The 72,089-nt window shown below is 35.6% G+C and overlaps 2 protein-coding genes across 2 annotated transcripts; both read left to right on the top strand.

Moving 5' to 3' along the window:
- Positions 1–40,887: 40,887 nt before the first annotated feature.
- Positions 40,888–41,521, top strand: LOC103998464 (uncharacterized). Its single transcript, XM_009419944.3, has 2 exons — positions 40,888–41,119; positions 41,221–41,521. The coding sequence occupies exons 1-2, from the start codon at positions 40,958–40,960 to the stop codon at positions 41,338–41,340; spliced, it is 282 nt and encodes a 93-aa protein (XP_009418219.2). The 5' UTR covers positions 40,888–40,957; the 3' UTR covers positions 41,341–41,521.
- Positions 41,522–41,920: 399 nt separating this feature from the next.
- Positions 41,921–50,181, top strand: LOC135649839 (probable arabinosyltransferase ARAD1). Its single transcript, XM_065168716.1, has 3 exons — positions 41,921–43,491; positions 44,889–45,254; positions 49,657–50,181. Exons 1-3 carry the CDS (start codon positions 42,622–42,624, stop codon positions 49,843–49,845), a joined length of 1,425 nt encoding a protein of 474 aa, XP_065024788.1. The 5' UTR covers positions 41,921–42,621; the 3' UTR covers positions 49,846–50,181.
- Positions 50,182–72,089: the final 21,908 nt, after the last annotated feature.

Here is a 72,089-nt window from a genome sequence, read left to right as displayed (position 1 = left end):
GTGGTCGAGTCAGCAGTGGTATCTTGCTTGGAACTCTTCCAGCACACTGCTCCTCCATTCAAGGTGTACACATACCCTGAATTCGACTTGCTATCCTCGACATCAAACTGAAAACCTAAGTATTTACTTTGGTTTAAGTCCACACTTAGTTAAATAGTTTGGACTTATACTTTGGGTTTTTCTTGTCTAGTATTTTCGGGTGTTTTTTGGCCTAGGAACATCTTCCTAAGGCATTTGTAATTGTCCCTTTTCATAGTAGTGATTTGCTCCTCTTTCGTCCGTGGATGTAGGTCAAAGTTAATTGACCGAACCACGTAAATCTGGTGTTCTTGTCGCTTTTATCTTTTCGCTTTATTGTCTTTGTTGTGTTGCCAAAATTACCTTGTGATAAATATCCTGAGGCTAGCTCTAACAAACTGGTATCAAAGCCTGGTTCTGGGATCTTTTGGCAACGATGACAATAACAAAGATTGTTGTCGAGAAATTCGACAGAAATATCAACTTCGGCTTGTGGCAACTCAAGATGGAGGCCATTCTGGTTCAAGACGGAGTTGATTTGGTACTACAAGGAGCCGAGAGCATTCCAGATGATATGTCAAAAGAAGAGCTTGCGGGTATGGATAAGAAGGCCCGATCAAGCATCATTCTAAATCTCTCTGACGAGGTTTTACGGGAGGTAGCTACGGAGACTACGGCTAAGAGCATGTGGGACAAGCTTAAAGCCTTGTACATGAAGAGGACAGTGGAGAATCGTCTCTACTTGAAGCAGAGTCTATATATGCTTCGGATGACTGAAGGTACATCTATACTCTCACATCTTGATAAGTTTGATTCTTTGGTTATGGATTTGGAGAATATAGATGCAAAAATTGATGATGAGGATAAGGCTTTATTACTCTTGTGTTCTCTTCCCCAATCTTTCAAGCATTTCCGTGATACTTTGATTTATGGAAAAGAAATAATTTCTTATCAAGAAATTAAATCTGCATTGAAATCTAAGGAGCAGATAGATAGGAATATCACTGGGGAAAGTAGAGAGAATCAGGCTGAAGGTCTGGTTGTTAGGGGGAGAATGGATAAAAGAAAATTTGACAGTAGTAGATCTAAATCCAGACATAGAAATTTGGAATGCAGATATTGTCATAAAATGGGGCACATTAAGGCTGATTGCTTTAAATTGAAAAATAAATTAAAGCAAAAGGGAAAACTTGTTGAGAAAACTATTGAATCCGCTGAAGTTAGTGTAGCAACTGATGAGAATGTTGGAAATATTTTCTCTGCTATTGATGACAGGACGAGGTCTAAAAATGAATGGATTTTAGATTCGGGTTGTTCTTATCACATGTGTCCCAATAGGGATTTGTTTTCCACATATGAATCTTGTAATGGTGGAATTGTTTTGATGGGCAATAATGCCGCGTGTGATGTTGTTGGTAGAGGAACAATCTAAATTAAAATGCATGATGGTATTGTGAGGACGCTCACTAACGTTAGACATGTTCCTGATTTAAAAAAGAATCTCATCTCTTTAGGCACCATAGAGGCCCTTGGGTGTAAATACACAGCTGAAGGTGGAGTTATGAAAGTTTCTAGAAGTGCTCTTGTTGTTATGAAAGCTTGTAGGTCTGGTAGCTTGTATATTCTGCAAGGAACTACTATCACAGGTTCGGTTGCAGTTTCGTCATCATCATTGTCTGATTCTGACATCACCAAATTATGGCATATGCGTTTGGGTCATATGAGTAAAAAATGTTTGAGCATATTGAGCAAAAGGGGTCTACTTTATGGACAGAGTACTGGGTCACTAGATTTTTGTGAACACTGCATTTTTGGAAAGCAGAAAAGAGTCAGCTTCAATTCTCCGGCAGTTCACAAAACGAAAGGTACTCTTGACTATATTCATTCAGACCTTTGGGGTCCAGCTCATGTTCAGTCTAAGGGTAGTGCTAGGTATATGTTAACTTTCATTGATGATTATTCTAGGAAAGTTTGGATTTACTTTCTGAAGCATAAAAATGATGTTTTTCTAACCTTTAAACAACGGAAGGCTTTGATTGAGAAGCAAACAGGTAAACAAATTAAGCGGCTTCGAACAGATAATGACATGGAATTTTGTGAAGGTGACTTTGAAAATTCTGCAAAAATGAAGGAATCGTTCGGCATCGCACTGTTAGGATGACGCCTCAGCAAAATGGTGTGGCCGAACGTATGAACAGAACACTCTTGGAGAGAGCAAGGTGTATGATCTCAAATGTAGGGTTGACAAAGGACTTTTGGGCAGAGGCGATTAATATGGCCTGTTACGTCCGATCCCCTCGAAGCGATCAAGGAGGCCGATCCCCTCGAAGCGATCATTATCATTCCCTTTTCTCACATTTTTTCCAGATAAGACTTTAGGGTCTTATCATTTGGTATCAGAGCGACGATAAGACCTTTAGGGTCTTATCATTTGGTATCAGAGCCTACGATAAGACTTTAGAGTCTTATCATTTGGTATCAGAGCCTACGATAAGACCTTTAGGGTCTTATCATTTGGTATCAGAGCGACGATAAGACCTTTAGGGGCTTATCATTTGGTATCAGAGCCTACGATAAGACTTTAGAGTCTTATCATTTGGTATCAGAGCCTACGATAAGACCTTTAGGGTCTTATCATTAACCGCGCTCCTTCTGCAGCACTTAACTTTAAAACTCCGGAGGATGTTTGGTCAGGTACTCCTGTTGATTATTCTAATTTAAAAATTTTTGGGTGTCCAGCATGCATGCATGTAAATGAAGGAAAATTAGAGCCTCGAGCTAAAAAATGTATTTTCCTTGGGTATGCTTCTAGGGTGAAAGGATACAGATTATGGTCTTCTGATCCCAAATCCCCAAAATTTATAATCAGTAGAGATGTTACTTTTGATGAATTGTTTATATTATTTTCCAAAGAGGATTCTACTAGTTGTACAAATGATAGTGTGCAGAAGCAGGTGGAGCTTGAGATTGGTAGTTCAGATTTTTTTAAGTCGAACTCTTCTACTCAAAGAATGCCAGTAGGTGGTCCTGAGTCTACTGACGCAGATGATCCAGAGGAAGAGCAATATTCCATAGCCAAGGATAGACCACGGAGAGAAATTCGACCACCACAAAGATATGCAAATTTGGTTGCATATGCTTTGTTTGTTGCAGAAGAGACAAGTGAAATTGGTGAGTCTACTTCCTACTCAGATGCAGTTTCTTGTGATAATTCCGCTAAGTGGTTGATTGCGATGAATGAAGAAATTGAATCTCTCTATTGGAATAGAACTTGGGATCTTGTGAAGCCGCCTTCGGGTAAGAAAATTGTTGGATGCAAATGAGATACCATTGTTGAGGGGAAAGTCCTTGTTCAGAAAATTCATACGAAGGATAATCCAGTTGATATGCTTACGAAGCCTCTTCCGGTTTACAAGTTCAAGCAGTGCTTAGACTTGGTTGGTGTTCATTATTGGTGATTGCCCATTGGGGCTGTTACGAAGAAGGTGGAGCAAGTTTTGTTGGGACATGCCAAGGTGGAGATTTGTTAGTTTGGCAAGTCCCATAGTCCCACATCGGGAAAACCATGCTTGTTATCTCCTTTTGGAACTATAAATAAGGGCCTGGACTTTGAAGTCAGATGCACCACATGCACCGACAAGTGGCACCACAAGAAAACCTAAGTATTTACTTTGGTTTAAGTCCACACTCAGTTAAATAGTTTGGACTTATACTTTGGATTTTTCTTGTTTAGTATTTTCGGGTGTTTTATGGCCTAGGAACATCTTCCTAAGGCATTTGTAATTGTCCCTTTTCATAGTAGTGATTTGCTCCTCTTTCGTCCGTGGATGTAGGTCAAAGTTAATTGACCGAACCACGTAAATCTGGTGTTCTTATCGCTTTTATCTTTTCGCTTTATTGTCTTTGTTGTGTTGCCAAAATTACTTTGTGGTAAATATCCTAAGGCTAGCTCTAACACTTATTATGTCTCTATTGACCTACGAAATGACGTGTCATGCTCATGAAGAGTTCAAGAACTTCCTTCCAAAGAATAGGAAGGATATGACACTTAGAACATAAAAAGACCATTTGAAAGGAATATCAAGTGATGAGGATAGTGACGATAACATTGCACTCTTAACTCAAAAATTTTAAAAAATTATAAGAAAGAACATATTTAAAAATGACACAAGAAACAAACTTAAATATAAAAAGGATCAAGTAATATGCTACCAATGCAAGAAGCCGAGACACTTTAAAAATGAATACCCCCAAGCCAAAAAGAAGCAACCGAAGAAGAAGAAAGCTTTAAAAGCGACTTGGGATGACTCAAGTGATTCCGAGAATGAAGAAGCTAACAACAAAAATGAGGCAAACTTCGCGCTAATGGCTTTAGGAGGAGAGGTATATGATTTAATTAATGAAGATTTATCTTTCGATGAACTTTCTATCGCTTTTTACGAATTATTTGATGAGTGTAGAACTATTAGTAAAAAGTTCAATCTAGTAAAGAAAGAGCATGCCTTACTACAAAATAAGCTTGATAGTCTTCAAACTCCTCCATGCTCTAAATATGAATACTTAGAAGCAATAAAAAATGAGAATTTGCTACTTAAAGAGACCTTAAACAAGTTTAAGGTCGGTAACAAAGGCTCGAACATGATCCTTGCAAACAAGGGTCACGTCGCAAATAGAAGTAGAATTGGTTTTACGAGAGGATCTCACCAAAATCCTACCACCTTCATTAAAGGACCCACATTACATGTTTCACCTCATTTGAAATACAACTTTTGTTGTAAATCCGGACATGTTATTTACAAATGTCTATTTAAGAAAATTAGTCCACATAAGTTGATATAGGTTCCTAAAGGAACTATAAATAATTCAATAATGAATGATAAAATTAGTAGATCAATTTTCGAGGCACCCAAAATCAAATGGGTACCTAAAAACCATCCTCTTTTGTAGACAAACTCACAAGCTAGGAGCAAGAGATGATATCTTGATAGTGGATGCTCAAGGCACATAATCGGAGATTCATCTCATTTCTCTATGCTCACTAGCAAAGAAGAAGGGTACGTCACCTTTGGAGACAACAACAAAGGTAAAATCATTGGCAAAAGAACCATAGATAACAAATTAAGTTTTTCAATTAATGATGTGTTGCTAGTTGATGGATTAAAATATAATCTCTTAAGCATTAGTCAATTATACGATAAATGTTACATCGTTAGATTTGAATCTAATGTGTGTATTATTAAAAAACTAAATAATAATATATCAATGATTGCCTTAAAACAAAATAATGTCTACACCATCAACCTTGATGAACTTAGTAATGAAATGTGCTTTTCCGTTTTAAATGATGATGCTTGGCTTTGGCATAAGAGATTAGGCCATACAAGTATGAAACTAATATCTAAGATTTCATCTAAAGAGTTAGTACGAGGGATTCCCAATATGAAGTTTGTTAAGGACAAAGTGTGTGATGCTTGTCAACTAGGAAAACAAATAAAAACTAGTTTCAAACCAAAAAATCAAATTAGCACCACTAGACCATTGCAATTGATCCATTTGTACTTATTTGGACCAATTGACACAACGGGTCTAGGAGGAAGTAAATATGCCTTCGTAATTGTAGATGACTATAGTAGATATACTTAGACCTATTTCTTGGCTCACAAAAGTGATTGCTTCAAATGTTTCTCTAAATTTTGTAAACTTACTCAAAACGAAAAAGGCTTCATGATTTCATCAATTCGGAGTGATCACGGTGGTGAATTTCAAAATCATGACTTCTAAAGTTTTTATAAATCCAATGGATATAACTACAATTTCGCCACTTCGAGAAATCCTCAACAAAATGAGGTAGTTTAAAGAAAAAATAGAAATTTATAAGAAATGACAAGAACCATGTTAAATGAACATAGTCTACCTAAGTACTTTTGGGCCGAAGCCGTTAATACGACTTGCTATATCATGAATAGGGTTCTAATAAGACCATCTCTATCAAAAACTTTCTATGAATTATGGAATAACAAAAAACCAAATGTTTCTTATTTTAAAGTTTTCGGTTGCAAATATTTTATTTTGAATTAAAAGGATGCCTTAAGAAAATTTGATGCTAAATCCGATGAAGGCATCTTTCTTAGTTACTCTTCCATTTCTAAGGCTTTTCGTGTTTTTAATAAAAGAACCTTAGTTATAGAAAAGTCTATTCATGTAGTTTTTAATGAAATTTCTGAGTTAAAGAAAAATAATTTTGATGATGATCTTGGTTTTGATAATTTGAATTTAAATGAACCCCCTCCTCAAAATAGCAACTTGGATGCATCTTCTTCCGAAATTTCCTTACCCAAGGAATGGAAGTATGTAGATGCTCATCCAAAGGAGCTAATTATAGGAGATACATCAAAAGGGGTTCAAACTCGTTCTTCCTTCAAGAATTTTTGTGCTAACGCCTTCCTTTCTCAAATTGAACCTAAATGCATTGACGAAGCCTTGAAAGATGATTCATGGGTTATTGCAATGCAAGAGGAATTGATCCAATTTGAGAAAAATGAAGTATGGACGCTTATTCCTAGACCTAGTGACCATTTAGTCATTGGTACTAAATGGGTCTTTAAAAATAAGTAAGATGAATGCGGTATCGTGGTTAGAAACAAGGCTAGACTTGTGGCCAAAGGTTTCAACCAAGAAGAAGGTATCGACTGCGAAGAGACCTTCGCTCTTGTGGCAAGATTAGAAGCTATTAGGATGTTCCTTGCCTATGCTAGTAGTAATGATTTTAAACTATTTCAAATGGATGTCAAAAGTGCTTTCTTGAATGGTTTTATTTCCGAAGAAGCGTATGTTGAATAACCTCCTAGATTTGAAAATTCTCTTCTTCCTAACCATGTATTTAAATTGACTAAGGCTCTCTATGGCTTAAAACAAGCTCCTAGAGCTTGGTATGAAAGGCTTAGTTCCTTTCTTATTTTAAATAATTTTACAAAAGGCAAGGTTGATACTATATTGTTTATCAAACACTTTGAAAACAATTTTCTTATTGTACAAATCTATGTTGATGATATTATTTTTGGTTCTTTGGATGAATCACTATATGAATCATTTGCCAAGTGTATGAGTCATGAATTTGAAATGAGCCTAATGGGAGAATTAACCTTCTTTTTAGGATTGTAAATTAAATAACTTAGTGATTGTATATTTCTTAATCAATCTAAATATACATTAGCATTGTTAAAACGATTTAATATGGATGGTTCAAAAGCTATAAACACTCTTATGAGTACTTCCACTAAGTTAGACATGGATGAAAATGGTGAAAACTTTGATCAAAAAATATATAGGGGAATGATTGGTAGTTTACTTTACCTCACCGCAACTAGACTAGATATCATGTTTAATGTAGGACTTTACGCTAGGTTTCAATCTAATCCTAAATTATCTCATCTTAAAAGTGTTAAAAGAATCTTTAGATATCTTAAAGGAACTCCCAATTTAGGATTATGGTATCCGAAATCCAATAAGTTTGATTTAATAGCTTATGCAGATGCCGATTTTGGCGGATGCAGGATAGATAGAAAAAGCACATCCGGAACATGCCAATTTTTAGGACATGCACTTGTTTCTTGGACTTCCAAGAAATAAAATTCGGTTGCACTATCTACGGTGGAAGTTGAATACATAGCTGTAAGTGTATGCTGTGCATAAGTTGTTTGGATGAAGAATACGTTGGAAGACTATAGAATTTACTTAAAGAACATTCACATAAAATGTGATAATACAAGTGTCATTTGTCTAACAAAAAATCCAATTCAACACTCTAGAACTAAGCATATTGATATTAGGCATCATTTTATATGCGATCATGTCATTAATAATAATGTCATTTTAGAATTTATTGATACAAAGCATCAATTAGCAAATATTTTTATAAAAGCCTTAAATGAAGATCAATTTGACTTTATTAGAAGGGAATTAGGCATGTTGAATTGTCCTTGTAAATGAGCTTGATTGTATATATTTTTTAAAATTTTTTATCCTCTTTTCGGTTTTCATGGATTTGACTTCTTCCTTTTTCAATTTTGAATGACATCTTAAAGAGCGATCAAAGACACTATCCTATCTTGAATCAAACACTTCTGAAAAAACAAAGGGGGGAAAATCATTTTTAGCATGCTAGTGGTGGCACTGCCAGAACCGGCGGTAGCGCCGCCAGAACCCTCTAAACCTCTCTCACCCTTATTCTAAGCCTCTAGAAGCCTAAGAGGGGTTCTTCTTAGATCAAGCTCTCTACCTCCCAAGGAAATTTACATAAGGTAGGATCTGAAAATTTTCTTTATTCCTCTCATTATTTGGCCTATTCTTTATGGTTCTCTCTTGATCTATCATCATAATTAGATATGGCTCCTAAAAGACCATCAAGAACTAAAAGGAAAAGGGTGGAAGGAGATTCCTATGACCAAATTCTCTTTAGATCTACTGAGGCAGCCCTTAGGTTTCCTAATTACGAAACAAGAACAATACATAAGGGCAAACATGTTGATCTAGATGAACTTGAAAACCTAGAACCCATTAGATGGTTTGTAAATTTAGATGTCTTATCTCTCCTACAAATCAATGAACCAATTTATCCTCGGTTGGTTAGGTTATTTTACGCAAACTTAAGTGTGGATAATGATAGCTTAACTACCTACCTCTTAGGAACACAAATTCAAATCTTTGATAGCACTATATGTGAGCTAATTAGAATTACCGAAAAGGATAGGGGTTGTTATTTTAGAAATAAATGGGATATCAATGCAATTGGAGCAACTTACTCCGAAGCCTTAGAAACTGCTTTTGTAAATCCAAACCTAGGTATGATTCCCAAAAGTTGCGAGCACTTATTGCCCTTTAACTCTAAATTTCTTCATCACATCATGATAAGCATCCTACTTCCTAAACAATTTCATCATGATGAGATTAGTCAAATAGAGTTAAGTACTATATATTGGATTATGACCGACCAAAATAATTATTTTGGATACTTAATCCAACAATATATACATGACATAATAGCTAAAGACTCAATGTGACCATATGGGGGGTTAGTCACTCGATTAATACTTACCTATAATATTTGTGTCTCACCCGATGAAGAAATAATCCAAGTTGATCAATTTAACACTATCAACAAAAACCTACTTAAGATACTTAGGTGCATATTTTGCAATGGTATATGGATAAGGCAACCTAGAAGGACTGATTCAGTTCCCCCACCAGTAGAATACCCTGTAACACCCATCTTTAGGGGAAATAAATCTCCACCTCCTAGTCCCTTTGGTGCAGCACCTTCAGAACCAGCTCTTGCTTCATCTTCTGAAGATCCCATTATGGCATAATTAAATCAGATTAAATCAAAGCAACTCAAATCACAACAAGAGAAAATTCAATTATAGTAAGTTAAAATTTTGAGGGAACTATGACGGATGAACCAAAAGATAGATGTCATATATAGGAACTATAGAATTCCTCCTAAGGAATAATTGATATGTTTTCTTATTATTGTAAACCTTTATGCTACCTTGACATGCGATGTTGGATGTTTCTTTCCAAAATTTTGTCAGCATTTTGATAGCACCCTCATGTTATTTTGGATGATTTGTTGTCTTCCTTGTATGATCGATCTTAATGCCAAGTTGAAACTTTGTCAATTTTGCTATCTCCTTTTCAAGATTTTTTTTTCTTATGAGATGATTTTATGATAACGAATTTTATGCTTAAAACCTCATCTCATTTTTATTGATGACAAAGGGGGAGAAGAATGAGCGAAAGATTGATGACTTGTGCAAATATGAAATTTGCATGACTTAAATGTATTGCAATAGCTTATATGTTGTATAATGCAATGAAAAATGTCTTATATGCATCGCAAAACTTTTTGAGAATATCGCAATATGAAAATTTTTAGATAGGTTGTCGAATCATCTCATGATCATATGAAATCATGCCTTGTATTTATATCATGAGATTCATGTTAAAATTTCATATTTCTTATCAAAATGATAATTATCTTTTATCATTCGGCTTGAAAATAATGTTCATACCTTGAAATTATAAGAAATACGAAGTTTTGTGTTTGCTCATGCTTATTAAGAATAACGATAAGTACAACGGATAGAACTTATCGGTTTAGGCTTGAATTCAAAGAGATTGAATTCAAGTGTTTTTATCTTCTCATAATATGACATATAGATAGGGGAAGTTATGATTAACTCTGTCATCAATTGATTGTCATCATCAAAAAGGGGGAGATTGTTGAATCTCAGATTTTGATGATGAAGTCAATTGATGGGTTAATTAATCTAATCCATATTATTGAGTTAAGTGTGCAGGATTAACTATGATAGCTTGAAGACATAAAGCAAGTCTACCGGAGTCAAGTTTGATGGGTGTTCGAGAGTCCACCGAAAGTCCGAAGAATCATCGGAAGTGCTACCGGAACTAATCGAGAAGGAATCAGGAACTTTCTGTAGTTTTCGGAAGTCCATCGGGAAGATCGCCAGACATTCGCGGAGATCACCAAGAAGGATCGGTTACTTGCCAAAGACTCGTTGAACTCGCCACAAGACCGAGAGCCTACTGGGAGTCCACCGGAAGAAATCCGATGGTGTATTGAAAGTTCGTCGGAAAGCTCGCCGGAAGGGAACTCGATGTTGTCGGTTAAAAACTTTCTTAGGACTATGTCTTAATTTTGTTGAATCTCATATTTTGATTATGAAACTAATTGATAATTGTGTTTATATTTTAATTTGTATTTTGAGTGACGTAGGATGCTTCGATCAGGATGAGACAATTAAAGCAAAAAAAATCATGTTGTGTCGGAGGAACATGTCAGAAGATTAGACGTCGGGCCGGTGGATCGGTCGACATATCGACAAAATGCTTCGGGACGTGGACTCGGGCATCGGGCCAAGAAGAGTGGGAATTGTGCCAAGTGCTAGTCATAGGTGCCCAACAAGCCAATCACGTGAGTGATTACACGTGTGACTTGATACATAATCTTTTTGCTTATTATATTTTGGCGTATATCACTTTATAACAATTGCATATGTGCATATATATATTGTGATGTCCTTGGATTTGTGCAATGGGAATCGGATCGTGATGAGATCACGATAATGAGATCGATTCACCTTTAAACACATATCCTAAATAATCCCGGTTATAGGTTACTCGAGAAGGACATCATGATAACCGGATAGACTGGTGTGCTGTATACCCGTCCATATGATGGATGCAGCTGGTCTCATAGCTGCTCGTGTAGGGACACTAGGGATACAGTATAGGTGCTCATTGGAGAATGAGTTCACTGATTGATCCGCTTACGGAATGCTGGATGGTTGATGATGCCTTATTGTCAGACAGCGATTCCGTAGTCCTAGTGGTGTATCTGGTCCTTAGACTTGAGACACCAAGGATGTCCTGTATGAGTGCTCCACTCTTTGATACCAGACTTATAGGTTTGGCTGTCCCCAGATCTAGTACAACTGGTCATTAGGAGTGGTAGTCGACCTTACGAGGGCTATTGAGTGTCAATAGAGGATTATCCACTCTCGGCGTCATGAGAGGAATATCCTATGTGTTCTTGCTCAGACAAATCCCTGGCCAGGGTCATTCGGGTTGAGAGAGAAAGAGTTCTCCGGGAGAATCCGATTAGAGCGAGACTCGAGTAGAAACCGTATGGGTCTGACAACACCATGCTCGATATACGGTCTCTGGAATATTAGATGGATGAGGGACTATAGGTACATGGTAACTGAGGACAAACAGGTCCAATGGATTGGATTCCCCTGTATCGTTTGGGGACTACGGCGTAGTGGCCTAGTACGTCCGTAGTCGATGAGTCGAGTGAATTATTACAGAGATAATAATTCACTGAGTTAGAAGGAGTTCTGACAGGTATGACTCACGGCCAGCTCGATATTGGGCCTAGAGGGTCACACACATATGGTAGGCATTGCGATGAGTAGAGGTTCGGATATGAGATATCCGACGGAGCCCTTGTCTTATTGGATGCAGATCCAATACCCACTAGGGAAGGACCCATTAGGGTTTGACACGAGATCTCTATAAATAGGAGGGATTCATAGCCTCATAGGCTAGAGTCTTTGCTTGCCTTTCCTATTCTCCTCTCCCTCTCCACCTCAGAGTAGCCTGGAGTTTTGAGGAGCGTCGTCGCAACCCTGCTGTGTGGATCACCGCTAGAGAGGAGGACGCTTGACCTCCTTCACCCTCTCCTAAGGATCTGCAAGGGAACAGGGATATACGATCTCCCTAGGTAACACAATCTCTATACGCAGTTTTGTGTTTTGCGGATTTTGCGCACCAATCTTCGCACGACGACGAACATCTTTTTGGGAATCGGGGATTTTTGTTTTTTTTGTTCTTCCGCTGCGCATATGATGTCGCCCCCCAATGATTTCCCAACAGTGGTATCAGAGCCAGGTTGTTCGTGCGAATGATTGGTTTTGAACTGCGTGTGTTGTGTTTAGGAAGAATATTGACGTCAAAATCGTTGACGCAAAAGCGAGAAAGGGCAGCAACAGTTGCTGCCCTCGATCTACGTGCGTGCAGCGCAGGGGCTGCGTCTGCAGCAGCCAGCCGGCGGCCTGCTTGCAGCAGGCTTGCTGCCGACGGGGCTGGCAACCCACGGGCAGAGGCGCCGCAGGGCAGCGGCGCCTGCCGCCGCAGGGCAGCGACGCGCGACGCCTGCCGCCGCTGCTCCCGCGGGCGAAACCCCCCCACAGGGGTGGCCGCCCGGCGGTACAGCACCGCCTGCGGAGGCAGCGGCGCCCGAAGGTGGCGCCCACCCGCAGCGGCATCGCCGCCAGCGAGCGTGCCGCCTGCAGGCGAGGGCAGCGCCCTCGCCCCGCCGCACAGGCCGCCGCCAGCAGGGTGGCGGCGGCGGCAGCGGCAGCAGTAAGAGGGAATTAGGGTTTTTGGGCAAAAAGACAGTTTTACCCCTATGAATTTGAGAAATTCCAGTTTCTGTCTTTTGTCAAAATTATGAAAATACCCTTAGGAATTGAGAAATTCCTTATATATCCCTGATTTCAGAAAATATTAATTAATTAAAAGGTTTAGTTGATTATTATTTTTAATATTATCTAGTAGTCCTACATGATGATGATTATTTATACATGTGATGTATGATGTGTGGACGGATGATCATGGACCGTGTGATGTGTGTACTTGTGATTATTATTATTGAGGTCTGCGAACCTCCATTATATTTCTCGATTATTGTCGGGCCTGTGTGCCTATGATTAAGTTGTAATCACATGAGGAGGCTCAGCGGGAGGGTGGATGCGATAGCGGGACCCACGAGACGGACGATCATGATGCATGGAGATGCATCAAGATGTCGACGAAACCGACGAGGACGAGATGGACGATCACAGGACATGGAGATGCACCGTTGCACACATAGATCTTGATGTGAGTGATTAGGCCTATTGGCTCGGGCCTAATCATATTAGGTTGTGGTCCATGATCATCTGGTGTGATTGCTTATACACATACTAGATATGTATATATATTTGCATGCGATGTAGATATATATTAAATATGTATATGTGTGACATGTCATATAAGGAGACCAAATCATAGAAACATATCTCGATAATATTAAGTCGGTAAACGTGAGGCAATTAGATTGACCCACGTGGCCTTCCATCGTTATGAGTAGGAACCGATTCCCGGTGTAGGTTGAGTTGGTCGAGTCCCTCGAGACTCACCTATATCGCGATTCGCTATCTTGCTTACGACATAGAGATGTCACCGGTGACCTGAGGGCATGGTATGCTTGGTCGAGTCCCTCGAGGGTATATCATCAAATCAGACTCATCTTGTAACGAAGGTGTTGACTTAACCGAGCATCATGGTTGGTCGAGTCCCTCGAGGCCATGGTGATTCGGAGGCCGAACAGGATGGGAATCACAAGGAGTTGTGATCGGCAAGAGTTGCCTACCTTTTAGGCTTAGTGTGATTGGTCTAGTCCCTCGAGGTTACACTAAGACGCTGATTGGATCCTGATCCCCACTAGAAGTCTGCCGGAGACTTCCGTTTTACGTGCTGAGGGCGTCGCGTGACTCGATAATAAAATAGTGGGAGCATATTAAGATAGAAGTTCATATCTTGATAGTTTATTTCTTGCAAAATCTGCATGTTATTCATTTCTGCTACATCTTTATTTTCAGAAAATGTCGCTTTCAAATCCCTTACGTGGCATACTTGATGTCAATCGCCTCATTGGTCCAAATTATACAGATTGGCTCCATAACTTGAGAATTGTTCTCATAGCGGAGAAAATCGTGTACGTCCTTGATACAGTGATGCCTACGCCCGAAGAAGGGGCAAGCGAGGATGAGATCGCTCGCTACGTGAAGTACATTGATGACTCCACTCTTGCTCAGTGCTATATGTTGGGCTCTATGACTCCAGAGTTACAGAGACAACATGAAAAGATGGATGCCAGATCCATTCTCCTACATGTCCGCAAATTGTTTGAGGAATAGGGAAGGACTCAACGATATGAGATATCCAAGAGCCTTTTCCGCGCTAGGATGACTCAGGGGACACCGGTTCAGAACCATGTCCTAAAGATGATTGAGTGGATAGAGAAACTCACAGGTCTAGGAATGGTCCTAGAGGATAACTTGTGTGTGGACATTGTGCTTCAGTCCGTACCAGATTCCTTTTCACAGTTCATAATGAATTTTAATATGAACAAGCTTGAGGTGACTCTCCGAGCTCCTCAATATGTTGAGGGAGGCAGAGAGTACTATTAAGAAAGAGAAGCCAGTTCTTTACACTAGTGAGACCAGAAAGAAAAGGAAAGCAGAAAGGTCCCTTAAGAAGGGAAAGGGCAAGGGCAAACCAGGTAAAGCAAAGGTTGCTAAGAAAGACCCAACAAAGGACAAAGGCCAGTGCTTCCACTGTGGTAAAGATGGGCACTGGAAGAGAAACTGCAAAGAGTACCTTGCAGAAAGGGCAAAATAAAAGCTTGGAGAAGCTTCAGGTACATTCATGATCAATCTCCAATTGGCAGATTTTTGTGATAGTGCATTGGTATTGGATACCAGTGTTACTTATTACATCTACAATTTATTGTAAATTCTAGCAAAGCTGAGGGGAGATTGACGAGAGGAATATTGCATAAAGGTTTGTTTATGCAAGACACTACTCCACATATCATGAATGTAAGTGTCTAAGAGGAAACGAGATGAGGTGAACAATGCATACCTATGGCATTGTAGGCTAGGTCACATCCATGAAAGAAGGATTCAAAAGTTACTAAATGATGGATATCTAGATCCATTCGACTATATGTCTTATGCAACTTGTGAGCCTTGCATTCGTGGAAAATTGACCAACTCTCCATTTAGTGGAACTGGAGAGAGAGACACTGAGTTGTTGGAACTCATACATAGTGATGTATGTGGACCCATGTTAACTCATGCCATTGGAGGTTACTCCTACTTCATTACATTTACTGATGATTTCTTAAGGTATGGATATGTGTACTTAATGAAGTACAAGTCCGAGGCCTTTGAGAAATTCGGAGAGTATAAGAATGAGGTGGAGAACCAGACTGGAAAGAGTATCAAAACTCTTCGATCAGATCGAGGATGTGAGTACTTAAGTACAGAGTTTACTCAGTTCCTCAAGAACCATGGGATATTATCCCAATGGACACCTCCTTACACACCTCAGCTCAATGGTGTCTCTGAAAGGAGAAATCGTACTTTATTAGATATGGTACGGTCCATGATAAGTTTCGCTGACCTACCCATCTCATTCTGGGGATATGCCCTAGAAACCGCAGCTTACCTTCTGAACAGAGTTCCAACTAAGTCGGTAGTGTCTACACCATATGAGATATGGAAAGGGAAGAAGCCTGATCTTAAGGTTGTTAAGATTTGGGGCTGCCCAGCCCACGTTAAAAGACACAACCCTGATAAGTTAGAATCAAGGACAGAGCGATGCATATTTGTGGGATACCCCAAGGAAACTTGTGGGTATTACTTCTATCATCTCGAGGACCAAAAGGTCTTTGTAGCTAAGAGAGCAGTGTTCCTTCAGAAAGAACACATTCTTGGCGGAGACAGTGGGAGAATGATAGAGTTGAGCGAAGTTAGAGAACCAAGCTCAAGCACCACTCTACAGCCCGAGTTTGTTCAGGTACCTAATACACAATTTTCAACTTTACGCAGGTCTGATAGAGTATCTCATCCTCCTGAGAGATATGTGGGACATATTAGAGGAGAGGATGCTGAGGATATTGATCCTCAGACCTATGAGGAGGCTATTATGAGTATAGACTCCGGGAAGTGACAAGAAGCCATGAATTCTGAGATGGATTCTATGTACTCCAATAAGGTTTAGAACCTAGTTGATGCGCCCGAAGGTATTGTACCCATCGGTTGCAAGTGGATCTTTAAGAAAAAGATCGGAGTAGATGGAAAGGTAGAGACCTATAAAGCAAGGCTAGTGGCTAAGGGGTATCGTCAAAGGCAAGGTGTTGACTACGACGAAACTTTCTCACCCGTAGCAATGCTAAAATCCATCAGAATTCTATTGGCTATTGCAGCACACTATGATTATGAGATCTGGCAGATGGATGTAAAAACAGCATTCCTCAATCGGAACCTCGAGGAGGAGGTGTATATGATGCAACCTGAGGGATTCGTGTCCAAGAACTGCCCAGATAAAGTGTGTAGGTTGCTTAAATCCATTTATGGACTAAAGCAAGCTTCCCGAAGTTGGAACATAAGATTTGATGAGTCAATTAAATCTTATGACTTCGTTAAGAACGAAGATGAGCCTTGTGTGTACAGGAAGGTAAGTGGGAGCGCTATCACCTTTTTGGTGTTATATGTGGATGACATCCTCATCATTGGGAATGACGTAGGAATGCTATCCACAGTAAAGACTTGGTTATCTAGACACTTCTCCATAAAGGACATAGGGGAAGCATCCTATATCTTGGAGATTAGAATCTATAGAGATAGATCCAAGAGGATGCTTGGCTTGTCCCAGTCCAGGTACATAGAAACCATTGTCAAAAGGTTTGGCATAGAAAATTCCAAAGGGCGAACATGGATATGATACCTTATGCCTCAGCAATAGGGTCTATCATGTATGCCATGCTATGTACTAGGCCTGATATAGCGCATGCTCTGAGTGTCACGAGCAGGTATCAGGCGGATCCAGGCTTGGAGCACTGGAAAGCAGTAAAGTGTATCCTTAAGTAGGACTAAGGATCTTTTACTAGTATATGGAGGTAATAGCCTTAAAGTTGAAGGCTTCACTGACTCAAGTTTTCAGTCTGATGTCGATGATAGCAAGTCGAATTTAGGGTATGTGTACACCTTGAATGGAGCAGTGTGTTGGAAGAGTTCAAAGCAAGATACCACTGCTGACTCGACCACAGAGGCGGAGTACATTGTTGCATCGGATGCAGCAAAGGAGGGAGTCTGGGTGAAGAAGTTCATCACAAATTTGGGAGTCGATACAGATAGCGACAAGTCGACTTCCTTATATTGCGACAACTATGGGGTGATTACTCAAATAAGGGAACCCGGGTCTCATCAGAAGTGTTCTGAGGAGGTTTCAGCTTATAAGAGAGATCGTAACCCGAGGAGATGTAGTAGTGGAAAGAGTTCCATCCGAAGATAACATTGCAGATCCACTGACAAAGTCGTTGTCTCAGATTGTCTATGAGCGTCACAGGAGTCTGATGGGGATCAGACACATAGGTGATTGGCTTTAGGTCAAGTGGGAGATTGCTAGTCATAGGTGCCCAGCAAGCCAATCACGTGAGTGATGGCACGTGTGACTTGATACATAATCTTTTTGCTTATTATATTTTGGCATATATCACTTTATAACAATTGCATATGTGCATATATATATTGTGATGTCCTTGGATTTGTGCAATGGGAATCGGATCGTGATGAGATCACGATAATGAGATCAGTTCACCTTTAAACACATATCCTAAATAATCCCGGTCATAGGTTACTCGAGAAGGACATCGTGATAACCGGATAGACTGGTGTGCTATATACCCATCCATATGATGGATGCAGCTGGTCTCATAGCTGCTCGTGTAGGGACACTAGGGATACAGTACAGGTGCTCATTGGAGAATGAGTTCATTGATTGATCCGCTTACGGAATGCTGGATGGTTGATGATGCCTTATTGTCAGACAGTGATTCTGTAGTCCTAGTGGTGTATCTGGTCCTTAGACTTGAGACACCAAGGATGTCCTGTATGAGTGCTCCACTCTTTGATACCAGACTTATAGGTTTGGCTATCCCCAGATCTAGTACAGCTGGTCATTGGGAGTGGTAGTCGACCTTACGAGGGCTATTGAGTGTCAATAGAGGATCATCCACTCTCGACGTCATGAGAGGAATATCCTATGTGTTCTTGCTCAGACAAATCCCTGGCCAGGGTCATTCGGGTTGAGAGAGAAAGAGTTCTCCGGGAGAATCCGATTAGAGCGAGACTCGAGTAGAAACCGTATGGGTCTGACAACACCATGCTCGATATACGGTCTCTGGAATATTAGATGGATGAGGGACTATAGGTACATGGTAACTGAGGACAGACAGGTCCAATGGATTGGATTCCCCTGTATCGTCTGGGGACTATGGCGTAGTGGCCTAGTACGTCCGTAGTCGATGAGTCGAGTGAATTATTACAGAGATAATAATTCACTGAGTTAGAAGGAGTTCTGACAGGTATGACTCACGGCCAGCTCGATATTGGGCCTAGAGGGTCACACACATATGGTAGGCATTGCGATGAGTAGAGGTTCGGATATGAGATATCCGACGGAGCCCTTGTCTTATTGGATGCAGATCCAATACCCACTAGGGAAGGACCCATTAGGGTTTGACACGGGATCTCTATAAATATGAGGGATTCACAGCCTCATAGGCTAGAGTCTTTGCTTGCCTTTCCTATTCTCCTCTCCCTCTCCACCTCAGAGTAGCCTGGAGTTTTGAGGAGCGTCGTCGCAACCCTGCTGTGTGGATCACCGCTAGAGAGGAGGATGCTTGACCTCCTTCACCCTCTCCTAAGGATCTGCAAGGGAACAGGGATATACGATCTCCCTAGGTAACACAATCTCTATACGCAGTTTTGTGTTTTGCGGATTTTGCGCACCAATCTTCGCACGACGACAAACATCTTTTTGGGAATCGGGGATTTTTGTTTTCTTGTTCTTCCGCTGTGCATATGATGTTGCCCCCCAATGATTTCCCAACACCAAGGATATCAGAGTTGCGGAGTCAACTAGCCGATTGGGCAATAGACCGCAGGAGAGGACAATGCGCCGAAGAATCGGACGACGCGTCAAGGGACCATTGACATGCCGGACAACTTGGTTAATTGCTTAGGATTAATTGTCTCGATCGAAGTTTTGTTTTACATGTGCAGGATTAACTACGATGGAAGAAAGACATATAGTAGGAGTTGCACCAGAGTCAAGACTATGATCACGTTGCGAGTTCGAGAGTTCGACGGAAGTCCGGACGTTCGTCGGAGACTCTGCGGGAATAAATCCGAGAAGTCCAGGAGCTTGCCAAAGAAGCTCGTCGAAACTCACCAAGTGGATCATCGCAAGTCCAGGAGTTTGCCGGAAGTCTGCCGGAGCATCGCCGAAGGTTCGTCGGATGTTCACCGGAAGATCGCCGGAAGAAGCGATTGACGCACCGGAGCAAGTTGCAGTAAATGTCTTAAGAAATATCGTAGTTAGTATGTAGATTAAGTTAGGAATGAGAGGTGATCCCATTAACTTAATCTGGGGGCAATTGGGCCCTTGATAGACTCAAATTGGGCTGAATGGATCAACCCATTCGGACTAGAATTTCTGCTAGGTGGTGGCACCGCCTAGGCTCAGTCTCCTAGCGAGACTCGGCGGTGCAACTGCCCTAGTCAGGCGGTGGTACCGCCTGGGCTCAGTCTCCGAGCGAGACTGGGCGGTGCAACCGCCCCTGTCAGGTGGTGGCACTGCCTAGAGGCTCAGTCTCCAAGCTGCTAAGTGATTGTACAACCCTAGTCAGGAGGTAGTACCGCCAGGACCCCGAAAATCTAGGAAAAGACACTTTTGAGCTCCTGCATGAAAGGGCAACAAAAAAAAACCAAAAATCTAATCTTACTCTATGATTTTTATAGCTCAAAAGTGTTATAAAGGCTAAAAGTTCTCCTCCCTCTTTTCTTCCAAGTTTTTATCTTTCAAGAGAGAAGAGAAATTTTATAAGGGTTATCTCCTAAGCCCGTTAAAAGGAGTGAAACTGTAAAAGGGTGGTTGGCCTTCGCCTATTGAAGGAAGGCCTATAGTGGACGTTGGTGACCTCGTCGGAGGAGGAAGCCGAAAGTGGATGTAAGTCACATTTGACCGAACCGCTCTAAAATCTGGTTTGCATTTCCTTTGTGCTATTTATCTTAACTACAAACTGCCTTCCTTACTTTACTTCAAATACATTTCCGTAAGCTTTCAAAGTTATTATCTGCATGAAATAACTTTTACATCGAAATCGGATTTCAACGTACGAACGCAGTTTTAATCGTCGAAAGTTTTCCACTATACTAATTCACCCCCCCCCCCTCTTAGTGCTCTTAATCCTAACAATTGGTATCAGAGCTCGGTATTTCTCATTTCGGATTTACACTTGAGAGAAATGGCTCTTCATGGCTTTCAAGAGGGCTTATCGGTTGTTCGTCCACCGTTGTTTAACGGATTGGACTACACTTATTGGAAAACTCGAATGAGAGTTTTCTTGATTTTTATGAATTTGGATTTATGAAATATTGTTGAGAACGGTTTTTAACTTTCCTCTAAACCGATGAATGAATGGTCAGATTTGGAGAAGTATTTTTCTTTAAACGCAAAGGCTATGAATGCCTTATTTTGCGCTTTGGACAAAAATGAGTTCAATTGGATTTCTACGTGCGAAACGGCTTTTGATATTTGGCGAACACTTGAAATCACACACGAGGGAACTAGTAGAGTTAAAGACTCGAAAGTTAATATTTTATTGCATGATTTTGAGCTTTTTCGAATGAAGCTGAGCGAAATCATTGTTGACATGTACACCCGTTTTACAGACGTCGTCAATGGTTTAAAAGCTCTTGGAAAATATTTCTCGAATTTTGAACTTGTTAGTAAAGTTTTACGATCACTTTCTAATGCTTGGGAATTAAAAGTAATGGCAATACAAGAAACAAAAGATTTAAATATTTTTCCACTTGAAGAACTTATCGGTTCATTAATGACATATGAAATGGTATGCAATGCACATGATGAACATGATGAACAAAACCACCTTCCAAAGAACAATAAGGATTTAGGACATAGAACATTTGAAGACCACTCGAGCATAAGCTCAAGTGATGGTGAACAAGAACTACTCACTAAGAAATTTAAAAAATTAAAGAAACAAAAATTTAAGAACAAAAAGAATGGAACTACTTGCTTTGAATGCAAGAAGAAGAACACAAAGTGGGATGAATCAAGCTCCTCTGAAGACGAGGAGAAAATCAAGAAAGGCGAGGTGGCAAACTACGCCTTAATGGCATTCAACGATGAGGTAATCGAAACCCCCTTAATTTATTTTAAAATTACTTGATATTTTTCATGATGTATTTTTCTTTGTTTAGAATTAATTTTCTTGAAAATTACATGGTTTATAATGAAAATACAAAAATTAGGAATCATGCTTATCATTCTAGTAATTTTAAAAATAATCATGAAAATTACATGTTTATGATAAACAAAATGATTAAAAATACCTTATAAAATCATGCTATATGTGGTTAAGAAGTAATAATGTGTATCATGTTTGATTAACATTGTTGAATGGTATCATGTTTGATTAACTAATTTCTCGATTTTGATTAAATGAAATCATGTTTGATTTGAAGTAATGCATAATGATGTAATAAAAATATTAAATGTTTTTGATACCATGATTGACGATTTTATGCATGAGATTTTAAAAGTTATACATGATGATTTGGTCTTGATGATTTTTATGACGAAATTCATTTTTCGATCCTAAATATTGATACATGTTTTTATTTGGCATAAAAGAAAAGAACATGCATGCATGAAATAAATCACATAAATAGAAAGTTATAAAAACAAAATGCAATCATCTATCTTATCGACTTTTCAATAAATCTATGCTTGTCATGTATGAATTTATTGAATGTGATTTTGAGGATGATTTTAGATTTCACAAATACTTGATTCATACTTATGACATAAGACACATTTTAAATATGAATCATGTTCAATGCTTCAATCATGTTAAATATGATAAAATGAGGAGAAATTTTGATCATGCATGGTAGGATATAATTGCTATAATGAGAATTTTACACTATTACATGCCTTAATAACATGTTGAAAATTATGTGTTTTGGATACAAAAATTTCCATGATCATGAGCATGTTTTATCTTCATGATTGTGTTTGAAAATCTATAGCAAAACTATGTCCGAATGCATGAAAGTGTTATATTTCATTTTCGAATTTTTTTGATCCTAACAATTCATTTTTGAAAATCTATTGATCTTGATTTGATGATTTAAATGAGCTTTATCTTGATTTTTTAAAATTTATAAAATGAGATTTCTTATGCTTAAATCAAGATTTTATATGCATGAATTAATATCTTGTTCTCTTACAAGATTGAATGAATTCTATCTTTTTCATGATCTCCTAAGAATTATTTATGTTATTTATTTAAGAGGAGATTTGTTAAAATGAATCACAGTTTCTCTTAATTTTTTGAAATTATAACTTGAGTATTCATTTTATAAATCAAGATTGTTTATATGTTCTCTCATGACATCTTTTAAGGCTTATGACTTAAATTTTATTATGTAAAATTCTTTGAATGAATGAAATACATCTCATCACCTAATAATTCTTCTTGATATTCCTTATGTGATGATATGAATACATAAAATATTCATTAATTTATTTTGATGTATACAAATAAGAAGTTTCGATCATGCATGGTAGGATGTAATCTGACAAAATTGGTACCATCATGATGTGAAATAAATGATGATTTGGAATCATGCATTAATGATGATTTTATATTTTATGATTTGGTATGATGCATGCAATGATGAAATATTCATGAATTTGAAATGATGCATGCAATTCTTATGACAATGATGTACATGATGTATTGCATATGATGTGTATCATGAATGCTTTAAATGATGAATGTTTGGTATCATGATCAACATGTTGATAAATACTTAAAAATTTTAATGTTTGAGTATCATATATGATATGATATACTCATTAATGATGATTGATTTATTTTTTGGTATCATGCATGAAAAATAAGGTTTTTAAAATTATGTATGTTTTAATTTGAATATATAATGATGCACAAATAAGATTGATACTTACCTTTGTCATAATCTGAAAATTGATATAAGGGTCTTCCCTTCTTTTTGATAATGACAAAGGGGGAGCAAGAATTTCTAGCGTGGACATCATGAAAAGAGGCAAACTAGCTAGCTTGCACAATTCAAGAAGAAAGCAAAAATTGCACTTCTCAAAAGATAAGAAATTATTATCTTGAACATCACCGATAATTGCTAGCTTGAAATCTCAAGAAAGTGCAAAAATATTCTATCTTGCCTATCTCAAGATGCTAAACATGCTAAACTTGTACTTTGCAACGAAAGCAAAATTACGAGCTCAAACATTGCAAAGGAAGCAAGAATCATGAGCTTACATAAGAAAGCTATCTTGCATTAGCTTTCGAAATCTTTGCTAGCTTGTATGTAGTAAAACTTGCATATCATAAAAATTGCTAGCTTGTAGTCTAAAGAGAAGCAAACAGTTGCTATCTCATGAAAAGAAAACATGCTAAACTTGCACATCCTTAATTGCTTGATTGCATGATGATAAAATTTGATACTATATTTTTCATACAATGAGTTGAACCTATATTCCAAACACAAGAATAGTTGGACTTTTCCTTTTTGTTGATGACAAAGGGGGAGAAGTATGATGTTATGCATAAGTTTATGCATAAGTTCATGATGACGTGTTACAAGTATTCATGATGAATATTGCAATGACTTGAATTCAGTTTGAATTCAAGGTTCTATCAATATGGCATATTGATAGGGGAGTTTGTTTAAACTCTGGGAGTGAAGTTTAACTCCGTCATCAATTTGGTTGTCATCATAAAAAAGGGGGAGATTGTTGAATCTCGTATTTTGATGATGAAACCAATTGATAATTGTATTTATGTTTTAATCTGTGTTTTGAGTGACGCAGGATGCTTCAATCAAGATGAGACAATTAAAGCAGGAAAAATCATGTTGTGCCGGAGGAACATGTTAGAAGATTAGACGTTGGGTCAGTGGATCGGTCGACATATCGACAGAAGGCTTCGGGCCGTGGACTCGGGCATCGGGCCAAGAAGAGTGGGTATTGTGCCAAGGATATCGGAGTTGCAGAGTCAACTGGCCGATTGGGTAATAGGCCGCAGAAGAGGACGATGCGCCGAAGAATCGGACAAAGAGTTGAGCGACCAATGACATGCCGGACAACTTGGTTAATTGCTTAGGATTAATTGTCTCGATCGAAGTTTTGTTTTACATGTGCAGGATTAACTACGATTGAAGAAAGACATGCAGTGGGAGTTGCACCGGAGTCAAGACTATGATCACGTTGGGAATTCGAGAGTTCGACGAAAGTCCGGACAGTCGTCGGAGGTTATGCGGGAACAAATCCGAGAAGTCCAGGAGCTTACCAAAGAAGCTCATCGGAACTCGCCAAGTGGATCGTCACAAGTCTAGGAGTTTGCCGGAAGTCTGCCAGAGCATCGCCGAAGGTTCGTCGGATGTTCGTCGGAAGATCGCCGGAAGCTCGTCGGAAGAAGCGATTGATGCACCGGAGCAAGTTGCAGTAAATGTCTTAAGAAATATCATAGTTAGCATGTAGATTAAGTTAGGAATGGGAGTTGATCCCATTAACTTAATCTGGGGGCAATTGGGCCTTTGATAAACTCAAATTGGGCCAAATGGATCAACTCATTCGGACCAAAATTCCTACTAGGCGGTGGCACCACCAAGGTCAGCGGTGGCATCGCCGAGGAGATAGTCTCCCAAGAAAGCTGGGTGGTGCAACTGCCCCAATCGGGCAGTGCAACCGCCCCAATCAGGCGGTGGCACCGCCTAGGCTCAGTCTCCGAGCGAGACTGGGTGGTGCAACCACCCCTGTCAGGCGGTGGCACCGCCTAGAGGCTCAGTCTCCGAGCTGCCAGGCGATTGTACCGCCCTAGTCAAGAGGTAGTACCGCCAAGACCCTAGAAATTCGGGAAAAGATACTTTTGAGCTCCAAATTCAAACCAGTTTGGGACCTATATAAACCCCACCCTTTCCTGCATGAAAGGGCAACCAAAAAGAACCGAAAATCCAATCTTACTCTATGATTTTTAGAGCTCAAAAGTGTTGTAAAGGCTAGAAGTTCTCCTCCCTCTTTTCTTCCAAGTTTTCATCTTTCAAGAGAGGAGAGAAATTTTGTAAGGGTTGTCTCCTAAGCTTGTCAAAAGGAGTGAAACTGTAAAAGGGTGGTTGGCCTTCGTCTATTGAAGAAAGGCCTCTAGTGGACGTCGGTGACCTTGTCGGAGTAGGAAGCCGAAAGTGGATGTAAGTCACGTTTGACCGAACCACTCTAAAATCTGGTTTGCATTTCCTTTGTGCTATTTATCTTAACTACAAACTGCCTTCCTTACTTTACTTCAAGTACGTTTCCATAAGCTTTCAAAGTTATTATCTGCATGAAACAACTTTTACGTCGAAATCGGATTTCAACGTACGAACGCAGTTTTAATCCTCGAAAGTTTTCCACTGCACTAATTCATCACCTCCCCCCCCCCCCCCCCCCCCCCCCCCCCGCTCTTAGTGCTCTTGATCCTAACAAATTTCATAGTTTACATATAATTAAGGTTAGGATTAAGGGTTAATCCTATAACCTAGTTAGGGGCCAACTAGGCCCGAATTTAGACTGGTTTGGATCAAATTTGGAGCCCAACCAGTGACCCGAAAGGTCGGGCGGTGGCACCGCTAGTACACTATCAATGTGAAAATTAACAAGTGGTGGCATCGCCATTGATAGGCGGTGGCACCGCTAGTACACTATCTGTCAAATACTAACAGGTAGTGGCACCGCCAGCACCGAGAAACCCAAAAGTAATTCAAATTTAGAGCCCAAATTTGAATCCTCTTGGGGCCTATAAATACCCCTCAATTCTCAGTAGAGAGGACACCTTTTGAGAAGTTAGAAATTGAGAAAAAGCTTTAGCAAAGTCTTGTTTTCAATCGCTTAATTGTTCACCTTCCTCTTTCTTTTTGAAAAATCTGTAAGAGTGTGAACCACTTGTAAAAAGGTTGAAAGAGGGGTATTTGGTCCTTCCCCTTTGAAGTGATTTGCTAGTGGAAGTTGAGAGCCTCATTTGAATAAGGCTTCGCAAGTGGATGTAGGTCATTTGACTGAACCACTTTAAATTATAGTGTTCCTTGAATGTATGAGTGTTTAACTTTCTGAAACATTTATTTACTTAGAAGCAAACTTTCGGTTTTCATCTCCCTATTCTTAACTTCCTTTATTCGAGCTATTTTAACTAAGTCATCCTTCGTCGAATCAAAATCTCTACATATTTACGAAATCAATTTCAATTTTATAAGTTTTAATCCGCTGCATTAATTCACCCCTTCCTCTTAGTGCCACTCCGATCCTAATGCAGGATGCTTCGATCAGGACTAGACAATTAAAGCAGGAAGAATCATGTTGTGCTAGAGGAAAACATGTTAGAAGATTGGACGTCGCGCCGGAGGATTGGTCGACGTATCAACAGAAGGCTTCGGGCCATGGATTCGGGCATCGAACCAAGAAGAGCAGATATTGTCCTAAGAATATTGGAGTTGCAGAGTCAACTGACCGATTAGACAATAGGCCGCAAGAGAGGACGATGCGCCAAAGAATCAGATGAAGCGTCAAGGGACCAATAACATGCCGGACAACATGATTAATGCTTAGTATTAATTGACTAGATCAAAGTATGTTTTACATGTGCAGGATTAACTACGATAGCAAGGCATGAAGCAAAATGAAGTCTCGGAATCAAGGACGCGATTTTGTTGGGAGTTCGAGAGTTCATCGAAAGTCCGGACGTTCGTCGGAAGTTCGGACGTTCATCGGAAGTTCTGTCAGAACCAGCCGAGAAGTCTCAGAGCTTGCCAGAGAAGCTCGTCGAAACTCACCATGAAGATCGTTGTGAAGTCCAGGAGCTTGCTGGGAGTCCATCGGAACATTGTCGAGAGATCGTCGGAAGTTCGCCGGAAGATCGTCGGAAGCTCGCCGGAAGAAACCAAGGCATAGGGATTTATTTAGCTTTGGAAATGTCTTAAATTTTATAGTTAGTACGTAATTGGGATTAGAATTGGGCCAACCTAATTAGGGATCAGTTGGGCCCATGTAAGGACTGTGTTGGGCCCAATGAGAGGCCCAAATAATGTCCCAAGAAGTGACACCGTCGTAGCATAGTCTTCGAGACAGTGTCAGGCGGTAGTACTGCTAGTCTGGGCGATTGTACCGCCCCTGGCAGGGTGCCAGGCGGTGGTACCGCTAGTCTAGGTAGTGGTACCACCTAACACAGTATCTCAAGCGATGGTACAGCCAAACTAGGTGGTGGTACCGCTTAGTACAATGTCAGTGTCAGATTGACATTAGCGGTGGTACCATCCAGCATAGGCGGTAGTACCGCCCATGCTTGGGAAACCCGGGATGAGATGTTTTTAGGCTCCAAGTTTGAATCAACTTAAAGCCTATAAATATCCCTCTCATCCCTGGTTTAAACATATAAGCACAGAGAGTTTAAAAGTAGAAAAATACTGTAGAAATCTCTTGTGAGAATCCTCATCAAGTCCAAGTGTTAGAATTCTGTAAGAGAGGAGTGAGTGCTTGTAAAGGTTGACTCCTAAACCTGTGAAAAGGAGAAGAGGGGTGTAAGAAGGAGGTTGAACTTCACTTATTAAAGGAAGATCGATAGTGGATGTAGGCCACGACGACCGAACCACTATAAATTGACGTGTTCTCTGGTTTGCATTTCCTTTGTGCAATTTACTTTAACTGTAAACCTCTTTACTTGCTTTATATCTACTATGCTCTTCCGTACGCTTTCAAGTTAAGTTTTTGAAATCGATTTTCAACATAAATAGATTTTATCGTATGAAAGTTTTTGAAGACGTGATTTTACCACTGCACTAATTCACCCCCTTCCCTTCTTAGTGCCGACCTCATTCCTGACAATTGGTATTAGAGCCTCGTTTTCTTATTTGGTTTAACACCCAAAGAGAAATGACTCTTTTCGGCTTTCAAGAGGGTCACTCTCTCATTCGTCCTTGCTTTTTCAATGGGACAGACTACACTTTGGAAAACTCAAATGAAAATTTTCTTGCTTTCATTGAATCTCGATTTATGGAACATTGTTGAATCTGATTTTAGAAGGTCTTCTCTTCCAATGAACCAATGTAATGATTTGGAGAATAAGACATTTTCTTTAAATATAAAGGCTATGAATATCTTATTTTGTACTTTAGATAAAAATAAGTTTAATCGAATTTCTATGTGTGAAACAGCTTTCGAAATTTGACATACTCTCTAAATCACACATGAAGGCACTAAAAAAGTTAAAGATTCAAAAATCAATCTTTTATTGCATGATTTTGAACTTTTTTGAATGAAACTAAGCGAAATCGTTATTGACATGTACACCCGTTTTATGGATGTCGTCAATAGTTTAAAAGCTCTTGGTAAAAGTTTTTCGAATCTTGAACTTATAAATAAAGTTTTGCGCTCACTTTTTAAAACTTGGGATTCAAAAGTAATCTCTATTCAAGAATAAAAAAACTTAAATACTTTTTTGATCAAAGAACTTATCGAGTCTCTAATAACCTATGAAATAATGTGCAATGCACATAAAGAACTTGAGAACCACCTTCCAAAGAACAGGAAGGATTTCAGACTTAGAACAATCGAAGACCACTCGAGCATAAGCTCAAGTGATGGTGAACATGAACTACTCATGAAATTTAAAAAGTTCATGAAACAAAAATTAAAGAACAAAAAGAACGTAACTACTTGCTATGAACGCAAGAAAAAGAACACAAATTGGGATGAATCAAGCTTATCTGAAGACGAGGAGAAAATCAACAAAGGCGAGGTGGTAAACTACGCCTTAACAACTTTTAACGATGAGGTAATCGAAACTCCCTTAATTTATTTCAAAATTACATGATGCTTTTCATGATGCATTTTTTTTATTTAGTTTAGAAAAATTATTTTTCTTGAAAATTATATGTTTAATAATGTTATGAAAATGTAAAAAATTAGGAATCATGTTTATTATACTAGTAACTTTGAAAATAATCATGAAAATTGTATAAAATAAAGGAACAAAATGTTAGACTTAAATCTAATGCTTAAGATAAATCCTATGAATGTTTTTAAGAAGCATTAATGTGTATCATGTCGATTTCCATATTATTTCTTGATTTTGATTGAAGATGTTTCATGTTTAATGAAATTATGCTTAATGATTTAATGATGCATAATGATGAAAACATTAAAAGTTTCAATACCATGATTGATGATTTTATTCTATGTATGAGATTTTAAAGTAAGTTATACATGATGATTTTTATGATTTTTTTATCTTGATGATTTTTATGATAAATCTTGCACTTTCATTTTAAATGATGATGCATATTTTTGTTTGGCATAAAAAGATAAAGAACATGTATGTATGAAATCAATCATATGAATTGAAACACTAAAAAGAGGAAAGCTTTCTCCTTAAAATTTTTTCTTTAGCTTATCAATTTTTCACTAAGAGATTGATAAAGTTGTTTAAGTCATTTTGAATCTCTCAAAAATTGATTTTGATTTGAATGAAAATTTTTCAACCAAATCATGAACTTTCTTTTTGATTTCTCTACTTGAGCTATCTTTTATGAGAATCAAAATATTTGCTATCTTCGATGATCTTGAAAATGGTTTGAAATTATGCATGTTATATGTTAAACATTTGAAACCATGTTTTGGTATCATGCATATATAAGAAATGTTGATTTGACAAATTGAAAGAGTTGAAAATGAATGATGATTTTTCTCATGAATATAAATCGTGATATTTTTTATATGAATCATCATTTTGATTTCTTGACATTTGATACATGAGATTTTTCTATGAATCAAGATTTTTCATACTATGATTCTTCTTGGTATTCACTAAAAAGGATGTATTCAAATTAACCATGATATGCTACTTAACATCCTTTAAGGCTTATGACTTGAATTTTATTATGTAAAATTCCTTATATTCTTGAAGTATATCTCATCACCTAATTCTTCTTGTCATTCTTCATGTGATGATATGAATGCATAAAACACTCATGATATTATTTTGATGCTCTAAAATGATATAAATTTGCTAGCTTATGAGTATCATGTATGATATGATGTTTGATTTATTTTTAGCATCATGTATAGAGTAAGGATGATATGTAAAGTTTTGAAATTGTGCATGTTTTAATTTAAAACTAGGATGATGCACATACATATTGAAAAAGGATTAATACTTTACCTTGTCATAATATGAAAATTGATATAAAGGGTCTTTCCTTCTTTTTAATAATGACAAAGGGGGAGATAAAAGATGCTAGCTCGCATAATTCAAGAAGAAAACAAAAATTGCACTTCTCAAAAGAGAAGAAAGAACTTGCTTCTTGAACATCTCAAATTGTTAGCTTCCATGTTGTAAAATAATGTAACATTTTGTTTAGCTTGCATTTTTGCAAAGGAAGCAAAAATAATCGCACTTCTCAAAAGAAAAGAAATTACTATCTTGAACATCACAAAGAATTGCTAGCTTGAAATCTCAAAAAGATGTAAAAATATACTATCTTACACATTGCAAAGAAAAGTAAATTTGCAAACTTGCACAACTTTAAATTATTGCTAGCTTGTATGTTGCAAAACTTGCTTTCTTTTTCAAACACTTGCTAGCTTAAACATTACAAAACAAACATGTTGAACTTCAAATATCTAGCAAAATTTACAAACTTGCAAAACTCAAACATTTTTGCTAGCTTGCATGATTATAAAACTGGAGATTTATGATGCAATGTATTGAACTTATTCCAAATATATGAATAGTTGGATTTCTCCTTTTTGCTGATGACGAAGGGGGAGAAGTATATTGATGTCATGCATGATGACGTATTGTAAATATTCAAGATGAAATTTACAATGACTTGAATTCAGCTTGAATTCAAGATTCTATCAATATAGTATATTAATAGGGGGAGTTTATTTAAACTCCATGAGTTAATATTAACTCCGTCATCGATTGGTTGTCATTATAAAAAAGAGGGAGAATGTTGAATCTCGGATTTTGATGATAAAACCAATTAATAAGTGTTTATGTTTTTAATCTACGTTTTGAGTGACGTAGGATGCTTCGATCAGGACTAGATAATTAAAGCAGGAAGAATCATGTTGTGTCGGAGGAAAATATGTCAGAAGATTGGACGTCGGGCCAGAGGATCGGTTGACGTATCGACAGAAGGCTTCCGACCATGGATTCAGGCATCGAGCCAAGAAGAGCGGATATTGCGCCAAGGATATTGGAGTTGCGGAGTCAACTGGTTGATTGGGTAATAGGCTGCAAGAGAGGACGATGCGTCGAAGAATCGGATGAAGCGTCGAGGGACCAATGACATGCCGGACAATATGATTAATGCTTAGTATTAATTGTCAATATCGAAGTATGTTTTATATGTGCAAGATTAACTATGATAGTAAGGCATGAATCAAAATGAAGTCCCGGAGTCAAGGACATGATTTCGTTGGGAGTTTGAGAGTTCGTCAAATGTCCGGACGTTCATTAGAAGTTCTGTCGGAACCAACCGAAAAGTCTCAGAACTTGCTAGAGAAGCTCATCGAAACTTGCCAAGAAGATCGTCATGAAGTCCAGGAGCTTGTCGGGAGTCCGCCGGAACATTACCGAGAGATCGTTGGAAGTTCGCCGGAATCTCATTGGAAGAAACCAAGACATAAGGACTTGTTTAGCTTAGAAAATATCTTAAATTTTGTAGTTAGCACGTAATTAGAATTAGAATTGAGCCAACCCAATTAGGGGTCAGTTGAGCCCATGTAAAGACTGTGTTGGGCCCAATGAGATGCCCAAATAATGTCCTAAGAAGTGACACTATCGTGGCACAGTCTTCGAGACTATGTTAGGCGATGGTATCACTAGTCTAGGCAGTTGTACCACCCTTAGTAGGGTGTTAGGCGGTGGTACCGTCAGTCTAGGTGGTGGTACCGCCTAGCACAACATCCTAGGCAATGGTACCGCCAGACTGGGCAGTGGTACCGCCCATGCCCGGGAAACCCGGGATGAGATGTTTTTAGGCTCGAAGTTTGAATCAACTTGAAGCCTATAAATGCCCATCCCTGGTTAAAACATACAAGCACAAAGAGATTAAAAGTAGAAAAACACTATAGAAATCTCTTGTGAGAATCCTCCTCTAGTCTAAGTATTAGAATTCTATAAGAGAGGAGTGAGTGCTTGTAAAGGTTGACTCCTAAACTTGTGAAAAGGAGAAGAGTGGTGTAAAAAGGAGGTTGATCTTAGCTTGTTAAAGGAAGATTGATAGTGGATGTTGGTGGCCTCAACGGAAGAGAAATCAGCGGAGTGGATGTAGGTCATGATGAACGAACCACTATAAATTGGCGTGTTCTCTGGTTTGCATTTCCTTTGTGTAATTTACTTTAACTGCAAACCTTTTTACTTGCTTTACATCCACTATGCTCTTCCGTATGCTTTCAAGTTAAGTTTCCAAAATCGATTTTCAACGTAAACATATTTTATCGTACGAAAGTTTTTGAAGACGTGATTTTACCGCTGCACTAATTCACCCCCACTCTTAGTGCCGACCCCGTTCCTGACATTAACCTTAACTCCCCCCATCTATACGTCATACTTGAGAAAAGACATTCTTGAATTCAAGACCTTTGAATTCAAGCATCAAACCAATAAGTTAAATTCATTTAAACTTATCAATATGCACATCATGATTCTCATCATGATTTACCAATCTCAAAATACGATGCCACGTATTTATAAAAATGATGTCAAGACTTGACATCCATTTTCAACTCCAATGATGATAGACAATCATTATTTTCAAATATGATACGAATTTCGAATATGAAATTTAGCAAGATGATAATTCTTTTTAAAAGATGACAATTTATCATTTTGAGGCAAGATATCATTTGTAAAATAGCAAGTTAAGCTCATGATACCTTATCATAATGAAAGATATTTATCAAGCATTCATGAAACATTTTAAGTATTTATGAAACATATGATGCATATGAAATACATTTTGATATGTTTCAAGCATTTGCAATGTGTTATGATGTATTTGATAATTCTAATTATATTTCAAGCATTCGTAGAATATATAAGAATTATATTTCAAGCATTCTCAAAGCATACAAGTATTTATGATAAACATTTACGATAAGATATATTGCACACATTTAAAATGCTAATTTATCATTAATTTACCATATTTTGGTATCATTTCTCCCCCTTTGTCATCAACAAAAAGGAGAACAATTCAATAATTCAAGTGTAGTAATGATTCAAGCAAATTTTCACACTAGTTTATCCAATCGATATTGCATCGTAACATTCAAAAGTTCTCAACATCAAAAGTTATCAACATTAAAGCAATCACAACAACATCAAAAATTCTCAACATCAAAAGTTATCAACATTAAAGAGATAGATTCCATCAACTTCTCCCCCTTTGTCATCAAAACTTTGCATAAAGAAGAAGAAGGAAGGTAAGGAGAGAATCCATTAAGAACCAAATTTATGAAATGATTTGAATCAAGTAAAAAACAATAAATAAGTTTTCATTAAAACATGATTTAATTTTAACAAAGAGAAAGGATTCATGAAAAGGATCAAGATATCCATACGAAATCAAATCCCCAATCTTGCAAGTAATCATCACACACTAAAATTCATCATTTATGAGAAGAATAAAGAAGAATTCATGGGAGAGGAGCATCACATGAAAAAAAAAAATTCATAAATAAAACTTCATAAATCAAATCTGTTTCTCATTAAAAATTCACAAGAGTGAAATATGTAAAAGATGCATTTGTCAATAAATTCTATGAGTGAAGGGACTAAGTATAAAAAAAAAATCATTAAGTTTGTATGAAGTAAATTTGATACCAAGTAGATTGATATTCTGGATTTCATGAAAGCCTTATTTATGAAATAATTTCATGTAAGCTTTAAAGAATCGAGAAAGTCCAGAAAAGATATACATCAAATTCATGCATTCGGACAAATTAACATTCCTAATTCTGTTCTAATAAAATCAAATTGTTCTTCACTTAAAGGTTTTGTAAAGATATCGGCTAATTAATATTTCGTATCAATGAAGTCTAAGATTACATCATGATTATTAACATGATCTCATATAAAGTGATGCCTAATATAAATATGTTTAGTTCAAGAGTATTGAATAGGATTTTTCGTTAAACATATTGCACTTGTGTTATCACATTTTATGAAAATATTCTTAAGATAAATTTTATAATCTTCTAATATATTTTTCATCCATACAACTTGTGCACAACATGCATTAGCAGCTATGTATTCGGTTTCTGTTGTAGATAGTGCAACTGTATTTTATTTCTTAGAAGACCAAAAGACAAGTGCATGACCTAAGAATTGACATGTTACGGTTGAAACCCTTAGCTACTAATCTAGTCTTATTTTTAACCATGATACCAAGTTCATCTTGCTTGTTTCTAAAGACTTATTTAGTACCAATAACTAAAGGTCATTTGGCCTAAGAACAAGCTTTCACATCTCATTTCTCTCAAATTGATTCAACTCTTCTTGCATTGTGATAACTCATGAATCATCTTTCAAGGTCCCGTCAATGTATTTAGGTTCAATTTGAGAAAGAAGAGCAACGTTGGCACAAAAAATTTTGATGTGTCTCCTATGATTAGCTCCTTAGGATGAGCATTTACGTACTTCCATTCCTTGGGTAAGGATATTTTAAAAAAAAATGCATCCAAGTTGTTAGTTGAAGGAGAGGATTCATTTAAATTCAAAGCATCAAAATCAAGATCATCATCAAACTTATTTTTCTTAAATTCAGAAACTTCATTAAAGACAACATATAGACTCTTCTATAACCAAAGTTCTTTTATTAAAGATACGAAATACTTTAGAAATAGAAGAATAGTCAAGAAAAATTCTTTCATCAGATTTTGTATCAAATTTTCCTAAGACATCTTTTTCATTCTAAATAAAATATTTATAACCGAAAACTTTAAAATATGAAACGTTGGGCTTCTTATTATTCTACAATTCATAAGGAGTTTTGGATAGCAATGGCCTTACTAGAACCCTATTCATAATACAGCATGTCGTATTAATGGCTTCGACCCAAAAATATTTGGGTAGGCTATGTTTGTTCAACATGATTCTTGTCATTTCTTGTAAGTTTCTATTTTTTCTTTCTACTACTCTATTTTGTTGAGAATTTCTTACGGTGGAGAAATTATGATTGTATCTATTAAATTCATAAAAATTTTGGAAATCATGATTTTAAAATTCGCTACCATGATCACTCAGAATTGATGAAATCATAAAGCCTTTTTCATTTTGAATAAGTTTACAAAACTTTAAAAAATACCTAAAGCAATCACTTTTATATGTCAAGAAGTATGTCCAAATGTATCTACTATAATCGTCTACAATGACAAAGGCGTATTTGTTACCTCCTAAACTTGATGTATCAATTGGTCTAAACAAATCCATATGGATCAATTGCAATGGTTTAGAGATGCTTATTTGATTCTTTTATTTGAAACTACCTTTTATTTGTTTTTCCAGTTGACATGCATCACACATATTATCTTTAACAAACTTAATGTTAGGAATTCCTTTTACAAGTTCTTTGGATGAGATTTGAGAGATTAGTTTCATGCTAGCATGACCTAATCTCCTATGCCAAAGCCAAGCATCGTCATTCAAAACTGAAAAACACATTTCATTACAAAGATCATCAATGTCAATAGTGTATATATTATTTTATTTTAGGGCAATCATGGATGTATCTTTGTATGATTTTTCAATAATGTAAGCATTGGATTCAAATCTAACGATGTATTCTTTATCACACAATTGACTAATATTTAAAAGATTATGCTTTAAGCTATCAACCAACAATACATCTTCAATTAAAAAGTTAGATTTGTCACCTATGGTTCTTTTGCCAATGATTTTACCCTTGTTATTGTCTCCGAAGGTGACATACCCTTCGTCTAGGCTAGTGAGCTTAGAGAATTAAGATGGATCTCCGGTCATGTGCCTTGAGTATCTACTATCAAGGTACCATCTCTTGCTCCTAGCTTGTGATGGTAAACATTTCTATAAAAAAAAGATGATTTTTAGGTATCCATTTGACTTTGGGTGCCTCAAAAATCAATCTACACAACTTATCATGTTGCATTGAGTCATTTAAGGTTCCTTTAGGAACTCAAATTAATTTATGTGGACTATATCTCTTAAATGAATATTTGTATGAAACATGTCTAGGTTTGCAACAAAAGTTACATTTGGTGTGAGGTGATACATGCAAGGTAGGGCATTTAACAAAGGTGGTCGGATTTTGGTGAGAGCTACTCACAAATCTGATTTTGCCTCTTCTATGAATATGACCCTTATTGGCAAGGATCATATTCAAAGACTTGCTACCAACCTTAAACTTTTTTAAAGTTTTCTTGAGTAGCAAGTTTTCCTTCTTAAGTGCCTTTAAGTGTTCATACCTAGTACATGGAGGCAAAGAAGGATTATCAATCTTAAGTTTTTCAAATTCAATATTTAAAATGGCATGCTTCTTTTTCAAAGAGCTATACATTTTACTCAAAGTGCTACATTCATCAAACAATTCATGAAAAGCACTTAAAAGCTCATCGAAAGATAAAGTTGCATTTAATGAACTACTTACCTCATCTCCGATAGCCATTAGTGCGTAGTGAGCAACTTGCTCGGTGTTGGTTGCCTCCTCTTCTTCGGATGCACTTAAGTCATCCCATGTTGCTTTAAGAGCATTCTTCTTCTTTGGTTGCTTTTTCTTTGCTTAGGGATATTTGCTCTTGAAATATCCTGACTTCTTGCATTCGTAGCATATTACTTATTCTTTCTTCAGATCGATTTTATTTTTAGTGTTATTTTTAAATTTAATCATTTTTATGAATTTTTTGAACTTTCTTGTCAAGAGTGCCAAGTCATCATCAAAATCCTCATCACTTGAAATTTCTTTCAAGTGGTCTTCATGAGTTCTTAGTATTATATCCTTCTTATTTTTTAGAAGGTTATTCTCAAGCTCTTCATGAGCGTTGCAAGTCATTTCGTATGTCATTAGTGACATGATAAGTTCTTCGAGAGGAAAATTATTTAAATCCTTGACCTCTTGAATGACCATTACTTTAGGGTCCAATTCTTTGGAAGGAATCTCAAGATTTTATTAACAAGTTCAAAGTTTAAAAAATATTTGCCAAGAGCTTTTAAACTATTGATGACATCCGTAAAACGGGTGTACATGTTGACAATAGTTTCGCTTGGCTTCATCTAAAACAATTTATAAGTATGAACTAAAAGATTTATCTTTGACTCTTTTACTCTACTAGTGCCTTCGTGAATGATTTTGAGTGTGTACCAAATATCAAAAGTTATTTCACAAATAGACACTTAATTGAACTCGTTTTTATCTAAAGCGCAAAACAAGGCATTCATAGCATTGGCATTCAAAGTGAAAGTCTTCTTTTCCAACTCATTCCAATTACTCATTAGAAGAAAAGACTTTTAAAAGCTGTTTACTACAACGTTCTATAACTCAAAATCTATTGAAATTAGAAAAATCCTCATTTTAGTCTTCCAATATGTGTAATCCGTCCCATTGAATATGGGTGGACGTGTAATTGAATGACCATCTTGGTTGTTGGCAAATGACATCTCTTTTGGGTTTCAAACCAAACAAGAGTGACCTTGCTTTGATACCAATTGTTAGGATCAAGAGTGACACTAAGAGGGAGGAGTTAATTAGTGCAGCAAAAAAATTACATCGATTCGAGAAACTTCGTATGATAAAAACCGATTTCAACTCAAATCGTTTATTTCACTTTGAATAAGTAGAGAAGAAGAGGTTGGGTAGTTTGCAATGTAGTAAAGTTGAATGCAGTAAAGAGAATTTGCAGTAAGGAAAGAACACACTAGATTTTGTAGTGGTTCGGTCGTTGTGACCTACATCCACTTCCGATTCCTCCTCCGTCGAGATCACCGACATTCACTAATGGTCTTCCTTCAACAGGCTAAGACCAATCACCTCTTTACAGAGCTTTCTCCTTTTCATGGGTTTAGGAGATAACTCTTACAAGCTTTACTCCTTTTTCTTGGATGATTACAAAGCTAAGAGAGGGAGGAGGAGAACTCTTCTCACTTTTATAACACTTTAACACCCCAAGAATTCAAGATTATGTTAACACTTTCGTGCCCTTTCATACAAAAAATGGTGGGGTATTTATAGGCCCTAATGACCTCAAAATTGGAGCTAAAAAGTGTCTCATCATGGATTTTCAAGTATTAGCGGTACCACCACCTGTCACTCTAACACTAGACGGTACCACCGCCCAGTCTGGGTGGTACCATCTCCTGACAGAGCTCGGAGACCGAACTCTAGCGGTATCACCGTTTGACAGGGGTGGTACCATCGCTGGTAGCATTAACTGTTGTCGGTACCACCACTCAGTTTGGGCGGTACCATCGCCTAGACTACTTGGGAGACTGGGTCACCAAGCAATGCCATCGCCGATCGTGACTTCAAGTGCTGAATAAGCTTTTTTTTTCAATCAGCCCAATTCAACCTTATTAAAGGCCTAGTTGACCCCTAACTGAGTTAGTGGGATTACCTCCTAATCCTAACTCAACTTATGGTCTAACTACAATAACTAAGATATTTAACAAAGCATTCTTGTTCCGGTATGTCAATTGTTCTTCCGACGAGCTTCCGATGATCTTCCAGTGAACTTCCAACGATCTCTCAACAATGTTTCGATGGACTCTCGGCAAGCTCCTGGACTTTACAACGATCTTTTTGGTGAGTTTCGATGAGCTTTTTTAGCAAACTCCTGGACTTCTCGGTCAGTTCTAGCAGAACTTCCGACGAATGTCTGGACTTCCGTCGAACTCTTTGAACTCCCGATGAAGTCTCGATCTTGACTTCGGTACAACACTTGCTTCATGCCTTATTGATATGGTAGTTAATCCTGTACACTTTTCTCAACATATAGATTAGATCAAACAATTTACAATTGATTTCATCATCAAAATTCGAGATTCAATCGATTAAAAATTATTAATTAAAAATTAAACAAAAGTTTAGAAAAAAAATCACATATGAATATTTATATAAAAATTTAAAGAAAATATAGAATACAAAATTATATAGAAACTGATAAAAATGGAAAGTTAGTTTCACATCATCCCATACTCTTAGAGTACTGTACAACCTTAACTGATTGGGCTTATTAAGAGTCTTAGTGGTCACAAAATTAAATCATGTATTAAATTACATGAAATGGTTTTTAAAATAAAATTGGTTAAAACAACTATAGACAATTAACAATGAGTTAATTTTTAGGTTGGAAAGTGTGAGAGCATTGATAAAATTTAAGTTTTCTTATGAATATAATATTTTTTTTACAAAAGAATAAATGGTGATGGTCAATTATGACTTTAGGAACATATGACGATTGAGAAAGTTTTTACTAACTAGTTAATTAGTATTTTTAGAATATATCATATGAGATTTTGAATTCTCAATCTATAAGTCTAATCAATATTTACAATCACATACATGGAGTCCAATTTCAATAACTTTTGACAGTGTATTTATATTCTTAATATGTGAATGGAGAAAAAAGGTTTAAGTAAATGTACGGTCATGAAATGCATTACGTGTTAGGTAAATAATAGATGAAAAATATATTTTTAATATGTATTGATGTAAGCATTGTTTGATAAAATTATATTTCAAGAGTTCATTGAATATTTTATGATAAATTTATATTTTTAATAAAATAAATGAACGTATGAAATCTTATAAAAAAAATTTATGGCCCAAATATATAATATAAATAAAATATAAAATAATCTCTAAAAATAAATAATAAAATTTAACCTTATAGAAAATAAAATCATGTTGTTTTCTCATGAATTATTTTTGCGATCTTATAACTTTAGATAATGTTATAAGTACTTTAAGAATTAAAAAAAAAAATCATATCAACATCCCTCAAATGTTGAATTACATCATCCAAGCTAGATGTCATTTGAAAAAATATTACTAAATATTAATTTTTTATTTGAAATATATATTCACATTTCAAATATGTTCTCAAATTTAGTTCAAAGAATTTTAGATTGATCAAAGCATTTCGTAGATTGACAATCATTGCCCTCTTCATATTTAAATCTCAATCTACCGTATTCTAAGTATTGGTACGATTTCTCTCCTTCAATTCCTTTGCCAAATCTTGTGATGCATTGGTGCTGGATCCTTATTTTGGGATATATAGTAAAAGAAACAAAATTGGTCTTTAGATTTCTTGTCAGTTTGATTAAAGGCAGGCCGGCCCACTGGATGAAGAGATAAGAAACGGAGCACAACTCCCACACCACTGGATGGTCATCAGCGACCGAAGAGCAGAGCCGAGATTGAGAATAAACGAAGAAAGAAGAAGAACACAAATGGAGGGTGCCGCGCAGATCGCTCTTCCTGTTCTGGGAATAGCGGCAGTTGCTGCTGTAACCTTCTACGCCGTGAGCTTCATGGAGCTGCGGGAGGTGCGCGCTGAAGCTAACCTTAGCCATCTCTTTCAGCCTGCTTCCTTCCTACCTTTCGGTTTTTTCCTGGCAGTAAATGTCTCTATGTTGATTGTCGGCAGAAATCTTTCAGAGAGTTGGAGGACTCCGAGGAGAAAGAAAGCGTGGGCGGGTTCAGGTCGTCCGCCAGCACCAGGGAGCGGAGGGCTCGAAGAAAAGCCGAGAAAGAAGCCAGGAAATGATCGATCGATCGATCGATCAATCAGTCGTCAGTTCTTTGTTGTTAGCTAGCCTACTCCTCGGCCTCCTTCATCGTCTGCTTATTTATCCACCTTGATCTATGCTAGATAAATTCTATCTGTAGTTATATATTTGTGTTGTTCTCATGCAAATGAAATTAATTCAGGCCGTGGATTGGAACCATCATACTGGAGAAATGGGATGAGGAAGATACCAGGCAAATACTCTCAAAATTCTTGAACCTGTATTAATTCGTTCCACATTGATCTCCCCAGTAGTAAAGTATGTTGTAGGTTTAAGGGAGGTACGACCAACTACAACTCAGGTGCAACTTCATGAATTAATCGAGGGAGGGAAAGCTCCTAAATAAAAAAATAAAAAAAAAGAGTCATCTAATTTTCCTCTAAAGCTCAAGTTAGAAAATGCTTCGCAGATGTTAATAATGGAGATTCATGAGCTTCATAAAGAGAAAGATTAAGGAGGAGAGTTTTTCCTTTTCCATATGCTTGGTTTATCGTCATGTGACCATCTCTCCTTTGCTTCTTCGTATGGAGATAATATTTTATGTGATGCTAGGAGACTTATGATTTGTTGTCAGAGAGGATCCTCCCTGTTATGCAGACAGGTGGTGTAATTTTGCTTGATCGGGAGCAATCGTGGAAGCAAAGTAGGTATGCAGTAAGAAGGAAATGACTAAACACTTGCCAGATTGACGAGGTTTGTCATTATACTCTTTTGAACAACGAGAGAATGGATCGAGCTCGACCTTACGGAGGTGCCGTAGCACATTATGATCTTTATTATATAGAAACTATATTCTTATCGATGTGGTTTATGGATATGATATATCGACGACATAGGAGCGCTGATGTGTGTGTCAGTGATATGACGAATACGTTAGTATTCGAGTAACACACAAAAAAATCCTCCTCCCTCGATACCTACTACTACTACTGTGTCATTTTTCACTCCTAGTTGTTGATCAAATCCGATCCAATCCGAACGGGTCCGAGATGTAAAATTAGCATCCTGATGATGAGACCTATTACGAAGCGGGTTGACATCAAGAACCGGATTTTTAATCCTCGAGTCCGGGTGGAGGGTATCGTGCAGGGAGGAGGCCGACGAAATCGAGGAGGGTTAAGTGTAAAATCCAGGTTCCGAGAGGGTTCGAAACCCAACTGTCGATTCCTTTCTTCTGGGGGCAAAAGCGGCCTTTTCCCCGGCGGTGGTCCGCGTCTCTTCGGCTGCATCCCCCGGTGCCGCAGAGGAGTGAGCCACCGATGTCCGACCGAACCAAGCCAAGAAAACCCAAGCCTTCCTCCTCATCCCCACCTCCTTCCCCTACCATAGCCCTAACCCTAAAGATGGCTCGCCGGTCCCTCCTCAAGCCCACCCTCGCCACCGCCTTTCTCTCTCTCCTCTTCCTCTACGCCCTTTTCCACACCCTGCTGACTCCCTCCCCCTCCCCCTCCCCCTCCGCTGCCATCGGCCTTTCTCCTTCTCCTCCTTCGGCTCCCAAGATTTACCTCTACGGCCTCCCCTCCAAGTTCACCTACGGCGTCGTCCGTAGCTACCTCCGCGCCCGCGGCTCCCCGGTCCCCGCCAACGACGCCGACATCCGATATCCCGGTCACCAGCACTCCGCCGAGTGGTGGCTCCTATCCGATCTCGCCCGTCCCCCCACTGCCCGGTCCCCTAACTCACCCCTCCGGCTCACCCTCGACCCCGACGAAGCAGACCTCTTCTACGTGCCCTTCTTCTCCTCACTCAGCCTTGTCGTCAACCCGATCCGTCCCGGCGGCAGTGACATACCGGGCGGCGGCGGCGGCGGCTCTATGGCGTACAGCGACGAGGGGACGCAGGAGGAGCTGGTGGAGTGGCTCGAAGGGCAGGAATACTGGAGGCGTAACAGGGGGAGGGATCATGTGATCGCGTGCCAGGATCCGAATGCGCTCTACAGGGTGATAGATCGGGTGAGGAATGCGGTGCTCCTGGTGTCGGACTTCGGGAGGCTCAGGGCCGATCAGGCATCGCTTATTAAAGATGTTATATTGCCGTATTCTCACCGTATCAACTCCTACAAGAGGGACGTTGGGGTAGAAGGCCGGCATTCGCTTCTTTTTTTCATGGGAAACCGGTACCGGAAGGAGGTATAACTATTTCTTTACTTGCTTCTTCTTTCTTTCTTTCCTTAGTGGAATTTTGATCACCGTGCCCAACGATCATTCTTATTTGAAAGGAACTCATATCTGGATTTAAGTAGACTAGCTAATAAGTGACAGGTTTTGTTTGCATAGATGGTACTCATAATTCATACCACACTTCTAATGTTGGAAAGAGGGATTTTATTGGTTAAAATAGATGATCCAGATTCTCAAGCGTCCCAAGTGTTGTGGGTTTTCTAGATTTTGTTTTTCAAAAAATTTGGAAGGTTTTTCTTCAAGATGTCTCATGAATGATGGTATAAACAAAAAAAATGTCAACAAAAACATTCCATATTTTGGTTCTTGAATTTGCCTTTAAATACAAAAATCTCAAAAAAAAAAAAAGGTTTAATTCTGAAAGGCACTAGTGTTTATATCATTGCTTCCTGATATATGAAATGACTGTTTACAGATACATGTTTTCTACAACATATATATTCCTTTCAAATGCTTAACCAAGTGATTTCTCTAACTAGTTTGTCAAGTGCACTCATTTCTGAATCACAATTAAAGCTCCATGTTAATGGTCATTATGACTTGTTCTACTTCAAAAATTAGATTGGTACTTTATCCCTCTCCAGACCACTATAGAGTATAGTGGTTGGAGCCTTGTCCACCGAACACCCTATTTTTTCTTAATGATTGTTGTGATCACCTTTGTATTCATGTGTAGATTTTTATTGGTGACCATGAACGAATTTGTTCAATGAATTCATTGTGTTTTTGTCAGTAAAAGTAGATGATTCAAAGTGATACGTCCTTCTCCCATATCCTTCTTTGTATGAGATGAGGTGGGCACAAAATTGATGACTTATAATCTTATCTATGGATTTTTAGGTGCTGCTTTAGACATTACAGTATAAGAAGCATGACTGTTTTTAATATTTTTGTTTCTGGCAATATCCTCAATCTGCATGTTTTTCTTCAACTATCTGCCTTGTGATGATATAAATATAATGTTAAATTGCACGGAAATAATTACTGATGTTGTGGCATGTAAAATTTGTTTTGGGCCTATCTTTTCGAGATATTATCACAATACAACAATTCATATTACTTTGAGCCTGGACACATATGCATTATGCAAATGAAGCAACACAATTGAAACAAGACGAACGAAAGCCAATTTTTCACCATTAAAAAGTTATTATTTTTGTTTATTCATTTATATTAATGGTCTCCTTGTTCATATACAATCATGTATTCTTTCTTTTAATCTAGGCCTATTAAGGGCAGCGCCATCTGTAAGCATTAGGTAAGGATGTTGTTTCCACTGCATGTAAGAATTTATTCTTTCGTTTGCTATAATGAAGATGCCTCAGTCTATCCGTTCTCCTTAATAGGGTGGAAAAGTACGTGATACTCTTTTCCAAATACTTGAAGATGAGAAGGATGTTGTCATAAAACATGGAACACAGTCCAGGGAGAGTAGACGCATGGCAACACAAGGGATGCACTCATCTAAGTTCTGCTTACATCCTGCAGGAGATACCCCTTCAGCTTGCAGGTTATTTGATGCAATTGTTAGTTTATGCATCCCGGTGATAGTAAGTGACTACATCGAGTTACCTTTTGAAGATGTTATAAACTACAAGAAGATTGCGATATTTGTAGATACTATTAGTGCAGTGAAGCCAGGATACCTAGTTTCAAAGATCAGGAAAGTCAGCAATGAGAGGATTTTGCAATATCAGCAAGAACTTAAAATGGTAGGGATTATTGTTCTGGTTCCAAAGTTCATCATTTTATGCAATTATATTTTGTTATAAAGATAATCATAGGTAGAACTCCATTTACTGCTGTTGGTTTATCGAAAACACTGGAATTCACAATGATTCAAATTTGTCATTTTAGTATATATTTTACCTAGATAGACACTATATATTTTAGTATATATCTTTATATTTTGTTATAGAGATAATCATAGGTAAGTTGATATAGAACTTTTGCTTGTGTTTCAGTTGATATGGTATTCTTGCCTCTTCGATTTCACAATTAAGGCAGTTTGACTTCATTTAAGCTTAAGATTTCATGCAAGAACTCCATATCCTGTTGTTCTTTTCTTGTGTGCATAAATGTGAGGTCTTGAATTATTATTTACTTTTCATGATCAACATAAGATGGGGGTACGTTTGGTGCTAATCCACCTAAAGATAGGTAGAAACATGTACTTTTTAGGTTTTTCGATCATGATCACGACAGCATTGAACCTTGGGACTTCTGTTCCCTCTCAAATCGTACTTAGGATCATCCTTTTTTTTATTTGGCTTAGAATTCCTACATGAGATGACCAGCTTAATGGGAGGGCCTTATGATTATGAACTTGATCACTTGACCATATGGTTCGCCAGGACAACTTGTTTTCACTTGAGGTTGAATGTTCTTCTCCCAGCCTTGGAGCAAAAGTTGTTTTGTCAAGAATGCTTTCTCATATGGCCATGGATGAGTAAGGTAAGAAAGCATTTGATGGAGAACCATCTAGCTTTATAAAGGATTTCAGAAATGTTTATTCTAGATAAAGAAATCAATAAAAAGTTATCAATTAGTTGGCCTAGAAATTTTAAGAGCTTTGTTGAAAATTGAAAAGTCTTTTGGTTTTTTTAGGATCTAACCTAGGGACTCATTTTGTATTAAGTGCAATTATTTCCTATTTAAGTATCCTAGAAGTCATATTTTGGATTTCTAAAAAGCATACAACTTTCAAGATTACTCTTGGGAATCATGACTTTCACTGATTATATCAAGGCTTCTTAACTCCTAAACCCCTAGGAATCATTACTCTTGTCAATGGATAAATCACTTCAGATTTGAATGAAAAAAAATACATTTTTTCTCTTTTAGTCTCTTATTCTCCTCTCTTATCTCACACTTATTTTTCTTTCTTTTCTCCTCTCTTTCTCTCTATTTCCCTACTTTGTTTTCAATCAAATACTGACTCAAATGCTTTATAGATTTATAATGCTTTTGAATTAGATGCATGTATTTGAAAGTCAAAAGTAAATTGATTGACGGTTCATCAATTAGTTGCTTTTCTCTTGTAGCCGGAGATACTTTCCACTCAAATTTTCTACAGGTTCATTTAGTTGCAGGGCAAATATTCCACAGAGAACTATTTTTACCACATTTTATTTTGTAGGAAATCATAGAATCCAGAAAACTTACTTTTATCTGTTGTAGTTTCTTGATCATCATCTAAATGCTCTAAACTGGTCATCCAGCAAAGCTTCTATAAGGACTTTTCCTTTTAACACAAAATTGTGATGATAGTTGATACAGTTACATTCTAAACAAGGTTGCTAAACTGTTATATGGTTAAGTGGTCTATAGAAGTGTATGTAGAATCTAAAATCTATGAATATCTATTTTTAATTTAATAATATCTCTCTCTGCTAGTTGTGGTGGATGTCACATTAGTTGCTAAACTGTATTCTTTTGACTGTTTTTCTGTTCACTTCTTATTAAATTATGCAGTCTTGTATTTTTGGGTATATGCCATTATTGGTCTAGCTTGAAATAATTATTTGCTGCTGAAGATGACAAAAAGCACAATAGTATCTGCTTACGATTGGCTATGTGAATCTATTTTGCCATATTTTTGTTAAGTCTGTGTGTCTGAATGGTTAAGGTTTGTTATATTCTAAATCGCCATTATACATTAAAACTTCTTTGGTCTTTCCTCTCCTCCGAAGTCTCTAATGTGGACTAATTCAGATGCTATTTTTGTGCAGTGTAAAGTTCTCATCATACATGACTGCCCTATGTATCTTTAAATTTTTTGCTACACCTTAATTATCACATACAAAATCATATCTCGAAGGAAATTTCTTGCAAGACTATCTAACCTATCTAACCAACATGATGTTGTACATCAGTATTGTCAACCAGAGTGACGTAGAAAGGATGACTACTACAGTAATAGTAATAGTCTTACAAGATTAGTAAGTTCTATTTCAGAAATAGACCTTGTTAAATTTATCTATAAGGTTGAAAAGGTTTTTTTTTTCTTTTTTTGTTGGTTTTGTTGGGATATGGTTGAGGTTGGGCTTTCTGGGTGAGTAGATGTAAATTTGGACCAGTGCTTTAAAATGCAAAAAAATAACGTAAGTATCTTTTGATGTAGCTTGATCCAGCCCCTCTAATATTAAAGAATAACAGTACTTCATTAAAATAGTATCTTCCCCCATGCCATTACTGATCCTTTCATACTTCATATATAAATCTTTTTCAAACACAAATTGAAGAAAAATATCTTATCATGTGAATGCTTCCATAACAAAAAGGTTAGTGCTGAAAAGGATTTCGTGGGAAGAAAACCATCTTATCTGCACCTAGATGCAGTGGCAATAGTGCAAATATTCATGAACCATTTCAAATGGTGAGGATGAAGAAGTTGGTCTGAGTATTGGCTCAGATTTTTGACTTGGAATGCGGAAATATATTCAGATAAGGAAATTTAATTCATGGATATAATTATCAAAGGATAATTACATAATACAACTACAAGGAACAAAATAGTACAAAAAGGAACAAAATAGGAAGGAGAAACAATAACATGGGAATAGAATTACATGTTAGACATCCCATAAAGATTAAAGCTATTAGGATAGGATTAGATGCTGATCTATTGAGTTGTGGAATTGTGATAAAAGGTTTAAGATGAGGAAATTTACTCATCTATGTATATACCATATACACAGGCAAAGGGTACATGCAGCATTGCACTTACTATTTGGATACTAAAAACAAACATGAAGCTATGGGAGGATAAAAAGACAGAATTAATGTGTGGCACCAGTCTTCTCAAAACTAAAATGGTTTCAATCCTAGAAATATCAATGATGACCAAGCTAAGACAAGTGCTGAAAAATATTTGGAGAAAGGATCATAAACAACTTAATTTTGTTTTAATATAATATTACTTTTGGTTTTTGAATATGATAGGTGTTTTGAAAATAATGAACATTACCTTTGTATGTGATCAGGAAAATGCACAAAAATGTCTTTCTAGAACTCATAATCAATGCTCTTTGTCACAGCTTACAAAGTACTGTCTTTTTTTACCAAATTATTCTTGAGGTAGCCCATTTACAATTTTTACCATATCATTCGTGAGCTAGCTTTTTATATTTGTTTTTAAGTACTTTCTGGTTGGCTTTTCCATACTTAATTACACTGAATTTGTCTAGTGAGATTGGTTCAGTATACAGATCATTTAATGATATACATATTGATCCCTGTCCAGTCCGATATCCTATTGTATTTTTTGTTCAGTAAGGTAAGGATTTGCTATTTTGTGATGTGTAGGCTGCAGCCTCTTTCTTTCACATAAATTGAAACATTAGGATACGTAATTCTCCCATTGAATTCCCCTTTAATGAAAACTTATTACCCTTCTTTTTACACTCTTATTAGAATCCTTAGTAGAGCTAATCTGTTGCTAGATTAGAGGAGATTTAATTAAACATTTTACTTTATTTCCTTTGGCACTTCAAATATTGAAAAAATTCAACACATATCAAGTAGGATTTTCAATAACGATTATACTGATGTTTATAAAAAAAGAAAGGCATAGTGTTTCTAGGTGAAAATTCAACTGTTTCTAATAAAAAAGGGGTGTACTTAATTTGCAAGTAATGAAAATTCAACACACTGCACTTCCACCAATGTGAGTTTTGGGGAGGTCAATGACTAAATATAGAGAGCTTGCTTCTTATAAAACAGTCCATAAAGTCTTTAATAAAATATTTACTTATGAAATAGATCTTAGGCATCAGTTTTCCTTAAAATCCTCACTATCATGTCCCATGATTTTGAAGTTGTAATTGATGATCACACCTCATATTCTTTCTAAAGTTGAGATTGCTTTTGTCATCTTGTTCTGAACGAACACTATTATGCATTTAATGGTGATGCTTGTGAGCTGTTAAACATCCCTTATGCATTAGAGTCGGCCAGGTCTATCATGGCATTAGTCATATTATAAAACAATTAGATTAACATAAAAAAATAAAGGTTGAAATAGGATCGAATAATTGTAGAAGTCAACTGATATTTACTTTTGAGGTAGTATATTTGTTTCAGATTTAATCACCAGACAATTTTTTTTTTCAGGTGAAATGTTACTTTGAATATGAAGATCCAAATGGAACTGTAAATGAGATATGGCGTCAAGTTTCTTCAAAAGTTCCTCTAATAAAACTGATGATCAACCGTGACAAACGTCTTGTCCAGAGAGGCCATGATCCCGACTGTTCTTGTATATGTTCCAAACAGAATGGGACTATCAGTATCAGAAAATGAGTCCAGAAGATTAGAAGGCTCAACACCTCAAAGCACGGCAGGAGATTTATTTCAGATCGGAAGACGAAATTTCAGTTTGATACCAAGTGACTGTACGTGTGTCTGACTACTTTTATTCAGGGAGAAATATTGTTTTTTGTTGTTAAAGTTAATTCTTTCATTATTTGTGCCTTATAATACGTCGAAGCATTTCCCTTTGTTTCCAGTATGAGTCGATGAACGGTCTGCAAGTATGTGGAACCAACCAAAGTTTCCTTCTAGGCCCTCTTGGAAATAACATTTTCTGTTGCAGTTTTATACTTTTTCCTTGACCTAATATATGTATATAAATGTGTAGATCAATGTGTCTCGGCCAAGTTTTTGTTCATTGGATGAAATGAAATGGAACTGCATACTCGAAGGCTCGGAAACTGGTAATGCTTCTCGTGTTTGATCCATCTTACCTTTGTTGGTAGCAGCTAAGTTTGTCTATCTCCTCAAAAATCACAAGATGCAAATTCTAGATATTCGCGAGTTGTCATATTTTCAGTATCATATGCTGGCATTTTCAAGTAGGAATTGTACTCAGCACATTATTAGATCATCTTAGAAAATGATCTTAACAGAAGCAAATAAGGATTTAAATTATTGATAAATGATTGAATTTCAAATTCAATATGTGATCCCCTAAACGATTTATGATTAAGGATCAATTCTTTGAATTCAGGTACATAATTTATGAAAACTATATCCCTCCTCTCTCTCTTTATATATATATATATATATATATATATATATATATATATATATATAGAGAGAGAGAGAGAGAGAGAGGATATCACAATGAATAAGAATATAACCAATTACATAATATGATTTTTCATGGTATCAAAGTCTTACTGCTTTTCCCTCTGCAATCCTCGTTGATCTGTCCCAGCTTCAGCAATTCCCTGCCCCGGTGACAGCAACTCCCGTGCAATCGAGAGGTAAGCTGATCTGCACATCACAACTTCCTCTTCTCACCTACTGCTGTTGCTGTTGCTGCAGCAACAACAATGCAGCCACTGCGTCATCTCAGCTACGCCTCCTCCTCACATTGCAGTGGACGCCTTCGATCTGATCCGGTGCTTGCGCTTGCACCGAAGACGAAGATGTACGATTCCTCTACGTAATCTGCTCTGCAGCAGATCTACTCCACCTCACTGATCTGATCAGTCCTCTGACGATGCTGATCTGATCTGCCGCCTCCGGCCTCGTCCCATCTCCGGCGATCTCCTCTTACAATGTTCTGCTCTTTTCTACCCTACGACATTAAATCTGCAGCACCAGCACACAGCTGTTGCAGCGCCTGCTTTCGGGAAGGGTTCCCCCAAACTTGATTGCCTACCTCGCCTTTGCAGCGACTTTCTCGACTCGGCGAACAGCAAACACTCTTGGCAACGATCTTCTGATCTGACATGATCCAACGGACAACAAACACTCATCTGGTTGTGGTCTTCTGATCAGATCCAACGGTGCTCGGCGACTGCTTCTTTCTCTCCCGCTTTCGGGAACAGATAGCGCTGCATCCAACTAAACTAACGCCCCATTCAAAGTCTACAGCATGACCTCTTCTTCAACCTCTCTAGTTTTGATGGCTGTTTTGTCAAGCATAATTCATCAAATCTTTCTTTTGGATATAATTTATTGGGTTATTTCAATGACTCTCTAAACTGTCCATAAAAAAGATCCAAACACAAAAAGAACAACTTCAATGATAAATCTTGATTATAAATTATAACTATTATAAGATCATTTTATATAATAAGATATTCAAGCCTTAACTACTGACTTCATAGTATTACTAATCTTTTTTATAGCACTATAGTAAACACATAGTCCAAGCCACATATCACTTTTGCCAATTGCTCGCACACTCTAGAATGCTATAACCCAAGAGGAAGATATAATCCTCTTAATAATGAAAAAGTTATTCTTCACACTCTTAATAACCTATGAGATGAATATAAGGAGTTGGCAATCACAATTCGAACCTACAATTCACCATTATCATTTGAAGAACTCTACGATAAGTTATTTGATCAAGAAGCATATTTGAAATGAGAAAGAAATGAAGACAAAATTATAATTACAACCATATTCAACCAAAAGTCCAAAGGTAAGAGCAACTAAAGTAATAAAAATTTTAATAAATGATTAAATAAATTACGGACATATAGGTAACCCACAAAGCTACAATCATTTACAATACTATTAATTCTCTAATTATGATGATAACTTCAACCTAGACAACAGAAGAAATCACTTCAACCCCTATAATCAATATAACTACTAAGAGTCCCGACGTCTTCACAACATCAATAATTAGTGAAGAGTCATTTGTCAACTCTATAATAAAGTGAGATATACAACAAAAGTATGTCGATCTTGACAAAAGCTTAATATAATATCCACTTTTTTTCACTGTATCACTTAAATTATATGATGATAATCTTACTATAGATTTCACACAATATAAATAAATACTTGACTCTCTATAGTACTTATTTCTTACTCGTTTATACATTTTATTTAATGTCAATAAATTGTCTAGTTCATGCATCAACTCTCTTTTATTCATTAGTCTAAAGTGAACTTATGATATCTCAAAAGAACTCTCAATCATGGTCTTTTCTTTCAAAAAGAATTATCCTCTCATCTTCATACCTTTGTTAACACAAAATAAACAGGAATCATTGAACATCTTAATTGACGTATATTGTAGTTCTTGGTACAAACTCTATTAGTTGGAGCTCTAAGAAATTTAAAAAATAGTTACATGCTCTACCACGAAAGTTGAGTATCATGTTATTATAGAACTTAATTGGATCACTAACTTCCTTCATGAACTTGGTGTCACCCTTCACTCTCCAATAATTTACTAAGACAATGTCGGTGCTATCTATCTATACTCCAATCTAGTATTCTATTATTGTATGAATATCCCATATCCATATATTTGATCAATTAATAAGCTCTCTCACAAAGTCACTTGCTTGTAAGGTATTGCGCTCACATCATTACAAGATCAACATCCATAATGGAAGCTCAGTCTTCAACGGGCATAATAAAGGATAATTGATTAAAGCAAATCAAGAATCCCTAATAGAAACAGATGGATACAAATGATTGATAAATGATTATAATGTTAATACATTAGGATTTTCAATCAATGATTCAAGAATCAATTACCTTAGTTCATGCACATAATTTATAGGGAAATAATCCCTCTATATGTATCAATAGATGACACCATAATGAATGAGAACATAACCACTTACACAATACAATTCTTCAGCCTATAGGTATGAGGTTCACCGTTTGTATACAACTAATGCAGCAATCTGTTGATTGCTTGGTGGCTAGAAATATTTGATTTCAGGAAAGGGTCAAAACAAAGACTTGTTTATATACTCATTTGAAATGGATCAGAGCCATGAACCTTCATTACGATTGGAGAATAAGAACGCATGGTCTGGGAAAACTTTGTTGAGAACCAGGCTCCAAAATGAGAGGAACACAAATCAGAATAATTTAAAATATAAAAAAATTTATTAAAGAAACCTGATTATAAACCCTCAACCAATACTTTGTAGTCCAGCTGCTCCCCTTAATCCCACTTGGAGTTCCATAAGAGGAGACCACACCTCTAGTTATAGTGAGTCATGATATTTTAAACATAATAAGACTTATTATAATCTTATCTAAAGTAGGCATCCTAAATCAATTAAATTCTTATCTTGATATCTACTTAGCAAATAAAATTTATATTAGCATTGTTTTAATATTTTTTTATAATATTAATATACTTAATTATAAGTTTATCCCTTTAAAATAAAAAAAAAATCTCTAATGGTATACAAATATTTATAGGTACATCTCTTCTATTGCTGCATCCGAACTTGTCATGCTTTGAACATTTTATATAGACTGAGTTCTTGGGAATGATGACTGTAGGCTTGTTAGAAAAATTATTTCATCTAAGATGTTTAGTTGAGTATTGAATAGAGCTATCAATATATCTTTTCAAAAAATATGAATTCCATCTTTGATGTCACATCCCACCAACATTTTAAAAAAATATCAACAAATTATCTTTAAAATCAAATCCTTATCTTTACAAAACTAAATATTTTTTTATAAAAAATAAATTATATCTACTGAGCAATAAACGATGAAAGATCTCGTATACTTAAATCTTAAATCTATTACAAAGTACCAGGTTACTCTAAAAATAAATATTAGATAAAAATATATCAGTAATCATCCGAAAACTCATAAAGATAATCTTCAATATTCATAAAATATATAAAAATATCAATAATTTAATATAAAATATATCAATTTATTATAAAAGGTATGTATTAGAAAAATAATGATAAATCTTATACAGTAAATAAAATCATGCCTCAGCATACATAATAGTCAGATACAAATATATATATATATATATATATATATATATATATATATATATATATATATATATATATATATATATATATATATATATATATATATATATATAACCATAATCATCTATTTATATTTATTCATTCATACATGCATTCAAGAAATAGTATAGAAAAATATTATGAGAAGCTATACTTGATATATTATATGCTAGATTGCGTCCATTCATGGTTCCACAATATGATAGTTTTGTAGCTCTTTTCATAGGTTGCACTTTCAATATAGACTATTAGTATAGTCATATATACTATATGATAACAATCACATTAATATCATAAATTTAATCTAAAGAAAATAGTAGAAAGCGAGTAATTATTTTCAAATTACACATTTAGATAATATTTTAAGTCCATCAAATCATAAAAATATAAGACATTAATCTCTTAATAGTTCTCAATCAACCATAACCATAATTAGAATAACTCAATTGACTTAAACCAAACTCAATTCAATAAGAATATAACAGAATCGACCTCAAAGCCAATCTAAAATCATCATACACCGATCTAATTTAGATTTAATTTATTTTAACTAAGTCAAGTAGGTTTGAACAAGTCAAGTTAGTCTGGAATCATCCTGAAACAAATTGAATCGATCAAACTAGTATGATTTAATCAATTAACAAGCTCAAACCAATAAAGAAAAAAAATTAGATTATCTTATATTTCTAACTTAAACTAAATCGACCCACCTAAGTCTTAAATAACCACGTGCGTCGCAAATGCATGTCCTAAGTAGCAGGTTTAGTTGAAGTATAATGAGCTGGATAGAGGGGCGACAATGTGTCTAAGCCGAGTTTTACCATTAAACTAGGTCATACTTGGTTCATGAGTTAGGTTATGCCTAGTCACATAAATTAAGTCATACTTAAATACATAAACTGGGTCGTGCCTAGCCACTTAAGTTGGACCGTGCTTGGCCATATGAATTGAGTCATACTTGTTCATATGGGTTACGTCATACTTGACCACATGGGCCGGGTCACACCTAGTCACATGAGTTGGGTCATGTCTAACTAAATGAGTTAGACTATACTTGATTATATGGATTAGGTCATGTCAAGTCACATGAGTTGAAATATACTTAGCTATATGGGTTGTGTCATGCTTGGTTATGTGAGCTAAACCATACCTGATCACATAGGTTGAGTCATGTTTTATCATATGAGTTAGATTATACCTAACCACATAGGCTAGATTATGTTTGATTATATGTGGTAGGTCGTACCTGGCCACATGGGTGGTTTGGTCAATCAACTTAACTTAGGTCAAATCTCTAATTTTATCATTATTATTAAATTAGATTTTAATATTTTTAATTATTAAAGAGTAACTCAAATCCATGAATTAATAATTTAGATTCATGATCTTAAATTTTAAATTAATTAAATCATATAAAGTCACACATAATGCTTGAAATATAAATATATCTAATTAAATAAACTAAAAATATTATATTAATCTAATAATAAAAAAATTAATTATTAAATTAATCTTAAAATGTTAAATAACATTCTAACATCACAAATTAATTATCATTATTTATTAATCATAAAATTTTCGAATTAAAATATTATTATTAATCATAAAATTCTAACAATCCTAACATCAAAGATCTTAAAACATGAATCAAAGCTGATTAAGAAAGAATAAAGGATTCTATCGCTCATCGAGGATCTTTTCCTTGGAAAATCCTTTAATAAATCCTCCCACTTTCAAGATTTGTGAGGAATAAAAGAGGGAGAGCTCTCTTTATATAGGAGAAGTTGAACTCTATATGAAAGGTAAACAATAATTTAATTTTTATTTTTATTTTACTTTCACACATAAAGATAATTTATAATATTTATTTCTTATGGTTCATAGACAAAAATAAAATTTGAACCATTTACTTTCTAAAAATCATATCACTTATTAGGAAATAAATTAATTAATAATTAATTGATCGATAAAATTTTTAACTTATCCACATAGATAAGAAAATTAATTTTAATAATTTCCTTAACCATATTATACAAATAAGAAAGTTAATAATTTAAATGAAGTAATATATTATTTATGATAATTAATTTTTATTAAGGGGGGAATTTTTTTTATCGTTATAGTTCCCCCCCACTTAATAGAAATAAGGTCCCCAAATTTGATATAAAAATAATATTAATCAACATAGTTGGCACTTAAAATACTAACTCAAAAGATAAAATCTAAATCAGCTTGAAAAATATTTAGAAGTAATTGTGCCACTCAAAAACTTTAAGTCAAAAGATATATATTTTTTAATATTTTATTTGCATAAAATATATAAAAAGCAAGTAAACTCAATCAATAAATTTGATTTTAGATCACCAATAACAAGCATAACAAATTCTCTATCCAATAAATAACTAAAATTTTTAAAATTTAAAAATTAATTGGTTGTTTACATAAAATACATGTTGAGACTAAATGTGTAACTCAACAAACAAAAAGTAATTGAAATGATGAAAATTTATCTAACTATTCAATATATATTCTTTTATAATTTTAAATAATTTATATATTATATGTGCTAAAGAAATTGTTAGGATCAAGAGCACTAAGAGGGGGGGGGGGTGAATTAGTGCAGCGGATAATTTTCGATGATTTAAAGTAACGTTCGTATGATAAAAACACTTTTAATGAAAAACCGTTTCGGAAAGTTCTTCAACTTAATATTAAGTGAATTACAGTTGAAGAAAAGTAATGGAGGCAGTTTATAATTAAGATACAGAGCAAAATGTAACTGCAAACCAAGATTTAGAGTGGTTCGATCAATCTTAACCTATATCCACTTTTGGCTTCCACCTCCGATGAGGTCACCGACGTTCACTAGAGGCCTTCCTTTAATAGGCGAAGGCCAACCACCATTTTACAGCTTTACTCCTTTTGACAGGCTTAGGAGACAACCCTTACAGATTTTCACTCATCTGTTGAATGATCAAAACTTAGATGAAAAAAGGGAGAAGAACTTTTGGCCTTTTACAATATTTTTTAACTCTCAAATTCTCATAATAAGATTAAGATTTCGGTGCCCTTTCATACAAGAAAGGGTGAGGTTTATATAGGCCTCAACTGGTTTGAATTTGGAGCTAAAAAATGTCATCTCTTGATTTTTCAGGGTCTTGGCGGTACTACCGCTATAACTGGGCAGTACTACCGCTTGACATAGCTCGGAGACCGAGCTTAGGCAGTACCACCTCCTGACAAGGGCAGTACCACCACCTGACTTCGCTCGAAGACCGAGCTCAGGCGGTGCCACCGCTTGACAGGGGCGGTACCATCGACGAGCATTCTTGGGAGACTGAGCTCCTAGGCAGTGCCATCGCCGGTCAGGAATTCTGGGTCCAAATGGGCTAATCCATTCGGCCCAATTTGGGTCTATTAAGGGCCTAATTATCCCTAGATTAAGTTAATGGGATCACCTCCCATTCCTAACTTAATCTACATGCTAACTACGATATTTAAGACATTAATACTGTAACTTGCTCCGGTGCGTCAATCGCTTCTTCTAGCGAGCTTCCGGCGAACATCCGACAAAACCCTCGGCGATGTTCCAGCGAACTTCCGGCAAACTCCTAGACTTACGATGATCCACTTAGCGAGTTCCAACGAGTTTCTTTGGCAAGCTTCTGGACCTCTCGGATTTATTCTCGTAAGAACCTCCGACGGCCATCCGGACTTCCGTCGAACTCTCGAAGCCCCAATGTGATCATGGTCTTGATTCCGGCGCAACTCCTGCTGCATGACTTACTTCCATCGTAATTAATCCTATACACTTATCTCAACATATGGATTAGATAACAAATGACAATTGACTTTATCATCAAAATATGAGATTCAACAAAAATAATATTATATTTAATTCTCATTAGATCTCATCATTGTATTAGATAAATAATATCTAATAATTAATTTGATACTCATTAAATCAAAACTCTATTCAAAGTAGTTACCATAAGTTTAAATATCAATGCATAATCAAGTTTATTCAACTATAAAAACATATATATTATTAATGTAAAAAATAATAACTTCTATATACCATCCTAACACATGTCAACTCTAGTCTCAATTTTAAGAATAATATATAGTAACAAAAATTATAACGATAAATACTTTTTAATTTATATTTTTTTAAAGATCCTACAAAATTTTTATGCTTAAAATTTATCTAAACTTTTACTTAATAATTAATACTTACTATTATCTCCGATTAGTAAAACTAGACAAGTTAACTATAAGCATGCATAATAATTTAAGACAAAGGTGAGGAAGAAAATCAATCATCAACCCTAAAGAAACCACATAGTAAATAGCAAATATATTCTTATAATTTCTTATTGAATTTAGCCAATTCATAATTATAGATAAGAATAATAATTCAGAGTAAAGACTATCAAAGTAATATGTTAACCTATAATAAAAATTATGTCAAACTTTATTTATGTAATATACTTAAAATTTATAACAAAATTATATGAAAGGATTCTAGGCCCTCAACATGAATAAACAATATTAAAAAAAATAATAAGATGCATGAAATAATTTTTTAGTAAAATAAAAATCTAAATATTTCATAGTGAACATAAGTATTATATAATATTTCTAGTTAGTTGACCAAATTGTTTTTTAAAAAAGTATTGGATAAAATCTAACATATGCATCTTTATGAATAACTAAGTCAATTAATATTTATTTACTTATTATAAATATATCTTAAAAAATAAAATAATATATTCTATAATCGAAATAATAACTGTTATCTAAAGTAGATAAGAGTATTATGACAAAATTATATTCAAAATGTAAAACTTTATAATAGTTTCTATGAAAAAAATATTAAAATACTAATTTAGAGAAAATATACTAAAATTTTGGCCTTTTACTCAATAATCTCGGTCAAGCAATTTAATGAGACTCTACTTGAATAACATCTTAATTAATTATTTTTATTAAAAAATCATATTTGGCTCAATAAAATGAATCATATCTTAAAATCATTACTGTGTAAACCTAAAATCTAAATCTCAAAACTAATTGAGTCATCTAAGATTCTAATGAGTCATAATCATTGCTCTAATACCATTAAATTATGATTTGGAAAAAGTAAACCATCAACTTTGTTTACAGAAGACTCTTTTTTTATTTTTGAATTAAAATCTCTATCATTATAACACAATAATATTTTATTAAAAAATTATATCTTCTTGGCATGCCATAAAAGGTCCCTTTTACTCAAGCCTCAGATCTATTATAAAGTAGTAAGTATTCTGAAAATAAATATAAGATAAAAATATATTAGTAACTACACATGCTAGTAAGAATATCAAAAAGATCATAAAAATAATTTATAATATTCATGAAATTTATAAAAATATTAATGATTTAATATAAAATATATCAATTCAATATAAAAATTATGTATAAAAAAATAATTCTTATACAGTAAACAGAATCATGCATCAATCATATGTAATATATATATAATAGTCAAATAACAAAAATGTACAACACAAGTGGACTCTCCTAATAGCGGATGAAGTAGTATCCCTCACATTCCCAAGTGGAGACATATTTTTTCTAATAACAGATGAAGAAATTTTCTAATCGGTCATGTTTGATAACTCGCTAATTCCCAAAGGAAATTATCATTTATATTTATTTATTTATGTATATATTCATTATAGAACTTTCTTTAGAAATATTAAGATTTAATTCTGAAGTTGTAGAATACATTATTCGTATTCAAATCTAATTCAATACCGGCATTAGATTTCAACTGAACATTACTTCTAAAAGGATTCAAATGTTGATTAATAGCTACATCATACAACTCATGATCATCATATAGTGCTATCACCATCTTCAGCAATATAAGTCAAACTAATATCAACTTCTGAATTGATCTTGAGAAGGTCAAAAATCTTATTTTTCAATCTAGTCATATCATAATCTATATCTCTACAAGCATTGAATCGTTTATCACTTTGCTTCACCTTGATTACAAAATAAAATCTGTTTGATGCATCACTAATAGAATGACATGTAAAAAGTAAAATTTTAGATTTATTATCTCCTCCTATGAAATTAGTTTGTGGATACTATCTTTTAAAATAGCAAAATCTTTCAATATGATCATACTTTTTATAACAATAACACTGAATATTTCTCTTATAATAACCTTGATTGTTACCTTTGATGTTTCTTTGATTGTGATCACCAGGTTTATTGTCTGATCTATCTCTTACACCACTATTTTTTTTTCTCTCTCCTTGAAAATATTTAATTTATTTTGGAAGTTATGCTCAATATAAGTATTTCAAAATCTATCCAATCTATCATCATACGATTGTAAAGAACTAAGCAATTCATTAACATGTAACTTAGATAAATCTTTTGATTATTCAATAGCAGCAACTACATATATCTATTTGAGAGACTTATTAAAATTTTTTTGTAATTTTTTTATCAGAAATTAATTCATAATATCTTTTCATCTGAGTTACTATCTCCATAACTCTTGAAAAATAAGCTTGCATTATTTCACTTTCATACATAAATAAAATTTTAAAATGTTTTTAAAGAGTTTGAGGTTTAATGGTCAATACTTTAGAGTTATTATGATACTCTTACTCTAAAATCTCCCAAGTTTGATTGGAATTTGTTGCAACAGAAATCTGAAAAAATATTGCCTCATCAATTGCTTGTTGAAGCAAATACAAGATATATAAATCTTCTTTTGTGGCTCTTACTGCATAATAATCTTATTCAACAATCTCCCATAAGTCTTGTCATCTAAACTAAGTTTATATTTTCATACTCTAAATCAAATAATTATCTTCTTTAAAAATCGAGACCGATAGCAACAAAGATCCTATGGTAGCAAAAATACTACTACTTGCCATCATAAACAGAAACTATAGTACCTCTAATACTACTTAGAACTAGTTATAAAAAATAGGAAAGATAAAAAGCCAAAAACAAATAGAAAAATCAGAATAACTTAAAATATAAAAAAAAAAATTATTAAAAAAACCTGATTATTGTTAGGAACGAGTAGGCACTAGGGAGGGGGTGAATTAGTATAGCGGATAAAACAATGGCTTTGAAAAACTCTGATAAACTTCGTACGATGAAAAATTGTATCAGAAATGTACTTGACTTGAAAGCATATGAAAGCGTAATGAATAAGTAAATAGAGCAGTTTGCAGTATGTAAATGACAATAATAGAAATGCAAACTAGAGAAGAACATGCTAATTTTATAGTAGTTCGGTCGTCTGACCTATATTCACTTTCGATACCTCCTCCAATGAGGTCACCGGCTTCCACTATTGATCTTTCTTGAAGGGCAAAGATCAATCACCCCTTTACATAACTTTCACAAGTGACTCACTCTCCTTTTATAAACTTTCACACTTAAAAACTATAGAGGTGAACTCTCAACTTTTGCAAGCTATTTCACTATAGTTTCAGATTAATTCTTATCACTTCTCTCCTCTTACCAACTAAGAAGAAAGGGGTATTTATAGCCCTCAAATAGCTTCAAAATTGGAGCCAAAAAAGGTCTCATCTCGGGTTTCCCGAGTCCTAGCGGTACCATCGCCTGTGCTGGGCGATACCACCACCTACAGCATTGACACTCGACGGTACCATTGCTTGACAGTCTCTTAGAGACTATGTCTAGGCAGTACCACTGCCTGACATAGTCTTGGAGATTGTGTCATGACGGTGCCACCTGTTGGGTCACTATTTGGACCCTTCACTTGGCCCAACATAGTCCATACATGAGCCCAACTGGCCCCTAATTGGGTTGGCCTAATTCTAATCATAATTATGTGCTAGTTATGAAATTTAAGGCATATACTAAGCTAAACAAGTTTGGTAAGTCTAAGTTTCTTTCAGCGAGCATCCGGTGATCTTTCGGTGAACTTCCGACGATCTCTCAGTAATGTTCCAATAGACTCTCGGCAAGCTCATAGATTTCACGACGATCTTCTTGGAGAGTTCGTTGAAAAAGAATGCAAGATAGCACTACATTATTTTAGAATATGCAAGCTAGCAAATTTTAAGTTTTGAAAGTTTATAAGTTTTGCTAGATGTGCGAGTTAGTATTTTTGTTTCTTGAGATAGGCAAGATAACACTTCTTGGTGATGTTCAAGATAGTAAGTTCTACATCATGCAAGCTAGCAAAATTTATATCATTTTAAGTATGCAAGTTAGCAATTTCGCACATATGAAAGTTAGCAAAATTTTACATCTTTTGAGAGGTGCAAGATGGATTATTTTTGCATCTTCTTGAAATATGTAACGTAACACGCATTGCTTCTCTTAAGATTTGCAAGATAGCACTTCTTGCTTCTCTTTTGAGATGAGCAAGCTAGCAAGTTTGCCTCTTTTCATGATGTGCATGCTAGCAATTCTTTCTCCCCCTTTGTCATTGGCAAAAAGAGAAGAATAATAATACAATAGGGTAATTCATTTCCCCTTGCTACAATCTTCAAATCATGACAAGGATAAATAACAAAGATGAAAAATCAAGTCATGAATGTCAAAATAACTTTTCATCATGAATATTTTATTATTGCATGCATCATTATCATAAGTTGAAGTATTGCATGCATAATACCAAATCATCATTCATAATTACATCAATATTCCAATCATTATTTCAATCATCAAAAATGAAAGATCAAGTCTAAAATTCGAGAAATCAAGATTATGATCCTAAAAATGTATAAGAAGAATTTATGCATTTGGGAGCTCTAACATATCTAAGTTTATCATTCAAGCTAGCAAAATTAGTTATCTTTAGATGTTAGCTATTTTCTTTCCCCCTTTTGTTATTTTAAATAAGAAAGAAGGGAAGAACGTAATGGTGTAAATATTCAAGTCATCACAAAAATACAAAGGTGTCATATGAAAATCATGACATGAAAGATATTAATATCAAATCATGAATGCCACAAGACATGTTTTATTTCAATAAATCTCTTCTTTTTATTAATGGCAAAAAGAAACATAAAAGATCAAATGATATAATACCTTGATTCATGTATAAGAAATCTCAAGTTATAAATCTCGAAAAAATTATGATAAAGCTCATTCAAATTCAAATCATCAAAATTACTTTCAAGAGATTCAAAATTACATAAACAACTTTATCAATCTCTTAGTGAAAAATCGATAAGATAGAGAAAAAAAAATTTCAAGAAAAATGTTTTCCTTTCTTTAGTTATTTTAATTCATGTAATTTATTTCATAAAAGCATACCTTTTTTATTTATGCCACATAAAAACATACATCAACGTTTAAAATCGAAAAAACAAATCTTATCTTCAAAATCATCATGACAAAAAATATAACACATTAAACATAAGGCTTCTTTAAATAAGAGATTTGATTTATCATTTTAATTTTAATAATAATATATTTTTCTTTTTATGTGTTTCATTTTATATGATTGATTTCATATAAATATGTTCAAGTTTTTCATATAAAAATCATCCATCTTGTTTAAAACCGAAAAATCAACTTTCATTACGACAAAGATCAATAAACCATGAATCACAAAATTCATTATGCATAATATCAAAATATAAACTTATTAACTATGATCATTATGCATCACTACTTTGGGTATGACATGGTTTTAAGTTTTCAAGGTATAACATGCACAATTTCAAACTATAAACTCATTAAGCATGATATCATCAATATGATTTCATAAAGTATTTTCAATCAAAATCAGAAATCATCAATTTAGATACACATTATTTTTTCTTAAAAACATACGTAGGATTAATCTTTAGATTTAAATCTAACATTTTATTCCTTTTTCATAAAATATGCAATGGCCATTATCATTTTCAAAATTACTAGCATGATTCAATTTTTTTTAAATATTTTCATTACACCATTAAACACATAATTTTTAAGAAAAATTTATATATAACTGAATTAAAAATAACTTGTCTTTATTGGTTTGTTTTTCATTTTCGGATGAACTTGATTCGTCCCAAGCCACTTTGAGTATTTTCTTCTTTTTTGGTAACTTCTTCTTTTTAAGTTTATTTTTATTCTTTAATTTTTATTTTAAGAATTTCTTAAGCTTCAATGATAAGAGTTCAAAGTCATCATCACTTGATCTTTCGCTCAAGTGGTCTTCATTTGTTCTAAGTGTCAAATCCTTCATGTTCTTTGGAAGGTAGTTCTCATGTTCGTCAAGTACATCATGAGTCATTTTATAGGTCATCAAGGACCCGATAAGTTCTTCAAGTAAATATTTATTTAAATCCTTTGTCTCTTGTATTGCCATTACTTTCGATTCCCAATTTTTAGAAAGAGATCTTAAGATCTTGTTAACGAGTTTAAAATTAGAAAAGCATTTGCCAAGAACTTTTAAACTATTGATGACATTCATAAAATGGGTGTACATGTCAACAACGGTTTCGCTTGGCTTCATTCAAAATAGTTCAAAGTTATGCATTAAAAGCTTTATTTTAGACTTTTTAACTCTATTCGTGCCTTCATGTGTGATTTCGAGAGTGTGCCAAATATCAAAAGTCATTTCGCAAATAGAAACCCGATTAAATTCATTTTTGTCTAAGGTGCGAAATAAAGCATTCATAGCTCTAGCATTTAAAGAAAAAGTCTTCTTCTGCAACTTATTCCAATCATTCATTAGAAGAGAATGCATTTGAAATATGTTTTCAATAACATTCCATAAATTTAAATCCAAGAAAAGCAAGAAAAATCTCATTCAAGTTTTTCAATATATGTAGTTCATCCCATTGAACATGGGAGGATTAATGAGAGAGTGACCCTCTTGAAAGTCGAAAAAAACCATTTCTCTTTGGTGTTAAACAAAATGAGAAATAATGTGACTCTGATACCAACTATTAGGAACGAGTCGACACTAAGAGGGGGGGGGGGGAGAGGGGGTGAATTAGTGTAGTGGATAAAAACAATGGTTTTAAAAAACTCTGATAAACTTCATACAATGAAAAATTATATCGGAAATGTACTTGACTTGAAAGCGTATGGAAGCATAATGAATAAGTAAGTAGAGCAGTTTACAGTATCTAAATGGCAATAATAGAAATGCAAACCAAAGAAGAACACGCCAATTTTATAGTGGTTCGGTCATCCGATCTACATCCACTCCCGATACCTCTTCCAATGAGGTCATTGGTTTCCACTATTGATCTTTCCTGAAGGGTAAAGATCAATCACCCCTTTACAGAACTTTCACAAGTGGCTCACTCTCCTTTTACAAACTTTCACACTTAGAAACTATGGAGGTGAACTCTCAACTTTTATAAGCTATTTCTATAGTTTCGAATCAATTCTTATCACTTCTCTCCTCTTACCAACGGAGAAGTAAGGGGTATTTATAGCCCTCAATTGGCTTCAAAATTGGAGCTAAAAAAGGTCTCATCCCAAGTTTCCCGGGTCCTGGTGGCACCATCGCCTGACAGTATCTCAGAGACTATGTTTAAGCGATACCACCACCCAGTCTAGCAGTACCACCACCTGACATAGTCTCGGAGACTATGCCACGACGGTGCCACCTGTTGGGTCACTATTTGGACCTTTCACTTGACTTAACATAGTCCATACATAGGCCCAACCGGCCTCTGATTGGGTTGACCCAATTCTAATCTCAATTATGTGTTAAATATAAAATTTAAGGCATACACTAAGCTAAACAAGTTCGGTAAATCTAGGTTTCTTCCAGCGAGCTTCCGGTGATCTTCTTGTAAATTTTTGACAATCTATCGATAATATTCCAGTGGACTCTCAGCAAGCTCCTAGACTTTACGACGATCTTCTTGGCGAGTTCCGATGAGCTTCTTTGGCAAGCTCCTAGACTTCTCGGTCAATTCCGGCAGAACTTTTGACGAACATTCGGAATTCTAATAAACTCTCGAACTCCCAACGAACTCTTATTCTTGACTTTGAGACTTTATTTTGCTTTATGCCTTGATCACTATCGTAGTTAATCCTATACAAATAAAACCTACTTCGATCTAGACAATTATTATAAAAACTTGAATCATATTGTCCGGCATGTCATTGGTTAATCGATGCTTCGTCTGATGCTTCGACGCATCGTCCTCTCTTGTGTCCTATTACCTAATCGACCAATTAACCTCCGCAACTCCGATTTCCTTGGTGTAATTTTCGCTCTTTTTGACTCAATGCCCGAACTCATGGCCCGAAGCCTTCTGACGATATGTCGACCGATCCTTCAGCTCGATGTCCAATTTTCTGACATGTTCCACTCCGGCCCAACATGATTCTTCCTACTTTAATTGTCTCTCCCCGATCAAAGCTTCCTGCGTCACTCAAATTAAATCATAAATACTCTCAATTAGTTTCATCATCAACAATTATAACCTCCCAACCAATACTTTGCGGTCCATTTGCTACTCCCCCTTAATCTTACTTATGCCTCGTAAAGGGAGATCATACCTCTATTTATAGTCTAGAATCAGACACTTAAACATATTAAAACTTATCACAATCTAATCTGTTTCTTCATTTAATTAATTTTTTTATCTCGATATCTCCTAAATAAATAAAACTTATATTAGCATTGTTTTAACGAACTCTTGTTTCTCTTGTTTCCATGCTCAATTTCAACATGTTGAGTTACTAAAATCTAAGAAGTAATAAAGATAAATATGATTACGTAATGGAATGTAGAAGTTTTTCACACTCCAAGCTATATCCACCAGGAAAATTCCAGCAAAACCATGGAAACGAGAGAGTTTTAATTTGATGTTTCTAATATCATATTTCCAGGATGGATTCCAGCAAAGATGTTCTTAATAACTTCTGCCCGCATTGTTCCTTATATTGTTCATAAGCGCAGCTAAAAATATGAGTCAAATATTTTGAATTTTAATGAATATACCAATATTTTGGTTGCAGTGCTATAAACTCAGCTTTCATTCATACACAAAATTTGAGAGTTGATTCAGTAATATATTCTTTTCTCATCATAGGTAGTGTGTTCATCATCGAACTATTAGCATTTATAAGCACTGCAACCAAAGATTTATGATGTTTAACATCAAATTCAATGAAGAAGAGAAAGGTATACAAATGCAAAGTAAGTTGGCCATTTGGGTGAATCAGTAGGCATCCACTAACTACTTGACAGCATTTATATCTTTATTAGAAATGGGTAGAGTTGTGGAAGAAGAATTATTGAATAAGAAGATAAAAATCTAACTCTGTTTGGTTTTAATGGTTAAGTTCTTTTTATAAAAGAAGAGAGTACAAAGATTTTATTCATAAAGGATAAAAATTAAGAAATTGATAACTCTATAGATGATATATATTTTTTAACTTTATAGATGATATATATTTTTTTTATAAGATATTGATAACTTTCTAAACACATAAACTTTTAAATGATGATAACATATTCTAAGAAGATTTTGTGTTTTTTAAAATATTCAAGATATTCTTCGCCTTTCCAAAGGGTCTATACCCTTTTTTTTAAGGTGCCAAAATCTTTCTACATCTAAGATAGTTAAGTAAGATTATCTTTGATTAAATCAAGCTTGACTTTAATAATCTTCCTTAAACATAATTTTTCTTTCATCTATCATGCAGAAGTGTTTAAATTTGGTAAATAATTAAACTATAAGTCATTTAATGAATATATTTGTCTTCAAATTTATTAATGAGTTTAAATTTATTTGTCTTCACAAGCTTATGAGATAAAATAAAATTTTCAATGTGCTTTGTACTTTCATGGTGCACTAGGGTCTTAGCTAGTATAATTATGGATTTTATTGATATAAATTTATATTATTTCTTATTTGATATGTATATTTTTTAGTAAGTTTTTTAATCATAGCATGACACTCACATGATGATGTCATAACATATTTGACTTTTTAAGAGTATTATAATTGATTGATTTTTGGATGTTTAAGTGATTGTGATATCTCCCGTATATAACACAAATCCAGACGTGCTCTTTCTATCATCAATATCTCCTCTCCAATCACTATTAATGTTAGTTTGACAAGTTTCATAGTCCCACATCGAAAAAATCAGACTTGTTATCTCCTATTGGAACTATAAATAAGGGCTTGAGCTTTGAAGTCACATACACCACAAGAGGCATCACAAGTGGCACCACAAGAAAACCTAAGTATTTGCTTTGGGTTTAAGTCCACACCCAGTTAAATAGTTTGGGCTTATTGATGAGGATTTTCTTGTTTAGTATTTTCGGATGTTTTATGGCCTAGGAACATCTTCCTAAGGCATTTATAATAGTCCCTTTTCATAGTAGTGATTTGCTCCTCTTTCGTCCGTGGATGTAGGTCAAAGTCAATTGCCTTTTGGTAAATTTCCTGGAGCTAGCTCTAACAAACTAGTATCAGAGCCTGGTTCTGGAATCTTTTGGCAACGATGACAAGAACAAAGATTGTTGTCGAGAAATTTGACAGAAATGTCAACTTCGGCTTATGGCAACTCAAGATGGAGGTCATTCTAGTTCAAGACGGAGTTGATTTGGTACTACAGGGAGCCAAGAGCATTCCAGATGATATGTCAAAAGAAGAGCTTGCAGGTTTGGATAAAAAGGCTCGACGGCTAAGAGCATGTGGGACAAGCTTAAAGCCTTGTACATGAAGAGGATAGTGGAGAATCGTCTCTACTTGAAGCAGAGTCTGTATATGCTTCGGATGATTGAAGGTATATCTACATCTTGATAAGTTTGATTCTTTGGTTATGGATTTGGAGAATATAGATGCAAAAATTAATGATAAGGATAATGTTTTGTTACTCTTGTATTCTCTTCCCCAATCTTTTAAGCATTTCCGTGATACTTTGATTTATGAAAAATAAACAGTTTCGTATCAAGAAATTAAATCTCCACTGAAATCTAAGGAGCAGATAGATAGGAATATAACTGGGGAAAGTAGAGAGAATCAGGCTAAAGGTCTGGTTATTAGGGGAGAATGGATAAAAGAGAATTTGACAGTAGTAGATATAAATCTAGATCTAAATCCAGACATAGAAATTTGGAATGCAGATACTGTCATAAAATGGAGCACATTAAATCTGATTGCTTTAAATTGAAAAATAAATTAAAGTAAAAGGAAAATTTTGTTGAGAAAACTATTGAATCCGCTGAAGTTAGTGTAGCAACTGATGAGAATGTTGGAAATATTTTCTCTGCTATTGATGACAGGATGAGGTCTAAAAATGAATGGATTTTAGATTCAGGTTGTTCTTATCACATGTGTCCCAACAGGAATTTGTTTTCCACATATGAATCTTGTAATGGTGGAATTGTTTTGATGGGCAATAATGCCGCATGTGATGTTGTTGGTAGAGGCACAATCCGAATTAAAATGCATGATGGTATTGTGAGAACGCTCACTAATGTTAGACATGTTCCTGATTTAAAAAAGAATCTCATCTCTTTAGGCACCCTAGAGGCCCTTGGGTGTAAATACACAACTGAAGGTAGAGTTATGAAAGTTTCTAGAAGTGCTCTTGTTGTTATGAAAGCTTGTAGGTCTAGTAGCTTATATATTTTGCAGGGAACTACTGTCACAGGCTCAGTTGTAGTCTCGTCATCATCATTGTCTGATTCTAACATCACCAAATTATGGCATATGCGTTTGGGTCATATGAGTGAAAAAGGTTTGAGCATATTGAGCAAAAAGGATCTACTTTGTGGACAGAGTACTGGGCCACTGGATTTTTGTGAACACTGCATTTTTGAAAAGCAGAAAAGAGTCAGTTTCAATTCTCCAGCAGTTCACAAAACAAAAGGTACTCTTGACTATATTCATTCAGACCTTTGGGGTCCAGCTCATGTTCAGTCTAAGGGTGGTACCAGGTATATGTTGACTTTCATTTATGCTTATTCCAGGAAAGTTTAGGTTTATTTTCTGAAGCATAAAAATGATGTTTTTCTAACCTTTAAACAATGGAAGGCTTTGATTGAGAAACAAACAGGTAAACAGATTAAGCGGCTTCGAATAGATAATGACATGGAATTTTGTGAAGGTGACTTTGAAGAATTCTACAAAAATGAAGGAATCATTCGGCATCGCACTGTTAGGATGACGCCTCAGCAAAATGGTGTGGCCGAACGTATGAATAGAACACTCTTGGAGAGAGCAAGGTGTATGATCTCAAATGCAGGGTTGACAAAGGACTTTTGGGCAGAGGCGATTAATATGGCCTGTTACGTTGTCAACCGCGCTCCTTCTGCAGCACTTAACTTTAAAACTCCGGAGGAAGTTTGGTCAGGTACTCCTGCTGATTACTCTGATTTTAAAATTTTTGGGTGTCCAACATACATGCATGTAAATGAAGGAAAATTAGAGCATCGGGCTAAAAAGTGTATTTTCCTTGGGTATGCTTCTGGGGTGAAAGGATATAGATTATGATGTTCTGATCCCAAATTCCCAAAATTTGTAATCAGTAGAGATGTTACTTTTGATGAATTATCTATGTTATCTTCCAAAGAGGATTCTACTAGTTGTACAAGTGATAGTGCGTAGAAGCAGGTGGAGCTTGAGATTGGTAGTTCAGATTTTTTTAAGTCGAACTCTTCTACTCAAAGAATGCCAGTAGGTGGTCCCGAGTCTACTGACGCAGATGATCCAGAGGAAGAGCAATATTCCATAGCCAAGGATAGACCACGAAGAAATATTCAACCACCACAAAGATATGCAAATTTGGTTGCATATGCTTTGTCTGTTATAGAAGAGACAAGTGAAGTTAGTGAGCCTACTTCCTACTCAGATACAGTTTCTTGTGATAATTCCGCTAAGTGGTTGCTTGCGATGAATGAAGAAATTGAGTCTCTCCATCGGAATAGAACTTGGGATCTTGTGAAGCCGCCTTCGGGTAAGAAAATTGTTGGATGCAAATGGGATACCATTGCTGAGGGAAAGGTCCTTGTTCAGAAAATTCATACGAAGGACAATCCAACTGATATGCTTACGAAGCCTCTTCTAGTTTACAAGTTCAAGCAGTGCTTGGACTTGGTTAGTGTTCATTGTTGGTGATTGCCCATTGGGGCTTTTGTGAAGAAGGTGGAGCAAGTTTTGTTGGGACATGTCAAGGTAGAGATTTGTTAGTTTGGCAAGTCTCATAGTCCCACATCGGGAAAATCAGACTTGTTATCTCCTATTGGAACTATAAATAAGGGCTTGAGCTTTGAAGTCAGATACACCACAAGAGGCACCACAAGTGGCACCACAAGAAAACCTAAGTATTTGCTTTGGGTTTAAGTCTACACTCAGTTAAATAGTTTGGGCTTATTGATGAGGTTTTTCTTGTTTAGTATTTTTGGGTGTTTTATGGCCTAGGAACATCTTCCTAAGGCATTTGTAATAGTTCCTTTTCATAGTAGTGATTTGCTCTTCTTTCGTCCGTGGATGTAGGTCAAAGTTAATTGACCGAACCACGTAAATCTGGTGTTCTTATCGCTTTTATCTTTTCCGCTTTATTGTCTTTGTTGAGTTGCCAAAATTACCCTTTGGTAAATTTCCTGGGACTAACTCTAACAATTAAGGTATCTAAAAAGTTTAAAATTGTCAAAACTTAAATAGAACAAACTATCTTAGAGAGTACATTTAATGTAACATAAAATCTTTTAGTAGCTCTCCAATGAGTTGATTTAGGCTCCTCCATGAAGTGGCCTACTAATTTGAAATCATATAGAATACTAGATCTTGTACATGC

This window comes from Musa acuminata, chromosome BXJ3-9, assembly GCF_036884655.1.
Source record: "Musa acuminata AAA Group cultivar baxijiao chromosome BXJ3-9, Cavendish_Baxijiao_AAA, whole genome shotgun sequence".
NCBI classification, from domain to species: domain Eukaryota; kingdom Viridiplantae; phylum Streptophyta; class Magnoliopsida; order Zingiberales; family Musaceae; genus Musa; species Musa acuminata.
This window is presented reverse-complemented; position numbering and strand designations above follow the sequence as displayed.

Bases quoted from the DNA above. Each gene is read 5' to 3' on its own strand.
- LOC135649839 (XM_065168716.1), top strand. From the start codon at position 42,622: ATGTCCGACCGAACCAAGCCAAGAAAACCCAAGCCTTCCTCCTCATCC. The intron at 43,492-44,888 runs GTATAACTATTT...TCTCCTTAATAG, and splicing joins GAAACCGGTACCGGAAGGAG to GGTGGAAAAGTACGTGATAC. The intron at 45,255-49,656 runs GTAGGGATTATT...TTTTTTTTTCAG, and splicing joins ATCAGCAAGAACTTAAAATG to GTGAAATGTTACTTTGAATA.
- LOC103998464 (XM_009419944.3), top strand. From the start codon at position 40,958: ATGGTCATCAGCGACCGAAGAGCAGAGCCGAGATTGAGAATAAACGAA. The intron at 41,120-41,220 runs GTGCGCGCTGAA...GATTGTCGGCAG, and splicing joins GCTTCATGGAGCTGCGGGAG to AAATCTTTCAGAGAGTTGGA.